At 39.9% G+C, this 72,089-nt stretch overlaps 2 protein-coding genes across 5 annotated transcripts in view; both read right to left on the reverse strand.

Moving 5' to 3' along the window:
• Nucleotides 1–7,719: 7,719 nt before the first annotated feature.
• On the reverse strand, nt 7,720–30,084 carry NOL11 (nucleolar protein 11). Of its 3 annotated transcripts, XR_003792080.1 has the most exons (19): nt 29,934–30,074; nt 27,566–27,679; nt 27,389–27,445; nt 25,698–25,846; nt 24,498–24,555; nt 24,036–24,180; nt 22,482–22,670; nt 18,968–19,044; nt 17,680–17,803; nt 17,098–17,186; nt 16,223–16,297; nt 15,587–15,771; nt 15,292–15,417; nt 14,907–15,137; nt 14,380–14,458; nt 13,768–13,860; nt 11,786–11,893; nt 11,443–11,626; nt 7,720–7,968 (listed from the first exon to the last, which is right to left on the reverse strand). XR_003792080.1 is itself a non-coding variant. In XM_029213211.1 (18 exons), the coding sequence occupies exons 1-18, from the start codon at nt 30,072–30,074 to the stop codon at nt 11,510–11,512; spliced, it is 2,157 nt and encodes a 718-aa protein (XP_029069044.1). In that variant the 5' UTR covers nt 30,075–30,084; the 3' UTR covers nt 11,169–11,509. The 3 variants fall into 3 exon arrangements, 2 of the variants coding, with proteins under 2 accessions (XP_029069045.1, XP_029069044.1); XM_029213211.1 differs by lacking the exon at nt 7,720–7,968 and having other exon boundaries at nt 11,169–11,626; nt 29,934–30,084; XM_029213212.1 differs by lacking the exons at nt 7,720–7,968; nt 27,389–27,445; nt 27,566–27,679; nt 29,934–30,074 and adding an exon at nt 26,948–26,989 and having other exon boundaries at nt 10,132–11,626.
• A 20,412-nt stretch (nt 30,085–50,496) lies between these two features.
• The window catches only part of PITPNC1 (phosphatidylinositol transfer protein cytoplasmic 1), a 252,078-nt gene continuing 230,485 nt past the window's right edge, over nt 50,497–72,089 (reverse strand). Inside the window, exons 7-10 of one of the 2 annotated variants that reach the window (XM_029212735.1) lie at nt 67,306–67,461; nt 64,434–64,497; nt 55,176–55,294; nt 50,500–51,150 (exon numbers count right to left, since the gene is read on the reverse strand). In XM_029212735.1, the coding sequence (XP_029068568.1) occupies nt 51,145–51,150; nt 55,176–55,294; nt 64,434–64,497; nt 67,306–67,461 (345 nt within the window). In that variant the 3' untranslated portion in view covers nt 50,500–51,144. Of the gene's footprint in view, nt 51,151–55,175; nt 55,295–64,433; nt 64,498–67,305; nt 67,462–72,089 lie in introns of both variants that reach the window. The other variant, XM_029212734.1, reaches the window with a different exon arrangement.

Here is a 72,089-nt window from a genome sequence, read left to right on the forward strand (position 1 = left end):
CTGCCCCGAGAGAGGATGGTTCTGGGAGAAGAGCCAAGCGGCTGGGTGGTTGGTCAGAGGTGACTGGGTGTGGACTCTGGTCTGGATGACACCAGGGATGCCTGGCCCTGGGAATGGAGCCAGGCTGAATTAGTTTTCTGGATATTGAGGGTCTCAGTATACATTCCTTTCTCCTGTCCAATCTGGAAATTCCATCGCACTGAGCATCTGTGTGTGTGAGCACGTGTGTGGTATGAAGAGCACGTAAGGAGAGGCTGGAAGGACCCATGTTTGTGGCTTTCTTGGCCCTTGGATCCCAGCGCTCAGCTCCAGTGGCCAGGTCTCTGGCCTTTCAGGAAACCTGGATGTAGAGCAGACAGAAGGGGACCTCAGTCCCCTCCAGGCCACCTTGCAAGGGCAGTGTCAACCTGACATTAAATGGAGAAAAATCGTAATAATAGCAAACCTGATTAAAGGCTTATGACCATAGCCAGGCATTTTCTATGCATTAATTATTTCATTTAATTTGCACTGCAATCCCCCAGGTAGATAGGATAAGATTGGAGCAAAGCAAGGAAAGGGAGCGTAGTAAGGCTGAGTAACTCGCTCAAAGTTAAACAGAGTGTGAAGACATTTGGCTCTAGTGCTTCAGCTAAGCCGCGACTCTAGGCCAAGTCATCTGGTCTCTCTGAGCCTTAGTTTCCTCATCTGCAAAGTGGAAACAATGGGAATACTCACCTGGAGAAGTTAATTGAAAGAAAAAATGAGCTAGTGCATGGAAGGTCATAGGATGAACTAAAGCACAATCCAAAAATAAGGTAAGAAGGTTAGAAAGCTGCTTGCTCAGCACAGACCCAATTGCTTTCCTGGTAACAGGGCACAATTTTCTTTGATGAGGTTCTTCTAGTCAATAAACTAGGTTATCTCATTGTAAGAATATCTGGTCTCTTTTCATAGCATTCAGTAAAGCTCATGTCATCTTGACTGAGAGGGGAAAAAAAAATGAAGCCTGTAAACACTTGTATTTTTCCTGAATTAGCATTTGTGCTAAAAGAGGGCTCGCTGCTGAAGAAGTTGTGCATTCCTTAGAGGCAGGCCAAGTTTTACATTCTGTCACCAGCAGCTTTTAGCCAAGTCCTGAGCACCAATTAGTCTCCTGAGAAACACCTGCTTGACATACAAGCACTTTCTCCAATTCCTGCCCATAAGACCTCATGTAGGTAGTATGTGTGTTTTTCCCTATTACAAAGTTCAAAGAAAGGGTCCTGTATTCTTAACATTCGAAGCTTCATTCATTCATTTACTCCACACTAAAAAGATTGGTTTTTTTCCCATTCATTCTGTAAATTTCTAGACTGCAAGTAACCAGGCGCTGTCTAGATTCTGGAAATACAGGACAGACTTGGTCCTGCCCTCATGAACTCATGTAGTTTAATGGGGGGCAACAGAAAACCCAAGCAAACAAGTAGGTAACATGATCAGTGCAAGGAAGGAAGCAAAGAGCTGATGCAGAGGTAGAATGGGCAGGAAAGGCTTCTCAAAGGTAGAGACCCAAAGGCTAAGAAGGAGCCTGCCCTGTGGTGGGGCTGGAGACACAACAGCAGGTGGGGGGCCAGCATGAACAGAGGGCTGGAGGCAGGCGGGGCAGGGCTGCTCAAAGCAGGCCTGTGGGCCAGGCTCACAGTGTAAGGAATGGGCCAGGGGCCGCCGTGCTGGGCTTTGCGCATTATGGTAAGGAGTCCGAGTTTAAAGGCTGCAATAAGAAGCCATTGGAGCTTTTTTTAAAAAAAAAAACAACTGGGTAAAATTCACATAACATAGAATTCACCGTTGTAATGTGAATTCCTATTCCTCCCTCCTCCCTCCACCCGCCCACCCGCCCACCCGCAGCCTCTGGCCGCCACTAATCTGCTTTCTGTCTCCATGGATTTGACTATTCTGGACATTTCATATAAATGGAATCATACATTAAATAACCTTTTGTGACTGGCTTCTTTCACTTAGCATAACGTTTTCTAGGTTCATCCACAGTGTAGCATTTATCAGTACATCAGTAAAAGCTTTTTAAAGGGCGGTGTGCAGCAATCTGACTTACGTTTTGGGATCACTTTCGCTGCCCTGGAGAGAACGGATAGGAGAAAAGGCAGAGGGCAAGTGAGCAGATGAGTCAGGGGCTGCTGCAGTGGGGAGGGTGAGAGATGACGGAGATGCGGAAAGACGGCTGCAGTGGACACGGAGGCAAGGCGCGCTGACATATTTTATAGGGAAGGTTGAGGGCACTTGCTGACGGATGGGAAGTGTGGTTCCAAGTCCCCAGAAGTCCAGGCAGGAGGAAAAAGATGTGGGGGGAAATGAAGAGTTCCATTTTGGCTATGTTAAACTTGAGATATCTCATCTGAGATGTTAATTAGGCGATGGAAATGCGAATCTGGGAATTAGTGGGAAAGTCAGAGCTGGAGATAAAAATTTGAGGGTCGTCAGCCAGAAGACTGAGGCTAAATCCAGGGGAATATGTGTTAAATTATGTGCATTATAACAGAGTGATTTCCGCCCCCAAGGGTGACCAAGAATAAGAGGTCTGTAAATCTAATACTTCTCAGCTCCTAGCTAAAAGTGGAATATTCTGCATTTGAATGAGTGCTCAGCATTTACAAAGACAGAAGCTGGCGTCCTCTGGTCTGTATTCAGAGTCACCAGCCTCACTGAGCGGACCTGTTTGCATTTCTATCACCACTGCACTCAGTCAGCACCAACAACTGGTAACTCCCACTAAGGGTGTTAAGTGAAAGGATGCTTGCCTTTCAATGAGAACCCCAACCAAGTGTGATCAGGGTCTTAGCTCAGGTTAAAAATGAATGCTTTGAGCATTGAGGTCACTTAAATTGAAGAAACCAAACTTATTCTTAACCTTCTCTGGATAACCTGTACTCCTAGGTGGGTGATTCTCCTAACCGCTAACAAAAACTCTGGGAGAAGTCCTGGAACCAAACCAAGGACTGGGCCACTTTTGCTCAAATAGCAGTGACTGGGCCCCATCCCTGCCTTTGGGTGGTCGGCAGTGGGGAGGGATGGAAGATGTAAACTTCCAACAATTGTCCTTCCTTTGTTGCCCACACCTGTTTATTTTCATGACTGTAAAACACAGATGCCCTATGACTGTTGGCACAGGTTTGAGGTGAACTGAGAAAAATTAGGACAACATACGAGTACTTCTTATAAGTTAATTAGCAGAAAAACTTGGCAACCTTATGTCAGATCCCAAAATCTTCTGGACATTTTACTGATTCATGAAGCCTAAAGCTTGGGAAGCACTGCTGTAGATTTCTTGAATAGAACTCCAGAAGCACTGCTCCTTGGTGACACTCACGTGGCGTGCAAAGGGGAACTTGTATTGCTATTTGCTTTTGCTCTGAGGTCTCCTCTGCCAGATAGTAAGCACATAAAAGGCAGAAATTTTTCTCCCACTTTTTGTACTCCCCTTAGCAGGTGCTCGATAAATATTTATGGAGACAATAAAAGCAACACCTCTCCCCACTTTTCTGACTAAAAAATCCCCCAAAAAACAAAAAAACCTTCTGCTTTTTATGTTTAATAATTCCATAAAAGAGTCTTATGAGTTGCGGGTTTGCAATACAGCCCATTTGCTGATGACGCCTGTGGGGAAAGGAGATGGGCTGAGCATCTCCTTTGGATGGAAGTTCGTTTTCCCACTGGTAGGGTGGTCAGGTGAGGAATTTCCTCTCTTAGGTGAAGTTCCTTATCTTTTCCCCCCTGACTTTATGCTTGTGTCTAACCAATACCTTGGTTCCTTACTTAGCTTCCGGTTTGTGGGAACTTTTCTTTCATCATGTAGTTATTTCCCACTCAAGCTGTCTTCTCCAATCACTCAGTAATTATTTAATGAACATGTCCTCTGTGTCATCTTCCTATTCATCTGCTAACAGCTCCTAACACAGGTTGATCCCTTGCCTCTTCCCGAACATAATCCAATTTGCCCTGGCACGGGGGCTCAGCAAGAAAGGCCTAAGCCTTTTAACCAAACACCTAAGGTCCTAATTGATGTTTCCCTCAGGGTCTCAGTATATTTGCACAAAACCTAAAATATTAATATTGATTCTTTAAAAGATCTAAAAGTTCCCCGTGGCCTTCTCTGTCATACTATATAAAGGAAAACTACAGAATTAGAAGGAAAAAAAGCAGACGTTTGAAGCAAAAGTGGCTATAAAATCTATAATAGAGACCAGGTAAGAAAACTGACCCTTCAGACATTTCCAGAGACATTCCACACTATAGCAAATGCAATCTGGCATTGCCAACAGAAGTATGTCAGAGAAATACACAGCATCACGACTACAACAGGGGGCTTCCCTGGTGGCACAGTGGTTAAGAATCTGCCAGCAAATGCAGGGGACACGGGTTTGAGCCCGGGTCCGGGAAGATCCCACATGCCGCGAAGCAACTAAGCCCGTGTGCCACAACTACTGAGCCTGCGCTCTGGAGCCCTCAAGCCACAACTACTGAAGCCCACGAGCCTAGAGCCGCGCACCGCAACAAAGAGTAGCCCCCGCTTGCTGCAACTAGAGAAAGCCCGCGCACAGCAATGAAGACCCAATGCAGCCAAAAATAAATTAAAAAAAAAAAAAAAAAAAAAGACTACAACAGGAAACAGTACGACTTATTAAAGGTGTAGGTATAGACAAAACTTCCTTTGAAATCCTAGGGAATAAACATATAGTTTTTGAAACATGATCAATTTAAACACACACTTACCCATCATATAAGTAAACATATTAATTTATACTTACTTACGGTATCGTGAAATGGTTCAGTAGCTTATTTAAAATTGTACTCTGCAGTCCAAAGGAACCAGCATCTCATAAAATTTCTACATCCAAATATCAATTTAGAGGAAATATGAACTCAGAAGAATGTGAAAAACGATACTATGAGGAAATAACCAGCATAACCCAGACAGGAAATTCTACAGGACAAATGACCTAATTTCACAAAAAAGAAAAAAACAAGAGATGGGAAGAAAACCTATAGACTGAAAGTCATGAGACTTATCAGTCACAAATATGTGAACTTCACTTTCTTGATTCAAATAACTTGTAAAAATATATGAATGACTGAAATATTCAGGGATGAAAATATCTGATGTCTGGGAAGTAAGTGGAGGTACAGATGAAACAGGATTGGGAAAATATTGATAAATGTTGAATCTGGGTGATCTATGCATGGGATTCATTATACTCTTCTGTCTACTGTATGTTTGAAATTCTCCACAATACAAAGAAAAAAAAGAAAAAAGAGGAGGAACCTATAAAATAAAAGTTTAAAATATATAATCAGGTAGAGTCTTTGTGAGCTTAAATTAAAAGTTTCTTGACTTTTGCAGTTGCCATATGTTGTAGTCACCTTTCCTGGGCCTAATTTTCCATTTCTACTACATCCTCTTAATGGTACATTTCTCTTTGAGAGGCAACGTATAAATAAATTAAAAGCTTTACACCAAAGGTTACAGAAGTCTTAAGCTTCCTAATTTTCTTAAGGGAATCATGCACCAATCAAACTGATGAAAATGGTACAAATTTCATTTTGTGGAGTGTATACTACTGCACATTACATGCTACTGTCCAACCTAGTAATGATACAGGATGGTGCATGTGTTCTGTGCAAATCCAAGAGCCTTTCTTCAAGTATGTACCTGAAGTACTCGGTATCCAAGTTCATTGTAAAGTAAAATAAAACATCTAACTACACCTTATCTGATGTACAATGTAAAATATAAGACATTTAACAATAAGGCAATAAAATATCCAAATAAACCAGAAGAAATAAATGTTGTAAGCCCTGTGGTCTGAATATATCATAATAATGAATAAGAAATTTGGCACTGACAACCCAAATCAAACAAATTCATCCAGAAATGAAAAGTAGCCAAGGATAATTAGGTTAACGTGAAATTACAGTTTTAGAGAAGAATTTCAATTTGTTAATTTATAAGGATTATAGGAAACTATAATTACCTCATCACCTCTCATACCAAGGTATTTATGTTTCTGGGAAAACAAATCAGTGTGAATTGCTCGGTGAGTACAGAATTAAAGAGGAAAAATAATTTAAAAATTTCTTTTTGGCAACAATGTGCACCTCTCACAGACTCCCATCTGTCCCTCCAGAGCAGCATAGTTTTTGGTTTCCCACTTAACAAGTTGTCCATGTTCTCTAACTTTTGCTGCATAAACACCACTACATTTTTTTCTCTCTCTGATTCAAAGCATTCTTTCATCCTTAGACTAATGGAAGGTTACCATTAGTCTAAACTGAGGTCTGTGTGTCAATTTCCTCAACAGTAAATCTTACTTTACAGGATTGATAAGCAGACTTAAGAGTATTAAATCAATTAATATTTCTAAAGCATTTAGAACAATGGTTGGCACAGAGTAAGTGCTATGTAATCAACTATATAGTAGCTTATATATTATAAACATATTATGAGCTTAAATGGTAAGTATATAAATGTACACGTTTTACTAGTTAAAATACAATTAAAAAACTATTTGATATTCTAAGTCTAAAAATGAGCTAGAATATCACAGCAACTGGGATCTGACATGTACTATACATTAAACATCTAACACACAAAAAGCACAATTCTACCTAATTACTGGCTATGTTAATCTAGGTAATAGTATGTGATCTAAAACTAAAAGCGGAACCTTGAGAGACGTCTATTTAAAACCCCTTTAATAACAGTACACTGCTTTCTTAGAGATGAAAAGGCTCTGGGGAGGTTATTTTAAATAATGCCAGTCTCCTCAAAACAGTTGTCCAGAATTTTGAGTAGTTTTTTTCCTTAAGAAATTTGTCTGAAGCAAACAAAAGCACTCCAAAAATTCCACTGATGTGGGTATGTTTTCAAAAGCATCCCCAAATTATAATGATGATGATTAAAGGAAGTGGAAGAGTATAATCTAAAATCACATTTCAGCTTTGCTAAAATAAAGCTGTGGGAACAGGATAAGACACTTGACATTTATGAATAAATTATTGGTAAGCCTTCTCAGCTCTTGTTTTCTGAGTCTGAAACTTTTAAGAATCAAAACATGTTAACTATGTAAAAACATGGCTTTATGAAAATATTAAGTGAAAAAAGTAGACCACACATTGTATGCTCAGTGTGATTATAACTGTTCAAATCTGTGTAATACCTCCATCCATTTATCTGCTCATCCATCTATAGATTAGAAAGCAGACTTAAGAGATGAGAATGGCGGCTACATGGCACACAGCATTCCATTTTAAAGTGAGATTTGGGGGCTTCCCTGGTGGCGCAGTGGTTAAGAATCTGCCTGCCAATGCAGTGGCCATGGGTTCGAGCCCTGGTCCGGGAAGATCCCACATGCCGCGGAGCAACTAAGCCCGTGCACCACAACTACTGAGCCTGCGCTCTAGAGCCTGTGAGCCACAAATGCTGAAGCCTGTGCACCTAGAGCCCGTGCTCTGCAACAAGAGAAGCCACCGCAATGAGAAGCTCACGCACCGCAACAAAGAGTAGCCCCTGCTCGCCGCAACTAGAGAAAGCTGGCGCACAGCAACGAAGACCCAACACAGCCAAAAATAAATAAATAAAATAAATAAATTTATAAAAAAGAGATTTATACCAAAACAATTTTTACATTTGCAACCGTAACTGTCACCAAAGTGATAACCGATTCATGCAAAAATTACCAATGGGTTCACTGTTAGGGAAGAATAATATTCCAGAATAGGATATTCACACAGTCTCAAAGATAAATAATAAATACATAGGTTACTTATGAAGTACAAAGGGAAAAAGGTACCTTTAGAGTGAGGCAATCTGGTAAATCCTACCTTAACTAAGTGATCCAATTTAGCATCACCAATGATAGGACAACTCACAGCAATGCCTCCTGATGCTGTGCCTTCTCTGTAGTATTCTCGTCAGAAACGTTTAATCTGAATCTAATCATGTGGAAACGAGACAAATGCAAACTGAGGGACATTCTGCAAAATAACTGGCCTAGATTCTTCAGAAATGCAATTTTCTAGGGAACTGTTCTACATTAAAGGAAATTAAAGAAACATGAAACCTAAATGCAATGCATGATGATTGAATGGATTTTAGGAAGGAGGAAGTCCAATTATAACAGACATTACTGGGACAACTGTGGAAATCTGAATAAGGACTGTAATCATTCTAAATAGCACTGTATTAACATTAATTTCCTGAATTTGATAATTGCATTGTGGTCATGTGAAATTAATGCCCTTGTTTTACAGGGTTAAACGTAAGTATTTATTGGATTAAACTGAATTATGAGATTAATCTGTTTGTAAATAACTCTCTAATGATTCAGGAAAAAAGAAAAAATATATAGTGTAAAACTAACATAGCAAGATGTTAGGAACAGATAAATTTAGGCTAAGAATACAGGGGTATTCATTGTTCTTTCTTGCAATTACTTTAGGATTAAAATATTTTTAAAAGAGCTGAGGCAAAAAATCCATCTTTGTTTTAAAATTCTACATGATCCAGAATGGACTCCACTATAGTTAGAGTCACCAAATATTTACAAATAAGGCTAAAGAGGCAAAAAGAAAACATCTACTTTTAAGTAGCAATGATAACCTGTTAGTCCACATTTCCCTCAAAAACCATTAAGGTCACAGCAAGAAACCATTTCCTAGATGGAGAACTTAAGAAGTTTAAAGAACAATTCTTGGGAATTCCCTGGTAGTCCAGTGGTTAGGACTCAGTGCTTTCACTGCCAGGGCAGGGGCTCAATTCCTTGTCAGAGAACTAAGATCCTACAAGCCATGAGGTGTGGCAAAGAAAAAAAAAAGAACTTTTATTATTATATAGATGTAGTATATATAATCAGAAACAAATCTGAGTTATAATTAAGTTATAAAAAATAAAAGTCCAGAGGCAGAAGATACACTGCCTATATGTGGTGAACAGAGGATTTACTTGCCAGAAAAAGTAACTGTTGCAAACCCTCAGAATTATTGCTCTATAACTGGGCAGGTGAGATCTACTATTCAGTAATTTTATTCAATAACCATTACTGAACACTGATTATGTGCCAGTGGTCCTGTACTTAGAGTGCATAAAGGGTAAGACAAAGTCCTTGCCTTGAAGAACTCAGCCTATAAAAGTCTCTTATCAATTATAACTTAATTAAAAAATAATCCTCTATATGTCCTTATAAAATCCTTATTTAATTTCTAAATTTAGTCCAACTTAGTCTGTAGGCAACCTAGAGATCATTTGCAACTAGTATTTAAAAGCAATTACACTTTTCTACTTATTTTAAAAATCAATAATTTGCTTCCATAATATTTACAGGCCAAATTATTCAACTTTATAATAAAGACTTTATTAGGACCCTATACAGAAGTTCCTTCCAAACAGACAAAAGTTTGAGGGAACAGGGAATCTTGCTCTGGCCTCTCCTCAGTCAAAGGCCTCTGCTAGTTTGAACCCTGACCGGGCAAGTTTCACTGCAGAAGCTGTCTTCAAGTACAATTAAATCAGGAGTCGTGAAGAGCTTCATTGTCAATCTATGAATTTCGTTTGCTTGTTTGCTCTGGCTGAAAGAATTCATCAATCAATCTGAGATTCGTCTCTTATTATGGGTTCTTATAAATTAAATCATAAATAACTCAGAATCTAAAAACTGTGACAATCCTGAATAATCTTAACCCCCGTAAAAGGATCTGTAAATCAAAGGATATGCTAAAGTTCAAAGTTTTTTTTTTTTGTTTGGTTTGTTGTTAATTAATTAATTATTTTTGGCTGCGTTGGGTCTTCGCTGCTGTGCACGGGCTTTCTCTAGTTGTGGTGAGTAGGGGCTACTCTTCGTTGTGGTGCGTGGGCTTCTCATTGCAGTGGCTTCTCTTGTTGCGGAGCATGGGCTCTAGGTGCACGGGCTTCAGTAGCTGTGGCACGCGGGCTCAGCAGTCGTGGCTCGCAGGCTCTAGAGCACAGGCTCAGTAGTCGTGGCACACGGGCTTAGTTGCTCCGTGGCATGTGGGATCTTCCTGGACCAGGGCTCGAACCTGTGTCCCCTGCTTTGGCAGGCGGATTCTCAACCACTGCACCACCAGGGAAGCCCCATAAAGTTCAAAGTTTTAAGAAAAGCTTAGGAACCCACAATTTTATGTCTGGGTGCCTGTAAGTAATTCTTAAACGGTTCACAAAAAAGATAAAAAGACGATAAACATCGTGGAGACTCCTATTTTTCATTTCTGCTGAGAAGTACTGTATCACTTAGCTTAAATTGTCTGAGCAAAAGGTCCCACTTAAAGTGAGCATAACTGTTAATATATGCTGCTATCTTTGGTATTTCTTTTCTCTCAGATTAAAGAGAGATTAAGAATGACTAAGGAATTAACACAACATTGTAAATCAACTATACTTCAATTAAAAAAAAAAAAAAAAAAGAATGACAAGGGAGAACCTGTTTGTTAACTGCAACAGTTGTAACTAAAGTTTACAGAGTGCCTGACCTAAATGAAGCCTTTCCCTAACGCAAATTAAGTTGAGCCATCAGGATTCTGTATAACATGGGCTCTAGAACCACACTTGAACTTATATTATGCGCTAGAATTTACTGCAATTTAAAATATATATATATATTGTGACCTTTCAGGTTAAAAGAGGTTTCAAAATGGTTTATTCAACAGAGACTTTCACAGCTCATAAATGTTTCAAGTTACTCTTGGGAAACTTAGTTCATCACCTGAAAAAGTGATTTCACTTTTAACAAAAATAAATTTGAGTTTATTTTTAAGAAACAAAAGCATCCATTTCTTCTACATAAAGCCTTTCGTTTGTTCTAAACCCGAGTTAAAACAGGAAATTCTATGGTCAAAAGAGACTTTTTTTTTTTACTATCTAGAAATATATTTCTGTAACTGAAATTAACATCCTAATCACAGAGGTAATCTGAGGGATAATGTTCAAGCCCTGGGAATGTAAGAAGGTAGTGCAAGGAGGTAAAGAACGGGAGACGATGGCAGGAGATAAGCACAGGTGTGTACAAGGCCCCTTCCCACCCTGCCTGTGGAAATGCCCTCTTCTGTCCCCCATGAACACAGATGAGCTGGGACAGCTTCCGACTGTGATAAAACCATGTTTTTCCTAGAATCACTGTTTCTTCAATGGTGGTTTTTTATTAAAAGAAGAACTATTCAAATGGATGGTAAGAAATTCAACTTGTATCAATACACAAATAAGTTTACTTAAAAACACCTCCGTTACATATTTTTAAAAGTTGCAGAATCTCTCCCCACCAGTGTCCATAAGCTAGAATAGCTTCACGTGAAACCTGCAGTCTGACCTAAGAGAATCAATAAGTGATGGTCTAGGTACTTGCTCAGACATTTCTCTTGTCACCGAAGAGACAGTCACAAACAAAACACATCTCTTGCCTGGTTGAGTAGGAAGAATCCACATAAAAGAGCTTCATAAAACGTCTATGAAGGAGAACTGGTAATATCAGAAGAGTTCCAGCACTTCAATTGAATATAATTCTCTATTAGTCTTTTCTTGATTTAATTTCTGTAGCTCACGAAAACTTACTTCAATCTTGTTGAGCTCAGAACAAATGCTTATCTAAAGAAAAAAGTTCCAAAATAACTTTTACCATATTTTGTACATATGGATAAATCCTCCACAATTACTTAGGGCTATTCCAAGAAAAATTTTAATAAATTATAATTTTGGTGCTTCTTGGTTACAAACAGAATTCAGTATAATCAAATAATTACATACCTGGGATTTCACAAACTTGTAAAGACTTAACAGTAGCCTTTTTGCTTCTGGTATCATTACCACAACAGTAAAATTAGCATCTAGAAGTAGACATATCCAATCCATAATCTGAAGATAAACAGGAAAAGGAGTTAAGATTTTAAATTTAATTTTAGGTTAATTCATTTTACAAAGTCCATAATAGTATCAAACAGTTATAAGAAAAAATAAGTCTTCTTTACAGAAGTCTGAACATTTTAGAGATGAAGGAATTTCTAAGCAATCTAAAAAGCCTCTTTTCTGCTTTTCTACTTGTCATTTAACAAGCATAATTGGATCTTTTCCATCAGATTAATCAGTAAAAAGAAAGCCACAGTGATATTTAATCCAAGGGAGAGCTAGCACTTTTTATTTTAAAAAATTCTTGATAACTACTCACAGCTACAAAACAAATAACCCACTCATCTCCTATTCTGAAATATACACTATGACCCAAGAATAAGGTGTCGTGTATTATAGATAAGGTACCAAGAACTAAAATAAAATTATTACTATACATTTATTAAAGTATCCTATGTAGTGTACACCTTCAAATGGTGTTGTTAACATGCAAATATCAGTGTCATGAAAAAGCATTAAGGAAACCAACTATCCATTTGCAGGGAGGGGGGAAAGCTGATACCTGTGTAACTCTCTACACCAAAATAAACTTTATATGTATCAAAGAATTAAACAAAGAAAAGGAAAAGAAATGTACTAGGGGAAGACAGGGTGGCTATTTTTACACTCTTAGAGTGGGAAGGGCCTTAAGCATGGCGTACCCAAAAAGAAGCAGTAAAGGAAAAGCCTAACAATTTTGACAGCATGAAAATTAAAAACCCATCTATGGCAAAAATTACACTAAAGCAAGTAAAAAAGAGTGATAGGAAAAAAAGTATTTGTAATACACTTCATAGAAACAGACTAATTTCTCTTAATATACGAAGAATAATTTATAAGGCAAAATGATAAAGACAGGAAGTGCCAATAGAAAAATTGGACAAAGAACCTGATTAGGCAGTACACAAAAAGGAATATAAATTGGCAAGAAATGATGGTCCACCTTTCTTATTATCAAAGAAATGCAAATTAAAACACTTACTTGTTACCTACTTGACTAGCAGAGAGTAAGGTCTCAGATCTTGGTGGCCATAGTATCTCTTGTCACAACCCTTTGGAAAGGTAGCCTGGCATTTTTGAAACTAAAAATGCATGCACCCTTTATCCAGTAATTTCACTAATGGGAATTTACCCAAGAGGTGTTCTCTCATAATATGCAAGAATATTTCTATAAAGATGCTCACTGAAAGTTTGTTTACAATAGCAAAAAACTGTAAGCAACTTAAATGCCAATCAATAGGGGACTTACAAATTAAGATTTTCTATAAAATCAAATAGTATGCAGTGGTTAAAAAGAATGTTGCAGATGTATATAGCCTGATTCAGAAAATGTGTAAAATGTAGCAATGAGTGAAAAAAAACAAGCTGCAGAATAGCATGCACGTGATCTAATTTGCATGAGAAAGACAAGAGAAAGATAAGTTAAGGTACAGAAAGCAAATTTCTGGACATAAATGCAACTCTTAGTATTGGTTATCTCTAAGAGGGACTTGGGATTATTAGGTTATTAGGAGGACACTTATTATCACTCTCTCCCAATGAAGCTGAGGAAATTCTTGAAAAGGGTCACAATAAAGAATCAGGAATTTAAGATGAATTTAAGTTTCTTAGTATAGAATTATGGCTCTAAAAAATCCATCTACCAAATTGAGTGATCCACCCCAGTGGTTTGTGTACCTGGTGAGGGAGGAGGGTCGTAGGAACCACGAGACAGGGAGAAATCAGTTCCTGGATTCCAGATTCTGATACTATATATATATATATATATATATATATATATAAAACCTTTTTTTTGTTTAACATATTTTTCCCAGCATCAGATCAAAATAAAAAGATTACCTCACCTGGTTCAGGGTTGGAGGGTGTATTCCAGGAAGAGTCATAGTAGCATTTTCACTACACTTCAGATAAAGGAAATACAAATACTGGAGAAATAGCTAGGTGTTGGGGGGGAAAAAGAACAATCATTTTGATAGGAATATTTTCTCTTTGTAAAGCTAACAAAGAGACTGGAAAGAATTTTAAGAGGCTACTGAATTTAACTGTACATCAGACAAATATGCTAGACATCAGGGGACACATGAATCAAATGCACTCCCTGCCATCAAAGAAGAGTTCATTTGGTTTGGGAGAAGCGGGTGAGGAGCTTATTTTGTTTGTAAATAGTAAGTAGAGAAGAGAGAATCCTTCTCTGGGCAATTCTTTTTAGTTCCTACTCGTTTCTAAGTTAGATGGATGAACCCGGCCTTCGGGTTTGACACCAGGAACACGTCAAGCTCTGCCTCCTCCAGGTCACTCTAGTCTCCCAGGCACGATTTTTCACCTTGAGGGCTGGGAAATCTCTTACTCAGATGAAAGAACTTTATAACCTTTCGAATGCCCTAGAAGCTGGGTAGAGTTAAGGAGCAACACTTAACGCAGAAATAAAATCCTGCAGGATTCGTAAGAACACTCACAGTGATGTGTTGTGCTGGGATGTCCTTCAAATGAGGCAGAAGAAACGTCTCGCTATATGCTGAATGAAGAATTGCATTTCTACTTGGGAATAAAGGAAAATCTCATTTCAACCAATAAAGACTTTTCTACTGAAATAATGAGTAATTCCCTTCCCCAGTAACATTTTTCTAAATTTATACAAAAGTTCTACTTTTCTAGAAGAGTGTTATCACTGAACATTCTCCTCGTCACTAGAGATCATCTGGAATATTTTGCTATTATAGATAATTGGTGTTTATTCAGTAGACTAATTTTTAGAAGTGATAGAGCTTCTATCTTAGTATAGCTTCTTAAATAAGAAGGTTTAAGTAAGTTGTTTGAACACAGCATTGAATGTAATCCATTTTCAAGCAGAAACTGAAAAAAATTGAAAAAAAGAAAAGGAAAAAACCACCTTAAATTATCTAATTACCCCTTAGTTTTTGCTCGGCATTTGACTACATCCCTGGGAAAAAGACAATACAAGGGAAATGGTTTCAAAGGATACAGTAGCGCTGCTCTTTTCCCTGTAACAGGGCATGAAGTGCTCTCCTCTGTTGCAGCCTGAGGCTTCTCAATCAACTCCTGAGCACAGTTCTCACAGTTATCTTCTTCAGGATTGAAACCATTTTGAAGAATTTCAGTTTGTTCTTCTATTTCCCCATCTTGTATAGTAGCAGTATAGTCAGAAACTGACTCCATATTGATATCTGTTTCTTGAAGACTGTCATCACCAATGCTATCATGTTAATTGAAAGCAGGAAATAATTCTTATCAGTAGCTGAACTTACTGGAAAATTTTTCATTTTCTAAGACTTTAAAGTTTTAGAAATAAAATAAAACAATAGATTAAAAATGCAGTGAAAGTAAAGGACCATCAGCTTCTAACTTACCTCAAGAAAATTTTTAAGCAAGCGCAGGTGACTGACTCAGGGATGTCAGGGAACTGCTGTAGGCAGAGCTGTAGGATCTGCACATCTGTCTTTTCTAAGGCAAACTCCATTAAGCCAGGGCACAAGCTAAGACCAAAAACATGAATCATTTATATATATTAAGAAACTCTCAATTGCAAATAATTCATAAGGCTTTTACAGAGTATAAAAATCAGAACTGCAAAAAACAAGGTCAAAAGAGTTATGTGTATAAAGTTTGGTGTACAGAAACATTTACCTGTAAAGAAACATTTACCTGTAAGAAAGCACACGTGTTTGGATAAGCTGCATCAGACAGTTCCGAGGATAAAATGATGGTTCTGCTTTATATCTTCCCAGAAGTCCTATTACTACATCCCCAATAATAGTATGAAAGTCAGGGGTCCGCTGAACAGCCAAAAATTTACGTAGTTCTACTTCAATATGTTTTTCTGAATCTTTCTGAAAGGGCAGAAGTAAAGAGTTCAGTGTGGTACATTAATAAATGTCGCTCTGCACTTAAAAGTTCCTAGCTTAACATTGTCTTAAATCACTAACAGCATTCATGCATTCCTGTGAAACTGGAGTTGATATACAATTTACTGGACAAAGACAAAATACAAAGAAGAAAAAAAAACTCAAGGATTTAGAAATCAAAATTTCTAAGAAGCTAAATTACAAACATTCAATGCAAAGGTGAATGAGATATGAGGCCACCACCATCACACTGATCTCACGAAATGCTTAGTGAGAGTCAAATAAGCCAAAGCATCACTCTGGCAACCTCAATATACTATACAAATGTTAGCCATAGCTCTAAAAATGATCACAAGAGGAAGACAGAATAAAAAGTACATAGGATTTCTTTTAACCATGAGTTGATTTTTCGTATTTCTAATATTTTAAAATTTACCTGTACGGCTGCTAAGAGTTGTGTGGATGGTGGAACCTCCGGCTGTACACTCACTTCAATTTTCCTTCTCCTTAACTGGAATTCAGTAAATTGATTAGGATCTCAAAACAACACAAAAGATGCAATAGACATTTAGAAGAATATAAAATGTCCCAAAGAGACTGGCACACTTTTGCTCTAATCACAAACTTTCTTTTTTTTTAATTTATTTATTTTTGGCTGCATTGGGTCTTCGTTGCTGCGTGTGGGCTTTCTCTAGTTGTAGCGAGTGGGGGCTACTCTTCATTGCAGTGCGCGGGCTTCTCACTGCAGTGGCTTCTCTTGTTGCGGAGCACGGGCTCTAGGAATGTGGGCTTCAGTAGCTGTGGCTTGCGGGCTCTAGAGCACAGGCTCAGTAGTTGTGGCGCAGGGGCTTAGCTGCTCCGGGGCATGTGGGAACCAGACCAGGACTCGAACCCGTGTCCCCTGCATTGGCAGGTGGGGATTCTTAACCACTGCGCCACCAGGGAAGTCCATTCACGAGCTTTTTTAGGGTTTGGTTTTCTTATAGTGCAAAGTGGGTCTATTTCAACTTTTAGCTTAAATATCTTTAAAGTTTTCATTTTTTCATAAATAAAATCTCTATACTCTATTATTACTAATTGCAAACTGGTCCATTTTTACACCTGGGTCTTACACACATGCCCATAAAAACTACTAGACGACATGTGTCACTTTCGGATAAGGGCTGTCAGGTTACTGGGTTCAAGCTTCAAATCACCCCATCATTAAGAGCAAGTTGTAAGAGTTGTACAAATATGAATTATTAAAATAATTCAGCCTTTTCTGTTTTTTAACATCTGTAGTAACATTTCTATTTCAACTACCAAACTTACGATTCTCTTTGACTGCTCTGAGTTCTGAGATCCAAGTTCATATCCCTGTGATGTTTCCCAGTTTACAAAATGAGTCATGGCATGAATGTCTAAGAAAACACAGAACACACAATTACTGGAATTTTTTGACCTATTGGTATTTACCCAGCCAATCAATCCAACAAAGAACAATAAAACAACAACCACTCACGCACAATTCAAAAGCGGCTTTAAAGTCCATTTCATTCTACCAATAACCTCAGATCAGTAAATCATAATATCCTAAAAGGCTATGTGCCCAACAGACGAGGCCACTGGTAAACCAAGGAGGGAAAAAGCATTTCTGATTTTGTCTGCAGGACTTTCCCATTGCCCCTAAAGTCAGAACACTGGCTTTCAAAATGCAGCGTAGCTCTTTAACCTGCAGCAGTATCTGCAATGTGGACTGTTCCCAAGGTAGCTTCCTGACCAATAAAATCTGAATGAACACTGGCAAATTTCAACATTAAGAACAGGTTATGCAAACCGATAGCTGTGAAAATCTACATATCAAACTAGAAGTTTATAAATTGGTTTTTAGTAATAAAACATTTAAGTTCCTACCTGGATCTTGACTATGCTTGAGTTTTCCAAGAGCACCTGCTAATGATGACACCTCACACTTGTATGGGATTACAGTTAGAAATTTTCCATGTAGCATAAACAAATTTTCCCCATGATACCAGAGCTACAAAAAAGTTATCAAAAATGTAAGCAATCCTTTTTCTCTTCTAAGATCTGATTCAACAAAGCCATATAACTTATAACAATAACTTGTGGTGGAAGTAATCTTAATATAACAGAAAAGGATAAGGTGAAGTTAAGCAACTTTCCAGAATAATCTCATATGTTCAACTTATTAATTGAGGTAGGTTTACAAAGCTCTTATTTTTGCCCATGTCTGAATAAAGCATAATTTAAAGATAATTTCTTTTGACTCATAAAAATTTGATCAACACATATATTTAAAATAAATGAATTGTTTAAAATAAATATTGCCAATATTACACATCTATTAACGTGATACTCACAAAGGCTATTGTAACACAGGCAAACTGTTTTGATGTACGAAATGAAAAAAGCAGAATTGAACAGTTTCTATCTCATGATCTCAATTATAAAATTGTAAAACTGAGACAGGTATATGAATAAAAAGCTCAAAGGAACACGGAAATCAAAAGTGAAGTTTGTTAGAGCAGTGGAATTGTGAACGGCTAATCTTGTGAAAATTACTTGTTTAAATATAAATTAGAATTCTATGCTAAGAAACATAGTCTCCTTATCCTCTAAGTACAATGATCAACAACATCCTATATCTTGATTTATTTATATCTTATATTCACTAAACAACCAGTACTTACTGAGTACCTTTGTTAAGCACTGAAGATATGATGGAGAACAAAAAAGACAAGGTCCCTTGCCTCAGGAAGTTTATAGTCTGGTCACCTTAAATTTTAATTCTTTAAGTATTCTTATGTAATTCCATGATAACATTTAACATATAACCTAAAAGACTAATTTATTAGGCAAAGTAACAGCCCTTGGGTATAGTTCAAAATACAAAAGTAAAAAGATAAAACCAAAGTGAGATTAAAAAGTTTTGTTAACTAGCTAACTGTTCTCTCCTGATCTATAATTAGCTTATAATTTAGTCTTTTGAAAGTGACAAACATAAGGAAACTATAAAAATAACCAAATTAAATATAATCTCGCAGGTAGAAAATACTTCTTAATTTATTTTAATCAAAACTGATAAAATATTTAGATCCGAAGAGGTCTCTTCCCTTACAGTCTATTTGTCAGACACAAAAATAAGTACATTTGAAAAAAACCCCGAAGTGCAAAAACTTACTTGACCGCTGGTCCCTTGTGGTAACTCTTTTGAAGTCTGTAGTGTTTGAAATTTTGTATTCCATATGGAGAGGCATTCTATAAAATAAGACATACAAATTCAGAAGTTGGGACTTCCCTGGAGGTCCAGTGGTTAAGACTCCGCGCTTCCACTGCAGGGGGTGCGGGTCTGATCCCTGGTCGGGAAACTAAAGATCCCGCATGCCTCGTGGTGCGGCCAAAAAATTAAAAAAAAAAAAAAGTCCCAAGTTCAGAAGTCAGCCAAATATAAATATATGGTGCTGGGGGTGAGGAGAAGGGAGGGAGGGAGGAGGGAAGTCATAGTTAAACACATAGGTCTTGCTTTATTAGGAACAAAAATGAGTAATGAAGACAGAAATTCACAGATATGAGCTATCATGACAAGTGGACACATATGCAGGCAGGGGGCATATGGGAATCTGTGTACCTTCCCCTCAATTTTGCTGTGAACCTTAAACTTCTCTAAAAAAATAAAGCATTTTTTAAAAAAATTAATGAATTTTCTATTGAAGTACAGTTGCTGCACAATATTACGTAAATTACAGTTGTACAACATAGTGATTCACAATTTATAGTTATTATAAAATACTGCCTTATTCCCCATGTTGTACACATATGCTTGTAGCTTACTTTATACGTAATAGTTTGTACCTCTTACTCCACTACCCCTATCTTGCCCCTCCTCCCTTCCCTCTCCCCACTGGTAACTAGTTTATCCTCTGTATCTTTGAGTCTGCTTCTTTTGTTCTATTCACTAGTTTGTTGTACTTTTTAGAGTCCACATATAAGTGATGTCACACAGTATTTGTCTTTCTCTGTCTGACTTATTTCACTTTGCATGTCCTCCAAGTTCATCCATGTTGCTGCAATGGCAAAATTTCACTCTTTTTAATGGCTGAGTAGTAGTCCATTTTATATATATATATATATATATATATATATATATATGTACACACACACACACACAAATATATATACACACATACATATCTACACACCCACACCACTTCTTTACCCACTCATCTGTTGATGGACACTTAGGATGCTTTCCTATCTTGGCAATTGTAAATAATGCTGCTATGAACATTGGGGTCCAGGTATCTTTCTGAATTAGTTTGTTTTTTCAGATATATACCCAGGAATGAAACTGCTGGGTCATATGGTAGTTCTACTTTTAGTTTTTTGAGTAACCTCCATACTGTTTTCCACAGTGGCTGCACCAATTTACATTCCCACCAACAGAGTACGAGGCTTCCCTTTTCTCCACATCCTCACCAACACCTATTATTTGTGTTCTTTTTGATGACAGCCACTCTGACAGGTGTGAGGTGATACCTCATTGTGGTTTTGGTTTGCATTCCCCTGATGATTAGCGATGATGAGCATCTCTTCATGTGTGTGTTGGCCATCTGCATTTCCTCTTTGAAAAAAATGTCTATCCAGTTCTTCTGCCCATTTTTCATTGACTTTGAGTTGTATGAGCTGTTTATATATGTTGGATATTAATCCCTTATCAGTCATATCATTTGCAAATATTTTCTCCCATTCAGTAGGTTGTCTGTTCGATTTGTCGATGTTTCTTTTGCTGTGCAAAAGCTTTTAAAATTTAATTAGGCCCCAACTGTTTATTTTTGTTTTCATTTCCTTTGTGTTAGCAGACAGATGCAAAAAACTATTGCTGTGATTTATGTCGGAATGTTCTGCCTATATTTTCCTCTTAAAAAAATAAAGTCGGGCTTCCCTGGTGGTGCAGTGGTTGAGAATCCGCCAGCCAATGCAGTGGACATGGGTTCAATCCCTGGTCTGGGAAGATCCCACATGCCGCAGAGCAACTAAGCTTGTGTGCCACAACTACTGAGCCCACGTGCTGCAACTACTGAAGCCCGCACGCCTGGAGTCCGTGCTCCACAATGAGAGAAGCCACTGCAGTGAAAAGCCCACGCACCACAACGAAGAGCAGCCCCCGCTCGCCGCAACTAGAAAAAGCCCGCGTGCAGCAACGAAGACCCAACACAGCCAAAAATAAATAAATAAATAAATAAAATTTTAAAAAGAAAAAAAATTCAATACAGATGCTGCTATGGAAGGCTCTCTATGATATCTCAGGTAAGTGGATAAATTAAGGTATACAACAGAGGATAAGGTATGCTACCATTTATGTAAAAAGAGGAAGAAAAATAAGTAGTAGTATTTGCATATATTTAAAAAACCTCTGGAAAGAGACATGGGAAACTTTACTGAGGTTACTGAGTTTTTGGGGGGTTAGACCAGGAACTAGAGAGGGAGGATGGGGGTTGAGAGAGGAGAAGCACAGCCTGGTAAAGTGGCTAAAAGCCAGGACTTAAGAACGGTAAGATATATGGCGTAAGAATCAACCTGCTTGGGTTGAACCTTAGTTCCACTACTTAGTTAACTAACATCTCAGTTTCTCATTTGTAAAATAAGGGTGATAATAACTGGACTTTCTCTCATAGGGTTGTTGGAGGATTAAATGACACAGATAATGAAATAATACAAGTAAAACACCTGGCACAGGACAGTATGCCATAAATGGTAGCTCCTATCTTAAAAAGAAGAAACAAAACAAAATACACAAGGATGGCCATATCAAGTTTGTAGTCAATAGGGAGCCTGGCCTGAATAAAGCAGAGAGTTCTTGCTTTGAAATTGGGAGAAGAGACTGGAAAACGTGGACAGGGTCTAGACTGTGGCGAGAGTTGAATGCTAAACCATGGATTTGGAGTTTTATAGTGTAGGCTGGGAGACCCCAATCTTGCACTGGCCAGGAACAACTGTGTCCTTCATGATAGACTACAATTGTCTGTGTGGAGGGGTGTTTGGGGGTGAGGAGGTGAGGTGATGATGAAAATCCTGCTCTGAAGTCACAGAGACAAAAGGCACACTAGGGCTTCCCTGGTGGCGCAGTGGTTGGGAGTCCGCCTGCCGATGCAGGGGACACGGGTTCGTGCCCCGGTCTGGGAAGATCCCACATGCCGCGGAGCGGCTAGGCCCGTGAGCCATGGCTGCTGAGCCTGCGCATCTGGAGCCTGTGCTCCACAACGGGAGAGGCCACAACAGTGAGAGGCCCGTGTACTGCAAAAAAAAAAAAAAAAAAGGCACACTAGTAGTCCCCAAATTTCAAGCTGTCCAAGACTAATGAATTTATATTCTGCTAAAGTGTCACCAAGGGATGAATTCAATCCTCTACTGCAAGTCTTACCAATGTTTCCAATGCCTACAGGCTGGCACAGATATTTGCAGTTTTTATTTAAGACACTGGTGACAAGCAAGGTAGTGAGTGATATAGGAAATGTTTTAGAGAAACTGATCAAGGCAAGATGAAATCAAAGACCTATTCAAGAATTAGGAAGCTACAGTGAAAAAGAGAATGAATTAGGGTGGTAATAAATAAATGAAAAAGAAAGAGGAGACTTAAAAGTACACTTTGATGGAAAAAATCCAAAGGACTGCTTAACTGATTGGATTTTAGTTACCCTTAGAAGCTGATAGTGGTGGTCCCAGGACTGCTACGTGATCTTGATCCAGGATGGTGAGTGCAACGCCACTTCGAGCATTGCCAGACACCACGGACTTGAGCAACAGTGATCGAACTACCCTCTGATTTTTTTCTGGGTCACTTGGATGTATTGGTATCAAGGTTTCATATACACATCCATCAGAGCCTGTTGGAAACAAGTATTTATTGTTCCTTATTGGATAAATGATAGTTCTATATCTGTTATAATTAAATGTACTAAGTTGTTAATAAGATTTTACCAATTTGATAGAGAATCCAACCAGAAAAATAAACAAATGTAATAATCACATCACTCTATGCTTTCCCATAAAGAATATACTACAAACCTAAAGTTGATGGAGGAGAAATATTAATAAAAATTTCAGTAAGAAATGTCATGATAACCATGAAATAAAAATTGTAAGTATCTGTAATAACTTAAAATATGAGGGGACTGCCAGGAATACAGACAATTCAATCAGTAAAAGCCTGTATCTCTTATTAGAAATTAATTAGCATTCTGGTCTAAATATTACATTTCTTGTTACTCCAGCACCCTAAAACCTTATTAAATTGCTGGGTTTTGTAGGTCAATTGTATTTTTGGCAATTTCATGTGGTTCTAGCTATGTTACATGAAGATTTTATGACCCTTTGGTTCAGATTCCCTTACTTCAATGTTCAAAAGCTAAAACATAACTCCCAAACTTCTGTGTAACAATTAATATGTCCTATAGGTTAAACTTTAAGAAAACCAGTCCCTCTTAAGCAAAGGTATTAAGCGGATTCCAATGACACTCTAGACATGATAAACAAGGGAGCCTTTTTCTTAACAGCCACTGCAAACGTTTGCACATTGAAAAACTTCACAAAGATTTTAAACTGTGATAACATGAAAATGTTTCCTAAATACTGCTCTGTTTCTTCCTTAACCTTCCCAAAACGACTTCAAAAGAAGCCATAAAGAGCTGGGGGGAGAGAAGACCACAAAGGCATTTTTTCCCCCTAGATGCATAAGACTGGGATTAAACCTCAGAGCATTAGGTAGAGGTAAACTCCAAGGCATTAAAAAATAATCTGTAAAATGGTGGCTAGAGTCCAAGACTGCTTTGTTAGTGTACTTTTACTCACCTGTCTCTGTCACTGCTCAAAGGAATGGCACACTATGGGTTGGAAAAGCGGAATGGGGAGGCCATGCAGTACCAACCTTAGGTATTTCATGGTTCACTAATTACAATATCAAAAAAACTGGACTTATCATAATAAAGAGTGATTTTTCCTTTTTTATTGGTATATTATTTATTGCTTATGATAAAATTTTAAGACATAAAATTTACCTGCAGAGAATTACTGACCTATTGCGTGACTAGACATGGCAAAATGCAAAAAGTGAAGGTATAAATGCTTGTAAGGAAGCATGGAAAGGGAAATACTACAACAGAAAACTGTAAAAACTGAAGACTCGAACTTAAAACACTATCCTGTAATACCCCTTTATTTATAAACTCTGAAAGTTTTAAAAAAGTACTTACTTAATGACATCAGAGAGATGAATTTCCGATGCACAGATGTACTAAAACTCTGTGTAACCGATTTTTCTTCTTGTCCAAGTAAAAGTGTGTATTTGCTTAGGATACGTGAGTTAAACTTTTGTACATAAGCAAAGTAATTTCCATGCTGGAAAAAAAAAAAGTTATTTTATTTTAAAAATATTCCCATTTCCACCAACTATATTTAAATGTTGAGACCAGCTGTTGCCCCACTGTAATTACTTTAATGAGTGCTTAAAAACCTCTTGTCCAATTAAATTTAAAAAGTTATAAAATATATTTAATTCAGGCATAGAAATAATTGTAACTAATAGATTTTTCAGTATTTTAAAAATGTATTAAAATTTTCTGAAAGAAATACCAAAGTCCAATTTTAGTTTTAAAAATCATACAGATGACTCTGAAATGTCACAAAATGGGCCAGGAATTAAAGATATCGCTTACTTTTTCAGTAATAAAAATCAGCACAGGATGCCTAAATACCATAAAAAACTTTGTCCACCTAAAAAAAGAAAAAGAAAAATTATAAAATGCAAAATCACCAGTTGAAACACACCATCAATCTAAATGTAAGAGATTATCTTTTATTAAATATTTTTTAGAGCCAGAGAGGTAGCAGAGAACACTTGATTCAGTGTTTCAAAATAGCTACCACAGGGACCTAGAAGGCATTCCTCTGTCAAATGCATCTCTGGATTAAATGCAAGTTGCTGAGCTTCCCAGAACTTTAAAGACAATAACGTGAACTATAAAGTACCAAGGGCATGTAAGACAAGATGCGGTGTTCCCCAAACTTAATTGACCCACCCCTCCTTTTTTCAGAGTCATTTTGGGGCCTAGTGTTCTCAGGAAAACATTAGCATCTCACCTGCCTTCTTCAAGTGACAGCGGGAACTGAGGCATAGGGAGGGTAAGGGGCCTGTAACCAAGGCTGCACAGCCATTTTCTGGCAAAGTGGGGATTAGAACCCAGATTCTCTACCTATATCTTTTTGCGTAAAGATTTCCTCCAAATACAGTTGCTCACACTTTAGAGGCATTCATTGGGTCTAAGATATAACGGGTCACTGTCCACATTGTTGAGTGACTACGTACAAGTCTTTGCTTGGACCTTTAAAGATTTAGTTTACATCAGGTGGGCCGGGAGGGGCAGCAAGTTAACCAAACAGGAAATGGGATGAAAGAATAGGGATTGGATAGATGTAAAACTGTGAGATTTCCTTCTATCATTTGTGCGAGTCATTTCCCAAGTTTTATTTCAGAATCTGGGAAAGAAGAGGTCTCAAAGCATTATCCTGATTCCACTAACAAGCTGCACATTTCTTCAGGCGAAAGCGTTCTGACCTTGGCAGTCAGGGCTATATGACAGAAGATTCCGGTCTTGTGGGATTACTCACTTAATTTTCAAATAACTGACTATCCAGTTCTGTTATTAGGACAGGACTCATTTGGCCCCAGCTTCCTCAATCACTTATCACGCCAGAGGCTTTTGAGGGATGTGATTTTGGCTACTGTCTTATAGACGGTTTTCAATCAGCTTACTTTTATCACGTTTATAATCAAAATACTTTTGAACAAGGCAAAGAATATAAAAAACACAGAGTGCATTTTCTTTCTGGTAAAAATTACAAGTATTAGAACTTACTTAATCACTTCTTCATCAGAGATAACAGTTTCAATTTTCTGCTGGGGCTCTGCAAGCAAGGCCTCTAAACCACGAATGGCACCTTCCTTGAACAGCACCAAGGGTTCTGTCCCCTGTATTGAATGTATCCTATATACCTCAGCGGACAACTAGAAGAACATAAAAACATTTAAATTTTTATTCTAAAGGAACTGCCACCTAATAGAATCAGGACATTTACAGAAGGCTTATCTTTTTTTTTTTTTATTTTAATAAACTTATTTGTTTATTTTTGGCTGTATTGGGTCTTCATTGCTGAGCGCGGGCTCTCTCTAGCTGCAGCCAGCAGGGGATACTCCTCGCTGCAGTGCGCGGGCCTCTCATTGCGGTGGCCTCTCCGGCTGCGGAGCACGGGCTCTAGAGCACAGGCTCAGTAGTTGTGGCTCATGGGCTTAGCTGCTCCACGGCATGTGGGATCTTCCCGGACCAGGGCTCAACCCGTGTCCCCTGCATTGGCAGGCGGATTCCCAACCACTGCACCACCAGGGAAGTCCCGGAGAAGGCTTATCTTTAAGGGACTGATGCGCTTTCATTTTTACTCAATTTTGTTTCATAATTATGTATGGTTCCAAAGTTAAATCTAACATAAAATACATTCAGAAGTCTAACTTTTGATCCTATTCTCTATCCTCTCCCCTGCTCACCCCCATATGTAATCACTTTTATTCATTTTTGGTTTATCTTTCCACTGTAAATACTGGAGGTTAGGCTATAACCTGGGTCTCTCAAAACTGGAGGTGAGGAGAGGTACAAACAAAGGCACTAATGCAGAGTTATAAGCGGTTCTGGTATTAGAAAAAGAAAGATGCCATATATAAATACATGAGCCACACACATATATATTTATGTTTGTGTGTGTGTGTATGTGTGTATGTATGTATGTATGTATACATAGCCTGCAAGCTCAGGAAAAGAAGTTAACACCATATGTAGGATTAAAAAAAAAACAAAAAAAACCCATTGTGTAAAATTCAGGATCGTGTTACTTCAGGGTAAACAAAATGACTGGAGCCAGGTGGCAGCACAGGTGGCTGGCTAGAGGTTTCAAGGGTCCGGGTGACAACTGCGGTTGCATGTGAATCAGCTCTGTTGTGAACCAATTCTAAAATATGCCAATTGTATTTAGAGTTAGACATTTAGAGCCATAAAGAACTTTCAAGATTAACCTAGTTAGAGATCTTCATTTTATAAGACAAAGTTAATTAACATACTTTAGGTCATTAGGAGAAAAGGCACAGTTAGTCATGGTTCTTTTTCACTGCAGTATGTGCCACTTTTAAAATGTATAACGCATAAAACTTGCAGGGTCTGTTCTACCTATTTTAAGAAAGAGAACAATGAAGTTCATTTGCTCTTGCAAGGGACACACCACAAACATTTAAACTCATGGAAATAACTATAATGTATCATTCATGAATTATTTAAATCCTCAACCTCATATGAATATAACATATCATCTAACATTTTATAACATATTAACTCATAAGTTGAGACATTTTACCAAGACATACTGTAGGATAGCTAGAATGAAAAACTGGTTATAACCTTTATGTCATGTTCACAGACACTTTAAGATAAATAACTGCTACATTACAAATTATTCCATCTCACCAATAAACTAAATAAATGTGTTGGAAAATCCAAAGACTTACTGTCGCTTTAAATACTTTATCCAGGTTTACGTCTTCATTATTCCATATTCTCAAGACCTGAAATAAAAACATACAAGTTAAAAAGCATTCCAATTTCCATTTACATACAACAAGAATAGTTAATAAATCAAAATTTGATTTGTTTTGTATATATTATATAAAAGTTTTAGAACTCACCTTATTATCATGTACAACAATATACTCTCCAGTTTGAAAGTTGCACACAGCTGGACATGTTATAATTTGACCTTGTTTCACTGACCAGCTCCCCAAGGGTTTCTGATCAGAAACCTAATGAAATGAACATACAATATTCAAAAAGTCAGTTTCAGACATTAAAGCAATTAAATTTACATTCGGAAGAAATCATTAAAACGATAGCATTTAACAAATCTCCTAAATTAAAACAATAGCTAGTCACAAAAAGACAAATACTATGTGGATTCCACTTAAGACAGAAAGTAGAATGGTGGTTGCCTGGGGTTGGGGAAATTGGGAGTTATTATTTAATGAGTACAGAGTTTCAGTTTTACCAGATGAAAAGAGTTCTGGAGATGGATGGTGGTGATGACTGCACAACAATGTGAATATATGTACTCAATACCCTGAACTGTACACTTATAGTCATTAAGATAGTAAATTTTGTTATGTGTACTTTACTACAATTTAAAAAAAAACTTTAAAAGAGTAGTTAAAATGAAAATATAAGTTCCTAAAGTGAAAAAAAGTAAATTAATATCGGCACTTTGGTAATGAACAATATTAGTATATTTAAAAAACTGATGCAGTTGTGCCCTTGAACAGGGGCATGAGAAACAGAATAAGGATAGCTGGCATCATGCCAATTCTAATCAGCCACTCTATTCCTATGCAGGAACTGCAAAAAGTCCACTTGACAGCCAGGTAAAAACCAACGGTGTCTTCAGAAGCATCAAAACAAGCAAACAGTATAGTGTACTGTTGGCAACCTGTTCCCCAAACTTCAATGCAGACAGCTAGCTTTTTTTTAAATTGAAGTATAGTTGTTGCACAATATTATATAAGTTACAGGTGTACCATCTAGTGACTCAGTTTTAAAGGCTATACTCCACTTATAGTTATTATAAAATATTGGCTATATTCCCCCTGTTGTACAATATATCCTTGTAGCTTATTTTATACATAACTGTTTACACCTCTTACTCCCGTATCCCTATTTTGCCCCTCCCCCCTTCCCTGTCACCACTGGTAACCACTATTCTCTATATCTGTGAGTCTGCTTCCTTTTTGTTATAATCACTAGTTTGTTATAGTTTTTAGATTCCATACATAAGTGCTATCACAGTATTCGTCTTTCTCTGCCTCTCTTCACTTAGCATAATGCCCTCCATGTTGCTGCAAACGGCAAAATGTCATTATTTTTTTAATGGCTGAGTAGTATTCCATTGTATAGATATACACCACCTCTTTATCCATTCATCTATTGATGCACACTTAGGTTGCTTCCATATCTTGGAATGGAAGGTAATAAATAATAATAAATAATGCTGCTATGAACACTGGGTGCATGTATCTTTTCGAATTAGTGTTTTTGTTTTTTGGGGGTTTTTTTGGATATATACCCAGGAGTGAAACTGCTGGGTCACATGGTTGCTTTATTTTTAGTTTTTTGAGAAATCACCATACTGTCTTCCATAGTGACTGCACCACTTTACATTCCCACCAACAGGGTACAAGGCTTCTCTTTTCTCCATGTCCTCACCAACATTTTTTTGTGTTCTTTTTGATGACAGCCATTCTGACAGGTGTGAGGTGATATCTCATTGTGGTTTTGGTTTTCATTTCCCTGATGATTACCGATGTTGAGATACCCAACTTCTAAAAGACACAGAAAACTGTTCAGCAGCTCACATAGAAAGAATCACTTTCTATGGAACCACTAAAAGCAAAGTTTAGAAAATGTGCTAAAGCAGTCCTTAGGCTAAATGGGGGGCGGGGTGTGTAGACTTCAAGGGACGCAAATCCAGGATTCACAGGGTGAACCATAGCTGGAAACAGGTCACTCGGAATCAAGATGCCTACTAAGCTGCCAAGAAAGCAAAAAGCCAAAACAAAACACCGACAAAACTTTCCCTCCTAATGAGTAAGAAGCGTACGGACACAAGGCTAAAGCACTGTTCTGGCAGTGACACCTTCTCCCACCCAACCAATCTCCGTTTAACCCTTCTGCGGGCAGCTGGGGTGACAGAGACCCCAGAAGGGGATCTTAGCAAGGATATCTCCGGGAGATATGAAGCGAAAGCACAGGTTTCCTTTCCTTTCCTTTCCGAATCTAGCCCACGTGCACTTAGACGCTCTGCCGCCTGCAACTCGGAAATATGCCTCTCCGGGAAAACAACCGAGTCAGATTCTAGACCTCATTCAGCGTCCCAAAAAGGCCACAACGGCTCTCCGCTAAGCCCGCTGCAAGACCTCTTTCCAAAGCTGTGAGAAACCTGAGGTTCCGGCTCCGAACTCAGAAAGGGGCGAGACAGCAGCGGCGGCGCTCCGATCCTATTGCTCTCACCTTATAGAGGATGACGGTCCTGCCGCTGTCCGTCACTAGAAACTGGTCTGTTTTGTCGCTCTGCTCCACCCCAAGTGGTCCGTCAGGCCCGGAACCCAGCGGTACCGCAGTCAACGTGAAGCCTTCCTCCAAGGCTGCCATTTTGGTCCAACTTACGGAAGGCCGCGCGTCCGTCCCGGCAGGCTTCGCGCTTTCTCTCGTGAGAACTGGATTAGTTCTCGCCGACTGGATTAGTCATTCGCTAACTGAGATACCTGCTCGTTGAGCCTGCGACCTCTGGCGGGTAGAGATCGCTAGCGGCGCTGCGGACGCCGTCGGGTAGGCGGGGCCTGGAGTTTGCGTCTGGACTCCGCTTCCCAGGCCACACCACCGAGTCCCGGTGTACTGCTCTAGACGGGAAAGAATGGGCGGGCGGGGGAGATCTTACCTGTTAGGTACTGCATTCGCTGCCCCTTATTCAGCTACGGACTTGAGAGGCTGAAGGATGAGCGTGGCAAGTGGCCGAATATAAATAAACTAGATTTTTTTATTTGAAGCGAACTCTAGGAATTGCTAACACGGCTTAATAGAAGAGTGTCCCAAAGGAAAAATATTTCTCTCTTCAGATTAACTCTTCATAACGTGCTGTACCTAACTGAAATGCCTAATACCCCCTGCTTCTCAGAACCCGCCACAAAGGTCTAGTCTGCGGCCTTTTGGGCCTCCCGCGTTGTCTGTCCCCCCTGGCTCTCCGAGCACCCGCGGGGAAATCTCTCCAGGTTACAGGAAATTCAGACTTGTCTGATGAAGCAGGTGACGTTCAAGATCCCTCTGGGCAATTTTTGGCAAGACCATTTCTGGGAGAGATTTTTAAGATAAACATGACTGATTCAATCAATATAAAAACTCAAAAAAGATAAATTATGCATGTTCTTAGGGCGAAACCATGTAAATAGGCAATTATTAACAGATATGTACTATGTGCTACATCACAAAGCAAAATGCCTCCACATCAGTTTAGATTAAGCATCCACACGGATCACCTTGTGCGTGTTTGCTCGTGGCCACAGCCTTATAACACAGGAGATAGGAGATTATGCAGCTATTATGAAAGAATCAAATGCCTACAGTAAATTCTTTTTTTTTTTGGCCTCACCATGCAGCATGTGGGATCTTAATTCCCCAAACAGGGATGGAAACTGTACCCCCTGCAGTGGAGGCATGGAGTGCTAAACACTGGACCGCCAGGGAACTCCCTACTGTAAATTCTTAATAAGGCTAATAGGTCTTTTTTTTTTTTTTTTTTAATTTTTTTTTTGGCTGCGTTGGGTCTTTGTTGCTGTGCGCGGGCTTTTCTCTAGTTGCGGCGAGCGGGGGCTACTCTTCGTCACGGTTTGCGGTCTTCTCATTGCGGTGGCCTCTCTTGTTGCAGAGAGTGGGCTCTAGGCACACGGGCTTCAGTAGTTGTGGCTCACAGGCTCTAGAGCGCAGGCTCAGTAGTTGTGGTGCACGGGCTTAGTTGCTCCGTGGCATGTGGGATCTTCCTGGACCAGGGCTCCAACCCGTGTGCCCTGCAATGGCAGGCAGATTCTTAACCACTACGCCACCAAGGAAGCCCTAATAGGTCTTTTTTTTCAAAGTGCCTAAGGAGGTTGACTTTGAATTTGTGGCCCCTTTGTTATTTGGAAAAGAAATACAGTGATTCAGCCTAGACATCCTGGCCTCTGTGAAACCTTTCTTTTTCTCTCAGCACAGTCTCTACTGAACCGTGTTTTGCACCTACTGCCCATGTTTGAGATGCCGGGCTAGACACCTCCTCCTCCAGGAAGTCTTCCCTGACTGAGACTGGATTAAATGTCTGATTCAGGGCACCTGTGTTATTGGTACATCCAGTACTGGAAAAGCCCAGTTACTCATGTATTTCCCCCATTACGTTTATTCCTTTGAAGGGACTCTGGATTTATCACTAGTATCTGGCATAGTGCCTGTCCCATTAATATTTGGGGGACTAATGAATAAAGAGTGAAAGTTCACTCATAATTCTGTACGTGTGCTTTCCCTCTTCTTCAGGTTGAAGACTGTAAAACAGGGGTTCTCAAACTTTGTGATTTCAGGGTTCCTTTACACTCTTAAAAATTGTCGATGACTGCAAAAAGCTTCTGTTTTTATGAGGTATATCAATTGATATTAACTGTATTAGAAATTAAAAGTGGGGAGTTGAGAAATATGTATTTATTCATTTGAAAATAATAAATGTAAACACGTTAACATAAATAATAGGACTTCCCTGGTAGCGCAGTGGTTAAGAATCCGCCTGCCAATATAGGGGACACAGGTTCAAGCCGTGGTCCAGGAAGATCCCACATGCCGCGAAGCAACTAAGCCCATGTGCCATAATTACTGAGCCTGAGCTCTAGAGCCCCTGCTCCGCAACAAGAGAAGCCACTGCAATGACAAGCCCACACACCGCAACAAAGACCGAACACAGTCAAAAAAATAAATAAATAACTTTATATAAACATAAATAACATTTTTATAAAAAATAATTTGAGAAACAATTTAGTGAGAAGAGTGGCATTGTTTTACATTTTTGCAAATCTCTTTAATGTCTGGCTTAATAAAAGGTAACTAGATTCTCATATCTGCTTCTGCACTCAGTCCATTGTGGTATCACATGTCATACCATACCAAAAGAGCTCCGTAGTATTCCCCCAAAGGAAAATAACATCTGAAGAGTTTGTCTTCATGGACTCTCTGAAAGGGCCTCAGGACTCCCAAGGGTTGTACTCAGACTTGCACTTGAAGAGCAAGTATAGGGATCAAGTTTACCTGCCTGGGAAAGGTGAGATCAAAGTTCCTGGTTCCAGAAAAGAGAGATGGAGCAACCTTTCCTGAGTTCTGGAGTCTGGACTAGGTGTAAAGACCCTGAGGGAGTCAAAATAGGAAGAAAACGTGGGAGGGCTTTCACCTTGGAAGTGAAAACTAAGCCCCACCTTCCTGGTACCCAAGAGACCTTAGGGCAAGGAAAAGAACAGCTGCTCTAGGAAGGCTACTGAACTTCTTACAGACGCTAATTGGAACAACTCTGACTCTTATTTTTAGCCCTACAAAAGATTATGCGACTGGAGATAGATCTTTAAATTTTCTTTGTCTCTTTCTCTTTTTGGATTAGTGTTATGAACTAAATTGTGTCCATCCTCCCACCCCACCCCCCAACTCAATTTATCTGTTTCCTTTTCATCACAGTTTTAAACTATTTTATCTATTTATTTGCTCATTACCTAGGCTCGCCCACTGTATCAGAAGCTTCTTGAGGGTAGCCGGTCCCTATCTGTCCTACTTGCCTATGCATCCTCATTTCCAAGCACTTCGTAGGCACTCGGTAAAAAATGTGCCATTTGATTGAACGAACCACTTTACATCTTTGTTTTCATGGCACCAGCAGTTGTATCTGATCCATATAAAGAGTTTAATACATGCTTGTTGAATAAATCACCCTTATATGGCAAGCCGTTGTAATAAATGGGAAGCGCACTTGACCCATTAGGATAAAGTAAGACTTAACAGATTGAGAAACCCAGAACTGCACTGGCATGTTTGTCCATAAATTTGAGTCTAAGTAGATCGCAGTCCTTTTTGGAAGGACACCAGCTATAATGAGGGCACTAGGAGTCTTCTGCAACCTAGCCTAAGATAAGAACGGGTCAAAGTGTTCCACTTCCAAGATGAATCGATGCAAGAGCAAGGCCTGGCTATCCATCACTGGTTAGAGACGTTTAAGGGCTGGTCTTCAAAGGCAGCTGTGACCCTGTACATTTTAATGTGAGCTGTGGATGTTCATTCTATCTGGATTGTTTGTCATGTTTATGCCACTTGGCTGCCTAGCTATGAAGGCTGGGGGAAGATACTGCCTCTCACATTCAAGTCCTAGAATAGAATCAGGTGATAAATATACAATGAATAAGCCTAATTATATAGTAGGGATGCCTGCCCATATTCAAAAGGGAGAATGTTACCCATTATAGATTCTTCATGGAAGGTTGCCAGTTGATGACTTGTGCATTGCTTGAATGGGATATAGTAAATTCTTTGCCAAAGGAACATTTCTAGAAGCACCATTCTGAGAACAGGATGGATGGTAGATATAAATATTCTACCAAATCTGCACATTATATGGAAGTTTTCTTTCTTTTTTTTTTTTTTGCGGTACGCGGGCCTCTCACTGCTGTGGCCTCTCCCGTTGCGGAGCACAGGCTCCGAACACGCAGGCTCAGCGGCCACGGCTCACGGGCCCAGCCGCTCCACGGCATGTGGGAATCTTCCCGGACCGGGGCACAAACCCGCGTCCCCTGCATCGGCAGGTGGACTCTCAACCACTGCGCCACCAGGGAAGCCCTGTATGGAAGTTTTAATGGTGCTTAGATAAAGGTTTAAGTTACTCTGAGTTATGTTTTCCAGTTTTAGAATCTCAAAATGCGTTTGAGGCCACAGAAATGAGCTGGACAATATTACTGGCACTCAGGCAGACACCTCTGAAGATGTTTCCCACAGCAAATATCAGAGATAAAGGAAAAATCTAAGCTCTTTTTTCATAATCTGTATACATTTCAGTCTAATGCTAGTGCCCTCCCAGTGAATGCCAAAACCCAATGGCTGTGTTTGGAATTTGAGGTCAAGCAAGCATTTGTAGTTTAATTGTAATAGGATGATAGGGAAATGGGAGAAAAGACCTGGGTTGAGGGGTTTTAGATGGGTGGGCAGAGTCAAATGCTCACAGAATCCAACAATCTTCAGGAAGAGTTTGGGCTGGGCAACTTGTCATCACCAGGGGTCCAAGTTGAAGTCAGAGGAGCCCTGAACAGTGACCAGAGCTCTGGAAAAGGGAGTGCTGGCAGGTGAATGAATAAACACCCTGAGAAAGGTCTGGCCACCGGAAGTAGTTTCCAGTCACTGGACTGAGGATCAGGGTGAAGCAAGAGCAGGACAGAGCTTCAGATCTGGTTGGAAAACCCTGAATCTTCTCCCTTGTCTCCCAGATCCAAACTGTACCAATGCATTTGTTCATTTCCCAAATACTGATGAGGGCCTAGGAGCTGTGAATTCCGCAGCGAAGGAGACAGGGGAAGTTCCTCTTCTCAGAGAGCTCGCACTCCAGCGGTGGGAGACAATGTGCTCAAGAAAAGTCTCCCTAAAGATGAGACCTTTCCACTGAGATTTGATGGACAAGAAGGGGTCAGGTGAGGGGGAGACTAGATGATAATGAGATTGAGGCAGGCAGGGACCTTAATTTTGTAGGTCTCTCTGTAAGCTGGATGAGGAGCTGGCATATTCTAAATGCAATAAGAAGTCATTGAAGGGTTTTAAGCTAAGGTCTGACTTCTGTTTCGAAAAGATCATCCTTGCTCTCAAGTGGAGAATGGTTCAGAGGTGAATAAAAGTAGAAATAGATATACCAGTCTCGAGGCTCTGGCATTCTTCTAGATGCAACAGATGGTGGTTTGTGGTAGGTGCTAATAGTGGAGATAGAAAAAAAATGCACCAATTCAGGATGGGATTTAGTGGGTAGGGTCAACAGGATGGCGGATGGATTGAGTGTGGCAGTGAAAGGAAGAGAGGAATTAAGGGCATGTTTGCCTTGAGGGACCAGGTGGGTTGGGATGTTCTTTACTGACACGGGGAAGGAGATGATTTCTCAGGAAGTGGTTTGAGGAGGTAGACCCAGAGTTCTATCTTGACTGTGTTCAGTTTGAGATGCCAAATAAGTGGGTAGCTCATCGGATCCTGGCATTCCTGGCAGAGGCTCAGGTTGGAGATGTAGATTTGGGCCTCATCGGCACATGGAAGGTATCTAAAGCAATGGGACCCGAGTAGATCCCAAGTGCTGTTGATTTTATCTTTTAAAATTCGCTCCAGTGGCTCACCTCTCTCCTTCTCCACTGCCACCCCTCAAGTCCAAGCCCCTCTTACTTGGCCACTGTAGTTGCTTCCTTGTCTCCCTGCTTCTCCACTTGCCCCCTTCCAATCTGTAGCTATTTAGAATTCTAATCAGATTATGCCACCTCTGCTTAAAATACTTTAATACCCTGGTCTCAGGATGAACAAGATCAAATCCTTACCTGACCCACAAGTAGGGCTGCCAAACGAAACACAGGATGCCCAGTTGAATCTGAATTTCAGATAACACATAATTGTTTAGTATAAATATATCCTATGCAATTATTCATTGCATATCCGAAATTAAATTCAACCTGGCATCCTGTTTTTTTGGCCATACCATGCGGTACTCAGGATCTTAGTTCCCCGAACAGGGATCGAACACGCGCCCCCTGCAGTGGAAATGCAGTCTTAACCACTGGACCACCAAGGAAGTTCCCATCCTGTATTTTTATTTGGTAAATCTGGCAACCTTTTCCACAAGGGCTTTGCAAGATCTGACCCCTATTACTCTTTCCTGCCTCATCTCTCATCAAATATCCCTTGTTTCCTGACTCAAGCTATATTGTTTTGGAATAGGCTATGCCCTCTCCCACCTCAGGGCCTTTGTACATGCTATTTCCTTTGCTGGGAATGCTTTTAGCTTCTCCTAAATCAACTAACTGCCACATACTTTTCACATCTCAGTCTCCACTGAAGAGCCCTCTTTTCCTTGTGCTCTATGCTCTCCTAGTATGATGTAACTTTCCTTCACTGACCCTGTATCAAGTAGCAGTTACACATTTACTTGTGTGATTATGTAAGTATTATATATCTTTTCCATTAAACAATAAGGTGAGAGACCAGATTTATTTTTGCTCACTTCTCTGTCCCCTGTGCTCTCCTAGTGTCTGCTACATAACAGGCACCATGAAAGGAAAAAAGGAAGGAAGGAAGGAAAGGAAAAAGAAAAAAAGGATGAAAGACTGTACTAGATTATAGAATAAACTATATCAGGACCAGAATGAGGAATGAGGACCAAAGCAGAGATTGGCCCTGTGACCCAGTTCACAAGGAGGGCCAGGAGGGGATGCAGGCTGAAGATACAAAGCACCCAGGTCAGCCTAGGAGGAGGGTAACTTAATAGTTTGTCTCAATGTTTTGGGGATGGGGCTAAAGAAGACGTTTGAGGCTGCTTAAACTCTTTCTACCCCTAAACTCTATTTGGTCTGGCAAATGGGGCAGCCTGAGGGTGGGTACTGATGGGCTTATTTGTGGAATTGCTGCTAAGGGAAAGGTCAAGTGGGTCTGGGCTAGGCCCCTGTTCAGCTCTCTGGGAACTGTTTCCCACCACTCCCATGTCCCATGAGTCAGTATGAGGGTGTGTATGGATTAAAGACAAGCAATGCAACTAAGCCCCTCCTTCTCAACCAGCCCTCCAAAATAATTTCATTCTATTCTTAGCCTAAACTTTTAGTTGACTACCTTTTTTTGTATAAATACAGATTTATAAATTGCTTACGTTTTGTCTTAGTAATGAAGTCAGTAGGAAAGGAGCAAGAGGGTTGGTGCTTTTGACACAAACATTTCCACTTTTCTGCTAAACATTTTTTTGGGGGGCTGTCTTCATGGCAAATGTTAGCTATACCTAGTTTTTTTTCTCATCTAAAGTTTAATGTTTGGAAATAGAGTGGCCACTTATGCTTAGAATTTTGCAGTTTATGTAGCTTTCATATCAATAAATTATTTTTTATGGAACTAAATTAGATTTAATTCCAGTAAAATTAAATTCATTATCTCAAAAAACAGATGACTTCTTCCCTGAATTACATTTAATTAGTATCTATAAGTGTTATTAAAAATATGCACACACACGAGGAATCCCCAAACTCTAGAAGAGCTATGTTCCCAAAGCTAGTTTGAGAGTCAGTTGTTTTGAACTCAGTCCAAATTTCCTCACGCTCTTTAGGGAAACCAGGCAAACCTCAGTGCAGCTGAAGAACCGTGAGTATCACCTTTATGTTAGCGTTCAAAACCCCAGAGAGCATGGTTCAATAGCAAAATGTTTTCTAGAGTTTGGGATGTCAGAAAGACATCTTTTTTTTTTTTTGGCATGTGAGCTCAGTAGTTGTGGCTCTCAGGCTCTAGAGCACAGGCTCAGTAGTTGTGGCACATGGGCTTAGTTGCTCCACAGCATGTGGGATCCTCCTGGACCAGGGCTCAAACCCATGTCCCCTGCATTGGCAGGCAGACTCCCAACCACTGGGCCACCAGGGAAGTCCCAGAAAGAAATCTTTATCTGCTAGAATCTAGACAAGGGTGGTGGCTTCCATTGTCTCAGTGGGGGTAGGCGATGAGGAGGTGGATTTGAGGGAAGGTCTTGGAGGCCCAGTGGCAGGCATTACAGAGGCTGGGACTAGGGTTAGAGAACCATTATGTGTACAGCCATTATGAATAACCCAGATGTTTGAGCTGGAGACCACCTTTTAGAGGAAAGTAAAATAGCAAATGCCTCCAAATAGGAGGGAAGAGAATAACACGTGACACCTTAGGGGTCCCCTTTATAGGTTCCAATGGTCCCTCTGGGAAAAAGACTCTCAGATTGTCCCCTCGGAAGATTTTGAGGTATTCTACTTTTTAATCCACCTTTCCTTGGTTTTCACTTGAAGAATCAAGGAAGATGCAGTGAGGAGAGGAAGGAAAGGAACTCACCCAAAACAATGAAAATAATTGATTCATATTTGGATCCAGATGTGAAGTGGCTAATGTTTAAGCTATGGATGCTTCTTTGGGTACATTTGGTTTAATTTTATTTAAAAGGAATCAATGAAGAGTTTCAGCTGAGGTGCTGGTATTACTTAGCAAAACAAATTAACAAAGTTTTGGCCTTTCTCTTAAACTTTTCTGTGTATTAATCATATCTGACTCAAAAGCTATTCGTCAGGTTGGGGAGGGTATCTTATTATGCTAAAAAGCTTTTACAACTAGATGTAAATTAGACCTAGCACATCAGAAAAAAGGGAACTTTTTGACATTTTTATATTCTGACAATAACATCATATTGCTCAAAAGAATCTGAATATAACACACTATTGACCCACCAGATAAACTGAATTAGTCAGTTTGTTGTTGTTGTTTTAAAAATCGAAGCACCCTCATTTAATTCTCTTTACTGGTGTAAAACATAATTATTTTACAACTTGCATGCATGGAAATGAAGCAGGTTTTGCATGTCTGGATTCACCTGTACCATTCTTTTCGAGCAGAAACGTCTTTCACCTTATTCTTGAAACACCATTCTTTTTACTTGAGGTGTTGTTAATGTTTAAGTCCTAGAAAAGGAATACAAATTTGCACTTCTTACATATGTTTCCTTTGGAAAACTTGTTTCTAGAAATGACATTTCAACCTACTTCCCAACTGCTTTTAGCTACCTCGTGTGGTTGAAAGGAAGAGACTCACTCAAAATAGACTCAAAATGAAAGGAGCGTCACATAATGATGGAGCTCTAGGGAACAGCCATTCTCTCTTCCTCATGAGCTACCTGCTCTTTCATTTTTTTAAGTTCTTAAATTTTATTTATTTATGGCTGCGTTGGGTCTTCCTTCCAGTGCGTGGGCTTCTCATTGCGATGGCTTTTGTTGTGGAGCACGGGCTCTATGTGCACGGGCTTCAGTAGCTGCAGCACATGGGCTCAGTGGTTGTGGTGCACGGGCTCAGTAGTTGCAGTGCACAGGCTCTAGGCACGCGGGCTTCAGTAGTTGTTGCGCGTGGGCTTAGTTGCTCCACGGCATGTGGGATCTTCCTGGACTAGGGTTTGAACCCGTGTCTCCTGCATTGGCAGGCGGATTCTTAACCACTGCGCCACCAGGGAAGTCCCTACCTGCTCTTTATCATGGAGCTTTTGTCTGAATTTGCCTGTACCCTCTCTTTTTCTCATGATTCTTCAGCAGCAGCTTCTGCTACCAAGTGGCAATCTTATTTTTACATACCTGCCATTAAGATATAAAATATGCCACTTACTGTTCCACTTGAAGAAATGAACGCTCAGAAAGATGAAGTGATTTGCCAACGTCACACAGCTTTAGAAAACTTCTGTTAAAAAATGCAATACACAGGAAAGTATGTTTACTGGCTTATCAGATATTTTTCCCCCACAAAACAATCCTTTAAAATGTCTGATACAGGCTATAAAATGAACGAAACTTGAAAACATTATGCAAAGTGACATAAGCTAGATACACAAGGACAAATATTGTATGACTCCATTTATAGAAAATATCCAGAATAGGCAAATTTATAGAGACAGAAAGTAGAACAGAGGCTATTGGGGGCTAGAGGGAGGGAAGGATAGGGGGTTATTGTTTATTGGGTACAGAGTTTCTGTTTGGGATGATGCAAAATTTATGGAAATGAGTGGTGATGATTGCACAGCATTGTGAATATACTTAATGCCACTGAATTGTACACTTACAAATAGTTAAAATGGTAAATTTTATGCTTTGTATATTTTACCGCAATTTAAAAATAGCCAAAAAAAAATGTTTGAGAGCTGTAGTATGTTTTAGTAGAAAGAAAAACTGATACGGCCTCAATGATATATTTTCTTTGTTTTTATTTTTATTTATTTAATAAATTTATTTATTTAATTTATTTTTGGCTGTGTTGGATCTTCGTCACTGCACGCGGGCTTTCTTTAGTTGAGGCGAGCGGGGGCTACTCTTCGCTGTGGTGCTCAGGCTTCTCATTGCAGTGGCTTCTCTTGTTGTGGAGCACAGGCTCTAGGCGCGCGGGCTTCAGTAGTTGTGGCACACGGCCTCAGTAGTTGTGGCAAATGGGCTTAGTTGCTCTGCAGCATGTGGGATCTTCCCAGACCAGGGCTCGAACCCGTGTCCCCTGCATTGGCAGGCGGGTTCTTAGCCACCGTGCCAACAGGGAAGCCCTTTGTTTGTTTTTAAAAGTAAAGGTTTTGTGGGGCAAGGTGAGGGGGGTGGGGTGAGGGGGCTTGGCTATAAAGGGACAGTATTCGAGAGTTCTGCAGTGATAGAATAGTTCCGTGTATTGAATGTGGCAGTAGTTACATGAAGCTAAACAGGTGATAAAATTGCGTAGAACCAAACACATACACACTTGCACACACACAAATGGGTGCATGTAAAACTGGTGAAATCTGAATAAGCTTTATGGATTGTACCCATGTCAGTTTCTTGGTTGTGATATTGTATGGTAGTTATACAAGCTGTTATCATTGGGGGAGGCTGGGTTAAGGGTGTATAGGACATCCATGTACATTTCTTTGTAACTTCCTTTGCATCTATAATTATTTCAAAATAGAAAGTTGACATCAGCACACAAACTGGGACTTCCCTGGTGGTCCAGTGGTAAAGAATCTGCCTTCCAATGCAGGGGACGCAGGTTTGATCCCTGGTCGGGGAAATAAGATCCCACACACTGCGGGGCAACTAAGCCCGCTCTCCACAACTACTGAGCCCACGTGCCTCAACTACAGAGCCCACGAGCTCTGGACCCTGCGTGCCACAATTAGAGAGAGAAAATCCACACGCCACAACTAGAGAGAAGCCCGCGCCACAGTGAAAGATCTCACATGCCTCAACGAAGATCCTGCATGCTGCAACTAAGACCCGACACAGCCAAAAAAATAAATAAAATAAATAAATATTAAACACACACACACACAACACTGACAACAAAAAAGTAAAGACTGCAGTCAGATTCCGAACTAACTTGCAGGTAATCTGATAGCTTGTCCTTATTATGAGTGAGAAATGGCCATTCTCCCTGAGAAAAATTCTCTATTCCCCAGGAATGACTCTCACATGGCTCAGGAGGGGATGACACGCAGACTGTTACCTTCCTTTTTCGGAGCATGTGTGCAATCCATCATCGCATTCTTTCCAAGAAGTTAAATGAAGAGACTTTGAAAGGACTCTGCTCTGTCCTTACCAAGGTTCTATTAGAACCAGGAAATCACTGATTCTAAACTAAAATTCTCGAGTTTTTACTTTGATTCTCTCTTGGTTAAAAAAAACAAGCAAAAAAACCAACCAAACAAAACTTGTTGGCACATATATGGTAGTTTTCAGGAAATACTCAAGTAAAAATGCATTAAATGTTTGTTATCAATGAAAGCTTGAAAACAAAATCACTTAAAATTGATATTTGTTCAGAAACAGACTCTGGAAACAAACTTATGGTTACCAAAGGGGAAAGGCTGCGGGGAGGGATAAATTAGGAGGTTGGGATTAACATATACACACTAGAATATGTAAAATAGATAATCAACAAGGACCTACTGTATAGCATAGGGAACTCTACTTAATGTTCTGTAATAACCTGTACGGGAAAAGAACCTGAAAAAGAATGGATATATGCATATGTATAACTGAACCACTTTGCTGTACACCTGAAACTAACACAACATTGTAAATCAACTATACCCCTACATAAAATAAAAATTAAATTAAAAAAATTGATGTTTGTTCATTCAATTAAATGCAATTCCTTATGCTTTTCTTTCTGTAGTAGCCAGTCAACATTTCTAAGCTAGGGAAGGCACGGAACATTTAAATAAATCAGAGAACTTCTTTGTCTAGACTTGCCCCTCATCATATGAACACCCCAAAAGAGAATATTAAGACATTAAACAAACAAAGGACTTAACGTGGGAAGTGGATACTAGCCATTGCTTAATAACTTGAGAATAGTGAACTTTTAAAACTACAAATACTTGTTAAAAAATAATGTTCTAGGGGCTTCCCTGGTGGCGCAGTGGTTGAGAGTCCGCCTGCTGATGCAGGGGACACAGGTTCGTGCCCCGGTCCGGGAAGATCCCACATGCCGCGGAGCAGCTGGGCCCGTGAGCCATGGCCGCTGAGCCTGCGCGTTCGGAGCCTGTGCTCTGCAACGGGAGAGGCCACAACAGTGAGAGGCCCGCGTACCGCAAAAAAAAAAAAAAAAGACAAATGTTCTTATTCATACACTCTCAGTGGAATTGTAAATTGGTACAATTTTCTATGGAAGAGATATTGTCAGTAAACACTCAAAGTCATAAAAATATTTATATCCTTTCCACCTTAATGAGAGGCCTGTGCACCGCAACGAAGAGTAGCCCCTGCTCACTGCAACTAAAAAGAAAGCCTGAGCACAGCAACTAAGACCTAATGAAGCCAAAAATAAATAAATTTATTAAAAAATATATATATATTTTATATCCTTTGACCTAGTAATTCAATTTCTGGGAATTTATCCAAAACAAATAATTAGAAAGAAGACATAGGGACTTCCCTGGTGGTCCAGTGGTTAAGACATTGCCTTCCAATGCAGGGGGTGCGAGTTCGATCCCTGGTCGGGGAGCTAAGATCCCACATGCCATGTGGCCAGAAAACCAAAACATAAAACAGAAGGAACATTGTAACAAATTCAATAAAGACTTTAAAAAATGGTCCACATCAAAAAAATCTTAAAAAAAAAGACATAAACTATATTACAAAGATGTTCCTAACAACCCTATATATGATAACAAAATCCAGAAAATAACCTATATGCCAAATACTAAAGCAATGTTTAAGTAAATGATAGATTTCCAACCCAATGGAATATTACACAGCTATGAAAATGATGTCCATGTTATGTACCAAATGTAAAGGTGTTTATAAAATAATTCAAGATCCTTGAAGTGTTTTGTAGAAAGGTATGCATCTATGAGTTACCTTCCGCAGAAGAAAGAGCAAATTCCAAAGTACTTAATGAAGGTGAAAAGAAAATTCACGATCTTGGGTCCGTATAATAGATTTTAACAAGATGCAAAGAAATGCAATAAGAGTGGGAAAATTTTAACAAGATGCAAAGAAATGCAATAAGATAAGAGTGGGAAAATTCAAACTCGTAGACATGTTTCTAAATTTCCAAGTTGTGTTCTGGGAAGAGGTACAGCACACGTTAATACTGATGACTGGCTTTAACAGCAGACTGCACACGGAGAGCAGCAAGCTATCTTTGGACTGCTCTGAATATAATCACTTGTGTGCTGAAGATCACAGAGTGAGTCCCAAGGGTTGCTAAAGAGCAGTAAACTGTCAGCATCTTGCATGCAGAATCCCTTGGGAGCAGGAAAGTTGTTTTGGAATACGAGTTTTTAAAAAAAATCACAAAGGTCCAGATTTGTCTGCCCTCAAACACCTTTGAGTAACAGACGGCCAAATCTCCTTTCTATAAGTTAAAGGAGGGGGAAATGATGATTCCCGGTCCTTAGTGCCTGCCTTTAGTGAAGACAGCTGGTACTTCTAGTTAAACATAATTATCCCCTAAATTCCAGGTGTTTAATTCAGCTGTTTAATGTTGCTGTACCGAATGGCTGGATTCAGAAGGACCTGAGGCCATGTCCAGTTTCTTTGGCTACTTATTAGCTCAAGTCCTCCATGCTGGGACCGGGCAAGAATATTAAGGCAAAGTTAGTTCCAGGCCGTTTCCAATTTTCCCAAGTGAAGGAGAAGTAGTTAAATGTTTGGACTTGAATGAGATATCCTACTAGATTAGATGCTGTAGAAAAGGGAGAATTTATGGAGGTGTGGAATACTAGAGGGCTAAAAATTAAGCAGAGAAAGTCAATATAATAAACTTGTAAACAGGGCTTGTCTGGATCAGCCACACAAGTTACAGGCTCACACACACACACCACACACACACACACACGCACACATGCACGCACATGCACACGAATGTACACGTACACATAGGTTGATTGTTGTTCCAAAGCCATCAAAGCTTCAGGCTTGAGACTAACATTTTCATTTAGGGATATTTCAGAGCAGGGCTAGGAGAAACGATACATGATTGATCTTAAACCTGAGAGGCCAAGGTACAGTTGGAAGCTGGAGGCAAAAAATCCCAAGTGAATATAGTGAAGGAAACAGGAAGTTTTAGAAAAGAACGTGGGTGTGCAGAAATCTAAGAGTAACACTCAAATGAGATAACATCATGATTAAAAGCTGTACAGGGAAACTGGTGATGTGATAAATATCTATACATTTAACATCAGGCAACCTATATAGTTTGGCCCCAGGAAGAAACAGCCAGTCTGGCTGTACCGAGTTCACTTTCAGCCAGCAACTATGTGTGGGAAGTTCGTGTGTTTTGAAGAACAAATGAAAAGGCAGGGCAGCACGTGCCACAACTGCTGAAGCCTGTGCCACAGCAACGAAGACCCAATGCAGCCATAAATAAATAAATAAATATTTTAAAAAATGGCAGGGCAGGAGTGGTAATGGTGAATTTGCAGCTCGAAACTCAAGCATGTTTTGATTAACCGAATTACTGTACATAATCTGGCGACCATCTTCAGTGTAGTTATGGTGCACTGTTAGAGGAAGCTGTGGCCTGGCACAATCAGAGATTAAGGCACACAATGTGGATGCTCCTTGGCATATACCCAGACAAAACTCTAATTCGAAAAGATACACACACCCCTATGTCCACAGCAGCACTACTCACAATAGCCAAGACATGGAAGCAACCTAAATGTCCATCGACAGAGGAATGGATAAAGAAGATGTGGTACGTATATACAACAGAATATTACTCGGCCATCAAAAAGAATGAAATAATGCCATTTGCAGAATAATGCCATTTGCAGCAACATGGATGGGCCTAGAGTTGATCATACTAAGTGAAGTAAGTCAGACAGAGAAAGACAAATACCGTATGATATCACTTATATGTGGAATCTAAAAAATAATACAAATGAACGTATCTACAAATCAGAAACAGACTCACAGACATAGAGAATAGACTTGTGGTTGCCAAGGGGGATGGGGGGTGGGGGAGGGAGGATTGGGAGTTGGGGATTAGCAGATGCAAACTATTATATACAGAATGGATAAACAACAAAGTCCTATTGCAAAGCACAGGGAACTATATTCAGTATCCTGTGATAAACCACAAGGGAAAAGAATAGGTAAAAGAATGTACATATGTATAACTGAATCACTTTGCTGTACAGCAGAAAGTAACACAACATTGTAAATCAACTGTACTTCAATAAAAAGAATAATAATATGGATATTGACACGCGTTACAGGATTGAATAGGAGGGAGAGGTGTGTCTCTGCTTAAGCTCCGAGAAGACTATTGAAAGATGGGTGCTGAAGCATTTCTGTGCTCCTCCTCCCATCCCCAGAGGACGCTTTTGTGAACAACAGGAGCTACTTGAGATGGAGAAACCACCGTCAGGTCAGAGTCAGCGCAGCTTACCTGGCTTGCCCTGCGGTGGAGAGGATCTGGTGTCCCCCCTAAGGTGGTGTTCCTAGATTCCCTGGGGGATGCTTTACCTTGGTTACCACTCAAGACTCTTGCCTCACATTTGATGAGGGGTAACCAAGCACCTGATGGGTGGATGGATGAGTCTGCATGTGTATCCCACTGGGTTATATTCACTTTGGGTATTTTTTGGCTGGAGAGTTAGAGCTGGCACCCAGGCATTTCTTACCAAGGGCCCAGCCCTGAAGACACCATACGCCTATTAGCAGGCCAGGCTTCTTTGCACACAAGTCCCCTAGAACTGGGTCTAAGTTCCGGCCTTTGGCTTGTTCTTTCTCCCTTGATAGCTTCTTTCCCATCAACCCCCAAGTTCCCAATAGTTTACATTCCCTTGGGAAGATCTGAGAAAGAGAGAGAGGAAGCTACACTTGGAAAGAAGATTGCTTTGTACTTTATTTACAACAGAATGTAAGAAAAAGTAAGTTATTATCAATAATAATAAATAACTGGGAAAAAAAACACAAAACAGCCATAAAATGACACAGGAGGATGGCGTGTGTGAGGATCAATTTTGTTTGCTTTGCTTGCTGTCTATAACACTGTGCATCCCAAAACTTGGTCCCTCAGCTGTGGCAGTGGTATATTGACTCATTTAATCAAGATCTCAGCTCGAAATGTAAACGCTAAAAATTACACTTGAAGCTACACACGAGTGGCACAGGTGTAACATCAACTCAAAGAACCTCTCCTTGGTGACACACACAAACTGAAGGGAGACTTGCAATTCAACAGACAGGCTTTCGATTTTAAGCAAAAACATTGAGAGGCTTATCCTAAAGCATCTGTTAACTTAACGACAAAATAACAATAACAGCATCTGGAAAGGTCTCAACATATTCACATTCTCTTATTGCACTAACTCCTAAAAAGCTTAAACACTTACATTTCAAATGAAACAGATTGTTTTGAAGGTAGAACACAGAAGAATCTGGTATGTGTTGCCTCTGTATGCCATTGCCATGCTCTTGTGTAACACTCGGTTTCAGCAGGAAAGAAGTTTTAAATGATTTATGATCAAGTGCAGTCACTGGTTTTTTTTTTAATTTCAAGAATTATGGCTTAGATGGCATATCGTCACCCAGCCTACTGAATCAGATGATCAGAAAGGGACTAAAACTATTTAAACAATCTTTCCCTATTGGATTATCTGAGTACGTATCACACGTGGAGTAAACTATTCTCTGGCCCTTCTGAAAAGTAAAATTGTTGTTGACCTATGCCAGCCAGTGACGTGTCGTCTCTGAGTCATTGAAAAGATGCTAAGGCGAGTAGAATTTTAAAATACGCATAAATCCATTAGCCTTGAAATTTTCATGGAAAAATGATTTCTTGAGAAGTGTCAGAATCTATTCTCTTAGGTCACTGTTTATTACAGTGTCTTGGAAGAAAACCACATAACTTTTGGGGGTCTTTTTGTGTCTTTTGAGTGTCTACATTAGACATACACAATTATGCTATTTAGAGATTTATTTTCACAACCAAAAACATGGCTAATAAATACCTCCAAATAGATTAAAGCCATTTTCCCTGACACAAATGCAAGACCCAAACAGAAGGGTTTATAAATTTGTTCACCAGTGAACTCATACTGTTTTGGTTATCATGCAGTAACAAAAATGTCACGGACTCCTTTGTTGTTATGCTTCCTCTTTGCTTTGTCTTATTCCAGCCCAAAAGTAGGAAAATGAAATGGTCTTCAGAGCTGACTTCTGACAAAGTTTATGCAGTAAAAACACCAAGGGCTTCTTATCCTGGGAAAGCACAGCTAAAGCAACAGTGCTGTACTATAGCCAACGAAAAGCACAAGGGCATTTTGTAATTTGAAGTCCATTCAAAGTAATGAAATCTATGGTCATTTTGATGGTCTCCACTAACATGAGAGACAAAGATCGGGTGAACATACGTGTTATTCTGTGGATTATTTATTTTAATTTGGCTACCAGAGACTTAAAACTGGTGGTGTCGGATTCACTATATTTATATATATACAGGTATAGTACAATTTTGGTGAACAAGGTTGAAGGTTTCCACATTGCAGACAGAGGCACTGAGTTAAGATCCTATTCTTCCCCTAAACATGCTTAATGAATTCAAGTTTCTGCTTTTTTTTTCTTCTAAATTTCCATCATGCAGCCACTTAATTTCCAGCCTTATAGGAATTAATAATGTTCTATATACACATTCATTGCAGGCTTGTACCCCACAATAAACAAATTCATGTATGGAGACTGTGAAATGACACTTGACAATCAAGACAAATAAAATACTGAAGTCATTTATGCCCTGTGATGACTGGATTAAATATTCAAAGCAGCTAAAGGAATATCTGCACCCGTCCCCCCGCCCCTGTCAAAATGCACACAAACCACATGTAGACAGAAAAGCTGAACATACTTTAAGAGCACACATAGTTGTTGGCTAAGAATTACACTATCAGTGGTAGTTTCGCAAGTAGTGTCTGTGGTATTGTACTGGTTATAAGAGAAAGAAAACTCACAGTAGGAAACCAGAAATTAGCTTTCTAAAGCATATAGAATTGCTGACCTTGATAGCAAAAGCTACTTTACAAAAATGGAAAATTAGCAATGGCATCAACAGAAAAACTAGGTCTAGATGTGTGAACAGCACGCACAAAATAAATTCATTCCATGCAAAAATCACGATCCCACCCCATCCTGATTTCAGCTTGCAAATGGTAAGCAAATATACACACTATGTCACTGTCTTCTGAAAGGAGAATTTTACTTCCAAAGGGAAACATTCTTGTTAAGTGCTACTGTGTCGAAAGAGAGCCATTGAGAAGTCCAAGAGGTCTTGATAAAAGATTGAGTTTTCCCACAAGCAAAAATCATGCTACCATACCATGCAAAGGTGGTGTCTTACTATGGTGCTATCATTCTTAGGGAAGAGATGCACTGTTGATCTAAGCTATTTGCAATGGGTTCCCTTTGAGTTCTGGGTTTATTTATTAAGCTAAATGTCAACCTATAGATAAAGAAATGATCTTGACAATCTGACATATGACTTAGAACACTTGGTGCTGGGCTCATGGGGCCAGCACCTGCACCTTGGGAGAGTCTGTTAACTGGAAGGACACTAGGCAGAGTGCTGTGCTCTGAGAGAGAGAAGCAGGCAGGGTCCACTGGCTGAGAGGCTGTGTAAGAGGAGGAGGATACCCTCCTTGGTCTATGTAGTGTCCTTTGGAATCTGTGTTTGGGGAAGGTCCCTTTCCTGAGGTTGGAGGTTATGGTCAGGAAGGCTAGCTGGGGCCTTGGAGTTGCCCAATTACCTTGTTCTCTTCCTCTCTTGGAGGACAAAAGGAAATGCCAGATTCTGTTTGCTCTTCTTTCTGTGTTTAAAGGCAGTGAGGTGCGAAGGTGGCAGTCTTCTCTTTAGATCAAAGGAGAGCTCTCTTTCTGCCACTTTGGTGAGTGATCTTGTCTCCCGTCAACCTTGAGTCTGATCTTGCATTACCAATACTCTCAGAAAAGAAAGCTAGACAGAGGGGCATCTTTTATCACTTTTCCTTTTTACTCTACAGATAGGAGTCAGCCATTCTGCTCATTTTCTCCTCCCACTCGACTGTATTCACTCGACTTTTGTGACATTCCCAATATTTGGATTTCAAGTAAGGAGCAAGAGAATGACAATCTTTTCTAAGGTCTAGTGATGGGCAATCCGTTCAGGGAGGTCTGGATGTTATTAAGAGTAAAATGAGGAAGGGGATGGGAGACAACTCTGACAGTGTTAAAGTCCAGGTAGCTTACTCTATCCTTGAACTTCTTTGATTGGGCAAAGAGTCAATGAATTCTACTCAATTAACTGCAAATTCTGAGAATCTTAAAGGATGACGGAAGGTGATAGGTCAAGGTTCGTTGGTACCTGTAGAAAAAAAAAGACGTTTGCCTCACCTGGGCCTCTTGGTTCCTAAACCAAACCATCCCCAAATCAGACAGTTATGGTCACATTCATCCATGTAATTCTTAAAGATTTCTGAGGCCACAAGGGCACGAAGGGGAAAGTTATTAAAAGACAGAAACAAGTGGAATCTTTATTAAATTCTGTGAAAGGTATAAATAAGTTACTGTTAATTGCACTTGGAGCCTCTACATGTTGATAATTAAAATTTCCAAAAAATTTAAAGAGTTAATTAGGCTCCAAATCCTGAGTCAGACTAACGCAAATAGGAATCTCAGTAACTACTGGTATTCAAGTATTGGTAAGGAGCAGTTCAAAATTTAACAATTAGGTATATTATGCCTGAGAATATTTTTGAGAATTTCAGGTTTGATGGGAGGAAACTGACTTCACTATTTCACTACACCTTGTAACACAGTGGTGCAAAGTTTTCATTTATTTACCCTTGAAGTCCATGCCAACCTCATCAAATGCCCAATAAACAAGGCTTCCTCCCTGGCATCCAGCTGTGGCTACAGAAGATCCCTTCTGTCCTTTGCAAGTCTTACATCTTACATCTAATGTGACGCTGTGTGGCATACTTAAGGAATCATATGTGAAATTATTTAACTACATGCACACTCAAAAGATCAAAGGGACATGTTTGAGTGACAAAGCAGTCTTTTTCTATATCAGATTATTAAAAAAACAACAACAACAAAAAAAACAAGACCCCAAACCGAAAATATAAAACCCCATGAAATATTCTTATGAAGTTACTCTGATTTGGGCCGACATGGCTTATCTGAAGAATGTATGCCAGGTAAATTCAGGGTGGCTTTTTTCTCAGGGTCTGGAAGCGTGAGAGTTTCTGGGGCAGACTTTTTCCGGGGCCGATCTTTGGGAACCGACAGAAATTCTGGCGCATCTGTGGAGAGAGGAGTGGATGGAGCGCTGGAAGGGGCACTGCGGACTGAGGAGGGCAGCAGGGGAATGCTGGAGATAGAAACGGCAGGGGGGAAAACGCCAATTTTCTTGTTGGTGGCTTCCTGAGTGGCTCGTTCAAATTCTCGGACTTCATCCATTGTCATGTCTTAAAGGAAAAAAACAGAAAGAAGAAAAAAATGAGCAGGTATTTAGAAGAGATGCAAATGGATTCATCTCTCTTCCTGTTTTTAAAGGACCCATCAGAACTCTATGATAAGGGGATCTCTCCAGATTATAAACCCAAATTATCATCGAAATGCTAAGCCCTGAATTTTTTTCTTTTTACTGAGGCAGACCTCTGAAAAAAAAAATTCCTTTATGAGTAACCATCCAAGATTGTCCAAAGCACTTTTCAGTGAGTACTTTAAGTATTCTGAAAACAGAACTTATCAGGAGAGTACAGAAGCACACCGGAGCTGTGTGTGTCTGTGTGTTGTGCATATGGTATGGTATGCAGAGCTATTATTAGACCTGGCCATCTTTTCTATAAAGGGAAGATTATTAAAGCAATCAATGGCCCCAAAATTATACATACTGTTATCCACTTTAGATCGTGAAAATGTAAGTTCACCTTTATAGGGTAAATAGGCAGATCATCAGAATTTTTCAATCCTCTTATTCAATGAATATACTTATGCATTGAATATACTTATTCAATGAATATACATAGATTATTCAATGAATATTCTAGGGGTTACTTGTTTCCTGACTGTGTATCCACCCTGAGATTTTTCAGGCGCTGTGTTTTAATTATTTCTTCTTAAAAAACAAGTAAGATATGACAACAACAAACTCTGCTAACTATCCCCAAACCAAAAAAACAAAACCATTTCTCAAGGAAACATAAAAAGGAAAAGAGCAGAGAACAAAAGGATAGTATCACATAATAGGTGAGAATTTTACTTAAAAGAAAAAGAGCATTATTTGGCATTCAAGTAATAAATTCAGTGACGCCTCATTTAACAGGCATTGTCAGATGGTGTAGACTTTCCAAATACCTGAAATGTTATTATGTGAGAAAGTAAAAAAAAAAAAAAAAAAAAAAAATTCCTTTAAATGTAAATCCTTCCCTAATGTAACTACAGTGAATAACATATTACATACACTTACTACATTTTAGACGTAATACACTGAAAGAATATCACTGTTACAATACAGTGGTGCCTTCTTTCTTAGAGCCGGTTTGCTTTATATAGTTTAGTATCTCTTCTCTCATTCTTAGAAACTCTATTATTATTACTACTACTATTATGGTTATTATTAATTACTCTAAGTCAGGCTATCCCTGGTATCCTTTGCCAATTTTATTACCGGTAACAGGGAAAACAGATAACTGGGCATATTAGAAAAAGCTCAGTGAAGGCCTAAAAGCTTGTAAAATGTGAAATCTGCTGCCCATGGATTTCTACATCTGTTTTAGCTTCCAGAGAACCATTTTTCATTTGCGGCCTCTCCCATGAACTTAGTAGGTGATACCACATTAGATGATACCACATAAACTAGTAGGAAACATAGAGCCCCTTTGGAAATACTAACTATGGAGTTAATATAGTATTAATCATTAAGACATATATATATATATATATATATAGAGAGAGAGAGAGAGAGAGAGAGACAGAGACAGAGAAAGAGAGACAGAGAGTCATATCATAACATATGAGCAAACCAGGAATATTGTGCAAAAAACAAAATCCTTAAGAGGATTTCCTAGGAACAATTATTAAAATTTTCTGAAAGGAAAATGTTCTTACAAAGGAAATAAAAAATTATGCCTGTGTTGATAGAATATGAAATTCAGAACATAGCAAGAACTGTACCTGTAAACTTACCACTTTAAAAAAATACTAAGACTATTAAACAAGCTCAGAAATAAGATTAAATTCTTTAAAAGGAGGTATTTCAAAACAAAATTGAGAAGCAGCCGCATAGCACAGGGAGATCAGCTCGTGCTTTGTGACCACCTAGAGGGGTGGGATAGGGAGGGTGGGAGGGAGGGAGACGCAAGAGGGAAGAGATATGGGAACATATGTATATGTATAACTGATTCACTTTGTTATAAAGCAGAAACTAACACATCATTGTAAAGCAATTATACTCCAATAAATATGTTAAAAGAAGTATAGGAAAAATAAAAACAAATTGAGACTCAGAAAAATTTCAGTGAATTTCAGCAAAATCTCAGCAGTATGTTTCTGCTATAATAAATGATATCATCTTTGAAAAATCAGGTTTTCTATACAAGTGGCTGAATATAGTGCTCTACTCCACACATCCAGCAGGGGGCAGAAATCATCCAAAGTACAGAAGTTTGATTTTGCACTCCCGTTCAGAGTCTCTTAGAAGTTCTCTTCCTTGAAAGTATTGAACCTACTCAATTGAACAGGAGACTGTTATTTCCTTATTGCCCGTGGCCATGGATGTTCATTTTGCCTAATTTCAATCTAGTTTGTCTCTACTCAGGTCAATGATTTAAATTTACTGAGCACCCATGCAGTTTTTATTCGTGATGGACAGCAGCCCCTTGATTTCAACTTTTTCATTATGATAGAGAAGAAAAATATAGAAAAATAAATGACCCCCAATTTGATGGAATTCAAAGAATAAGGGAAATGGTAGTAAGCATTTAAAGATAACCACGTTGGGACTTCCCTGGTGGTCCAGTGGTTAAGACTTCGCCTTCCAATGCAGGGGGTGAGGGTTCCATCCCTGGCCGGGGAACTAAGATCCCACATGCCTCCAGGCCAAAAAACCAAAACATAAAACAGAAGCAATATTGTAACAAATTCAATAAGGTATAAGAACTTAGAATGAGGAAAGCACTGTTTAGTATCCTTTGGGTACCTGGCATCTTCCCCTTTCCTCTGGCTTCCTTTGTCTTGTGGTGCTTATATATAGTGAGTGGCTTTCAGAGAGCAGCTGAGAAGGAACAGGTGTCTAACGTTCCTAAAGAAAAGGTAATTGAAAGTGATAGAAATTCAAGGACAGTTTCCTTAATGAGCACTTCTAACTTTAGAACAGGGAGAGAGGAAGGGGGAAGTCCTATAGGAACTGGTCGGTGCCTACAGAGGAACACCTCCTGATCCAAAGAGCTTTCTGCAAATCCAATCACTGCATCCAAAATGGGGAGGAAGGCCATTTCAACCTCAAGGGCAGTCACATGCATCCAATAGCAGCGCATAGGTCTTACAGGGCACATTCCAAAGACATGCTCTCAAAAGTTCACTAGAAATTTCCAGAGTGCAACCAAAGGTCTTTGCATATCTAAAGCATTTACAACAATGGCCATCTGTCAATTTTCTGTAACTACACTGTCAATTTCTTAAATATCTAACGTGTATTATTGTGGGGCTAACAGACATGTGGGCTCAAGCTGGCACCCAAAGAGATCACAGCTCTGGCCAAAGATACATTTAAATGACTTGGCGATTACATTTTTCTTTGTTATCTGTCACTCCTCTTCATTAGCACGAATGATTGAGATAGAACTATATTTAAGATGCTGGCATACACCGTACGGTCAGCTCTCAATCACCAATGTGCCATTAAATAACCTCAGGTTCTCTGATGCTTAAGTCCCGGGCTAGATCTAGCTCACCACACCTTCACTGCTCAGCCAGTATGTATGCATAGATGGCAGCCCCATCTGGACATGAACCTAAGTAAAAAGGAAGTGATTGGGTCAGATAGCCATAAAGAGCCCTAGAAAGCATTTCAAAGCAAATGTAAAGAAACCTAAAATACTAGATGAGCCCGAATGAATGACTTAAATGAATGAGTGTTAACTATGTCTTTAAAAGTTTCTGGCATTGATGGTCTAGCTTTCTTAGGACGTCCGTTTTTACCCCTCTGTTCTTTTGTGGTGCAGGCCACACAATGTTTCCACTCTACATGCTCTTGGTTTTATGACCGAAATAACCCCCGAGTCAAGCGGCATTAAAGAATGGAAATGTCTGGAAGCAAGAGGTAACACTGTCCAGTTAAGACCCAGCTCAGGTTCTTCACCAACAGCCTCTGGGCAACGACGCTTTTTTGTGGAAGTTTGAGAATTGATGCATTTGAAGTCTTTTCAAAGATCAGTTTATGTGTATGTTTGGTAAAGGGTGGGCAACATGTTTTAAAAATTCTACATACACTTGTTTGGGCCTGGCTCTCTATGTCATCCACAGTGGAGGAATGCTGATTGCAAACTTTTATGTTGGTTTGTTCATGCATGTTTTTCTCGTATTCCCGAACATCATCCATTGTCATATCTGAAAGAAGGTCAAGATGTTGGCAACTTCCGTTATTAAATCCAAACTTTCAATGGGGGAGACTTCAGGGGAAGATGGCAGCTTAGCAGAAGCCAAAGAGAGGAGTAAAAAGCAGGGAACTCACTAACTTTATGAAGAGTCAATCATAAAGTTAGGCAAACCAGCCAAAGGGGGAGTGAATACAAGGAAGTTAAGTCAAAATAGTCTTAGAACTGAAAAGAGTGGAAATTATTTAGGGGTGATTCTTGTAAAATGAGCTAGGTGGGTAGAAAGTATTAGCTCGTGGATAGGGCTGTAGCCTGAGATCTCCTAAAAGCATGGTTAGAAGATCCCTTTAAGGGACAGGGTCAGGTCTGTGTGGTCTAATACTTACCTTCCATATACCTTTCAAAATAGATTTGGAGATTCTTTACAACAATGCATTCAACAGAAAGAACACTTTCATTGCTATTGTAAGAGACATGACATAGAGGGTAGAGAAATGATGCTCACTGCTACCAGTGAGATTTGGTGCAATGCTCACACAGAGAGGTATTTTTGCACAGAATACATGGTGTCAGAGAGTACAGGTCTGCACTGAACTTCAAGTCTAGCATAATACCACAAAGATGGGTGGCACTACTTCCACCCACACTGATCTCTAAATAAAATGGCACATGACATTATGATGTTTGGCCTGAGTCTTCACTTTTTCAGTATTTCAGAATGATAATTTCTTAATCCAGTGGTTCTCAACAGGGGACAGTTTTGTGACATTTTTGGTTGTCACAACTGGGGTGGAGGTGCTACTGGCATGTAGTGGGTAGAGGCCAGGGATGCTGTGGCACATCCTACAGTGCACAGTCCTCCCCGCCTCCCCAGCAAAGAATGATTTGGTCCAAAATGTCAGTGGTGCCAAGGTTGAGAAGCCTTGTCTAAATCCAACTGATAAAAAACTTCAACAAAGAACCTGTTATCTTCAATAGGTGAAACATAAAAATAACAATGAGTCTCACATTAAATACTTCTGTTGCTTTATCCTCCACTCCCCACTCCACTCCTTGGTTATTTTACAACATTTTATTTGCAATTTCCCCAGATGGGCATTCTTCTGAGACTCTCACGGCAGAATTTAACTTCATGACTCTTTACGATGAATGGTACATGCACAACAATTGGTTAATCAAGCTACTGCCTTGGTCACTAGTTAGCTTGGTGGGGATGTAGAGCGGGTTATGTGCAGCTGGAATTTTTCCTTAAGTCGTTTCTGCATGATGTGGTCCGGTGTCTTTTTATATCAATCCATGTGTGTCATGTGAGAGTCTCTTCAATTCTAAAGGGTAGGCTTGCCAGAAGTTTATGAATTAATTCAGTGTAGTCTTGCAGCCAAGATGGAGGGCAGCTCTAAATCCACACCTGGGCTATTTTATTTAGCTGATGGTCCCCCTCCACACCCCGAAACCGTTAATCAAAAATGCTGTCCATAAGCAATGTAAGTATCAAGAAAGCTAAGCAACAGTCTGGCCAAGCAAAGAGCATGCTTTTCTTTTAGAAAATCAAGGTAAATGGAAAGCAGTAAAGAGATGCTGCTTTGTGATTACAACAAATGCGTCTTAGTTAACAATAATAACATCCTTTCAATACAATCACTTTAATTTCAATGGCTGGTTATCAAAATTCTTAAACACAAATACACCTGGAATGAATACTTAGGTCATTTTAAGTTAAAAGTTTTAAAGAAATTTCTTCATACATATGTTCATTAGACACTTTATTTCCCCCCTCGCTGGCATGCCAGTAATTTTGAAAACAAAAACAACGGCGGCTTCATTTCTTTGTTCTAGTGAATCTCAAAGGAAATCATTCTTTATTTTTAATTAGCTCAATGTTAAGAGAGGGGCTTAAACTGTGTGACTAAGGGCTTTCAAAGATATCTCAATTTTTATGGATGTGAAGAAAGATTTAATAACAAAGATACTCATTATTATCTTGTTCATAATAGTGAAAAATTGAAAACAACTCAGGGGCCTGATGGTATTATGCAGCGGTTAAAAATGATGCAGAAGGATATTTAACACTATAGAGAAATGTCCTTGGTATATTGTTAAATAAAAAATTGGAGGTAAAAGAAATCATTTTTTTTTACCAGAAAAGCATTATATACACTTAAAAAAGACTTTTGAAAGGGTACACTTCAAAATGTTAAAAGAGTGATTGTTTTGAGGAGTTGGAATTATAGGTAATTTTCATTTTCTCCTTTTTGTTTATCTATATTTTCTAAGTTTTCTATATCAAATATGCATTACTTCTGTAAGAAAGAAAAAGAGAACATTATTTTAAAATCGATTATTTGAGGTCATTAGAAGATGGATACCATCAATTTGCAAATAGGTAAGATATACTTTTCTAGAATTTTTGCCTATTCTAGAAACATGATTCCTTTTTTCTTAAAATGAAGAGTTAAGAAACCAAGTTGCAGAAAATTTCATCTAAAAGAAAAAAAAAATCTCTCAATTAGACCACATAAGAATGAACATTTCTAGGGAGTTCCCTTGTGGCCTAGTGGTTAGGATTCAGTGCTTTCACTGCCGTGGCCTGGGTTCAATCCCTGGTCAGGAAACAGATCCTGCAAGCCGAGCAGCATGGCCAAAAAACAAAAACAAAAAAACCCGAAGAACATTTCTAGTAGTTCTCTAAAAGCTGATGATAATTTGGTCCCAGCCAATGCTGAAGGAAAATATTGGGCTGGCCTAAAAGTTCATTTGGGTTTTTCCATAAGATGTTATGGAAAAACCCAAATGAACTTTTAGGCCAACCCAGTACTTTTGTCTAAATCCTGAACTATCCCCTCATACCATACACGCTTATGGAAATGATGTCAACATTTTCAATATTCCTCAATAATTTATGGAAAGCCTAATTAAGTGAAAATGTTCCTACTCAGGTTATCATCTGGTAGAATGCATTCCTATTCAGGTTATCTGGTAGAATGCATTCCTATTCAGGTTACCTGGTAGAACGCATTCCTATTCAGGTTATCTGGTAGAACGCATTATGTCTTGCTTCAGCAAAGTATATTACCTCAAAATCTACACATGAATCAATTTTTTAGTAAATTCAATTACACACACACAATGACAGATTACACTTTTGGAGATGATTCATCTTCATTACTGATTGATTTTCAATGATCAGAGTGACTTCTCACAGTTTAGGTTCAGATCTCTTGGCTCCCAGCAAACAAATGCTTATGTGTATCAGAGAAACTCAAAGGAATCGTATGTCAATTATTTTACAAATAAACTGATCAATAATCACCCCTTACTTTATAGATCTGAAAGGTCATAATTTACTTTTCTTAAGTAAAGTTTCTTAAATGAAGTGTTCTTAAATAACACTGGCCTAACTCCCTGATTTAAAAGACTATTGGAACTAGTACCAAATTTCTTCTGATAAGGAAGGCATGTCCTAGTATCTTTGACACTTGGCTATCTGAGTGTGACTGATAATCTGGGGGTATAAATGCCCTCTTCATCGCAAGATTTTCTGTCTTTGCCCTCTTGCAAGACCACTTCTGTCCTTCTCTTTCTCGCCCTCCTTCAGGTGAGGAGAGTAAGCAGACCCCAGACTTCTGTCCCAGCATGTAGAGGCCACACTGAATTGGCCTGGGTAGAACCCTTTTCTCTACCACCAGCTCAGCTTCGTCAAAGAAGCTCTGGATTCAGGGGATTCGTTAATTGAGAAGCTTCTTCAATTTCTTAAACCATGTACTAAGCAAAATATACCTCTGTATGAGTCTTGGTCTGCTTCAACTATTTTCTGCTTTGTTATAAAATGCGGATTTCACTTATTATTTACTCATTGAATCACTCAAGTAATGCATGAATTATTTTCCATAGAAATAATTCAAGTAGCACTGGATTACATAGAGAAAACAGAGTAATTCCTTTTAACTTCCCTTATCAATCCTGTTCCTTCTGGAGATAACTGCCAGATTTTTTCCTATGAATTCACGTGTATGTTACTATCACACACAGTCTCGCTTAATTTCACATTTATGGAATCATACTATAGTATACTATACGATACATATTATTCTGGCTGAATTTTCCACTAATGGGAAAAACATATTTCCATACCAGTATGTAGAGAACTACCTTATTCTTTTTAACTGTTACACACAATATTCATAGTATGAGTCTACCATAGTTTACTTGACCATATTTCTGCTAATGGACATTTACATGGAGACTAGATTTTAGCTCTTATAAACAACACTACACTGAACAGCTTCGTATTTATATTCACGAACATGTGTATTCCTCAAGAATAAATATCTAGAAGTGGAATTACTGGGTCACAGGTTATTTGTACTTATCACTATCACTTTTTTTACAGAAACTGTTAGTGTGTTCTCCCACCTATCCAAAACTGGATTATTATCGCTCTTTAAAACTTTGGCTATCAGATGGGCAAATGTCATATCTTCTTGTTGTTCTCATTACGTTTCTTCTAATTAGTAGTGAGGTTATTGGTCATTTGCATTTCTTCTTCCATGGTTTACCTATTTATGTTCTTAACCTTTTTTTTTATTGAGTTGTTGGATTTTTGATTTATATACTGTAGATATTAGTCCTCTGTTGGCTACATATGTTGCAGATAGCTTCTGTTAGTCTTTCAACTTTGTTTCTGGTGGCAATTTTCTTTCAATCATTTTATTAAAGAAGGCAGGTTTATTTCACTGGAAGTGGAGGCAAGACTGTATATTTGAAAAGCCTTCAGGATAGAAGTCATTTGAACATACAGAGAAACTGCAAATGACATGGAGCAAAATGTCTGCAAGCAGGGATTCTCCTTCATTGTATTGCACAGCTGCAGCAGCGACAATTTTAATAAAGCATCATATACCCTAATTCAGTGACCTGTCCAATGGCACATTATATTTTATTTCCTTCTACAAATGTTTTCTATTTCCAGGCTCCTCAGCCTACTGAAGTAATTTTTTTTTTTTTTTCTCTAAGTCAAAATGGAAGTCTTAAACAAGTGGTTGGTCAGAGGAAGCTCCAGCAATCATGAATTAGGTTTGATACACCTTTGACTCCAGCAGAATGGTGGCCATGCTTTGGGAAGTGCTTTTTTTCTTTTTTTAAAACTCTTTAAAATGGTTATAAATTCAATAGATGCTTGTTATAAATAGTTTACTTTTTTGTAGTGAAAGTAGCCAATCCTCAAGGCTTGGTGCATACACTTTCCATGTAATTCAGACCACTAAGATCTAGAATTGTAATCTATAGTTGTGATTTTTCCCCCACAGTTCTTAATTTGGGGAGGTGGAGGAGGGCGCATCACAGATCCCTTTGAAAATGTGATGGAGAGCAATGGGTTCTCTCCCCGGAAAAATGAAGGTAAGCACACTCACATAAAATGTTGCATAAGGGCCACAGCACTCAAGTTCATGTTTCAGGAAACCTGAGGCCATTGGAAAATGCTGGCTTGGTGAACTCAGTCAGCTAATGCCAGTCCCTAAGCTGGCTTCTTTCTCCACCTTGAGCTTGCTTCTCTCGTTGTTAGGCTGCTCTAAGGACTCCAGAATGATTTCTATGTCACTTTCATGAGGGAGTTTCATCTATACTAGCCAGAGCTACCACCTCTACTTTTTTAGAAGGGTCAGGATTCACGAGGTTCCACTCAATCACAACCTCCCTTGGGAAACCCTCTGTGCTCCTCTCTCAAAATACTGTCAGATTTGTGAAGCAACGCCATGCTTTGGTGAAGCAGGGCTGCCTATTTTTATCCCTCCGCTTTCACCCCACCTTCGGAAACGTGCAGTTGTTTCTTCTGATCACGCAGGAGACACCCAAGGCTCATGGATAAAGACCAAGCAAGGCTTTGAAAGACAAACTCAATTCCTCCAGCAGTGGAAATGGTTATATTTTACAATGTACAAGAGCAGAATCAAATCTGTTTTGGGAAATAGTTATGTGACAGTCAAATGCTGAAATTCAGAAAAGATACAAAATTAATCCTTGGGCAAGAAATGATCACCATCATCTACAGTGTCTTTTTTTTTTACTCTTAATTAAGCATTGGAGGTGGTGAGTCTAATCAGGGAGAAAGAGATCATCCAGGGCTGCCAGTGCATAAGGGTGTCCAGTTTGGGCACTGTAGGAACACACAGCCCAGGAGGTCAATGGAGCTAAAATTCAGCCCTAAACTGACAGCACCTGCTGAAACTGCCCAGAAGGGGCGCCTTTTTCCTAATGCTTACAAGGCATCAGAGTTTAGCAGTTGGCCCTGAAGGCATCTACCACTCTCTAGTATAATTAAACTTGGATTGAATTAATTAAACTGTCCCTTCAATCTAATCTGATTTAAAGTCATTCTTAAAATTTTAGTGAGCATCGGATTCATCTGGAGGGCTTGTTAAAACACAGATTGCTGGGCTGTACCCCTTGAGTATCTGATTCAGCAGGTTGGGGTGGGGTCTGAGAATCTGAACTTGTAACAAGTACCCCAAGGACGCTGATGTGGCAGGCCCACTTGCAGAATAAGTGCCATAAGCTATAGGAAAGGATTTCTTTACTTTGAACCTTTTCCATGTTTACTATGAGAGCCTCACTGAGCCTGTAGAGACCAAAGAAAAATAAGCAACTTCAGGTACCCAAAACTGAAGGTCTGTTCTGGTGGGCAGTGACACAGCCATTTACCTGAAAGGCCCGCAGTCTGCAGCATTACCTTGAATAAGGGGCTGTGAGCAGGGCTATTTTCATTTATTTGACTGAGTGTCTGCATCTGTGTAATGAAGGAGCTACTGTTTTCCTGGCAAGCAGCTCAGCTGGGGGCAATGATGCCAGTAATTTAAATGAAATTGATGCGGTGGGTCTCAGACCCCTTGCTGAGTGAAAAGGCTGCTTGTTTTGGTTGGGGCTAGGATTGTATATATAATGGGTGGATGCCTTCTCTGGGGAGTACAAGGTGCCCTGACCATCTATATCTGCTAAACCACACGCTTTTTTCCTGCACTCAGATACAGAAAGGGCTTTTTGTCAGTAGACTCTCTGAGTTAATTCCTGTCTCCACCTCACCCATCTTAAGTAGATGTTCTCATCTTAAAGGTCTTCCTTTGATGCATTATTCTAACTTTGGGCCCCTGTAATAGTCTGAGTTTTGTTTTGTTTTGTTTTGGACTAAAAGTCTTTTAAGTCTCTTCGTTGCTTCAGGCTCAGGTGAGATGGAAAAGAATCGGCCCCCATCCTCTGCACTCCAGCCATTCCCTTACTAGACTCCCGCCCACATTTTCTTTTTCTATATCTTGCCTCTACTCAAATTCTCTTTTCTGATCAACAGGCTTGCAGTGTTTTGTCCTCTTCATCAGGGCACGGCTACCCTTTTTTTTTTTTTTTTTTTTTTTTTTTGCGGTATGTGGGCCTCTCCCGTTGCGCAGCACAGGCTCCGGACGCGCAGGTCCAGCAGCCATGGCTCACAGGCCCAGCCGCTCCACGGCATCCTCCCGGACCGGGGCACGAACCCGTGTCCCCTGCATCAGCAGGCGGACTCTCAACCCCTGCGCCACCAGGGAAGCCCACGGCTACCCTTTTTGATGCTGCCTTTTCCGAAAAGTCCTCTAAGGCATCCTGGCACTCAAGAGAAATCTACTGAAGTGCCCTGTCTCTTGGTCTTCAGTGTGGCAGAGTTTTGGCCCTTCAGGCCTCCGTTCACTTGCCAAACTTCTCACCAGTTTTGAGCCTCTTATTTGAACAACCTTTTGAAATTCCCTTAGTGTCGGTGGCAAGGATGCCAGGAGCGTGGAGGTGTGCAAGTTGGGGGAGACCAGCAGTTCTTAACGTTTGGGGTGTCTGTACTCCCCTTAAGAATCTGAGAAAAGTTCTCCAGAAAAAAAACAACCAGAAAGATTTGTTTAATGATCTGGGGAAGTAATCACAGGAGACTCTCCCTCCCTCTGTCTCTCAATAGACAACCACAGATATGTGTTCAGGAGGCGTGACAGTATGGCTGCCTGTGAGCAGCGTCCTTGGGGTACGGGATAAGAGAAGGCAAATGATGATCTTTCCAAAGAGTCTCTTCCAGAGGTCTGCATTTGAGCAAACCCAGGAAGACGCAAAGATGCATTTGCTTTTCAGAAGACGTGGATCTGGGAAAACTGTGCAAAAAAAGAAAAAAAAAAAAGCACTCCCATAGCCTACAGAACCCCGTCTTTTGAAATGTGGTCAGAAACAGCTAACAACATTAATAACAATCACTGTCTTTGCCCATTCAGTCCAATGTAACTTTTCACTTCAAATTTGATACCTTCTGCTAAGAGGAGGGAAGGGATTGGTGGAACAATGACAGAAAGGCACCAAAATGCAATCTACGTTACACTGAGAACAAATTCAATGTGACTTAGGAAAAGGCCAAGGAGAAGGGCATTTCATTAGGCAATCAGATATGACCCAAGTCACATTTGTTTCTTTTTATAGTTTGTTTCTTTTTATACTCAAGGACACTAGCCTCCGATGACCGATTCTGGGAATGTCAAGGATTCATGTGGACAAAATGATAGCACTGGGGATATGGGAAGGGTCCTCCATCCATCATGGGATGAAACAAACCTTGTTTCTTTCCATTTACTGGAAATATACAGAACTTGTTTAATTCTTCCCAAAGCATTTTTTAAAAAGCCAGAACAATAGTCTCAGTTAGAAATAAGGGGGTACCAATGCCTTTGTCCTTGAATTCTTACAGAGTCCTTATGTTTTTGGTGAGGGAGTGTTTCCAATAGTCTCTAAATCCAAGGACTGCTTTCACTTGATATGATGCTTCACATGGCACTGATCTTGAAGTTTGGGATAAATTAGGATGGGTTTGAAGCCCATCCAACAGAGAATTATGGAGCCCTGCATTATCAAGTATGTAAGCATCAAACATACTGAGGTCCTACTTAGTCAATAACTAAGTGTTGTGGTTATTTTAGACCAAGCTTCTATCACTACATTCTTCTTCATTATGTCCCATGGACAGTGCTGTTTCCAATACAGGAAGCAATAGCCCTGCCTTTGTTGTTGTCTTTCTAGGTAGCAGTTTAAGCCAGGTGGACTGGAAGCCCAAGCCAACATGTTATGAAGTTGTTCTACGAGTCATTTTGGGGAAGTTGACTTACCATACCACTCATCAACCCATGCAAAAGCCTGTCTATGTCCAATCAGAAGAATATCTCGGACCACCTAAAAAAGCAAAAGAAGGATGTTTGACAGAATACGAGGTTTGATTAAAACTATCTGGAAAAGGGATGGTTCCCAATTCTTGGAATCCTGGCAATTACAAATTTCTCCATCCCTCTGGCCATATGTGATGACAATTAGGGGCTGACATACTTACTCTCAGCCCTTTCCATGGTGTCCATACACTTGCTGTAAATTAATCTCTTTATCTTATTTGAAAGTTGGGCTGGAGGTTGTTCACACTAATGACAATGACTTGGCAGTCACACAGCAGTGACTGGAATGAATCTCTAGGACTGATCACCTTAAGATTTTTCTCTTCATTTATCTTTACCTAAAACAGGTTCTACTTTTCTTTTGCGGAAGGGTGCGTCTCACTGGTGCCAGGAGGTCATAAATGTTGGAAATCAAGAACATTTGTCTGGGTAGCAAGTCACTTCTAAGCCAAAAGCACTTAAAACTCTCTCTTTTCTAATGAAGTATCCTAAATATTGCTTAATTTAAAAAAAAAAATAATTGAAGGTGTGGGATTCAAGAGAAGTAAATATCTTTCTAGGCTTGATTTTCATGTAATAAAAGCGGGGGGGGGGAGCAGTTTAGTCAACTATTCTTGAAAGAGATGAAATAAGAGACCTGAACCAGAGTAGAATGTAATGGGAATAATGAACTTAACTGGAGACAAAAGGAATGAAATTGTTTCTTATGGTGACATATAACGGCCATAGAAGACTAAGAAAAATCATTCTAGAGGGTTTGTGTGTTATATACCATTTATGTGCTTTTATTTCATGGTATTCTTTTTCTTTCTTCTGTAAATATGCCTTTTTACATTTCTTAGATACTCAAAGCTCTCCCTCCAACATTCCTTTCTTCCTGCCAAACAAATCTAGCAATTGTCAAAAACCTCTTGCAGAAGGTTCAAGCATGTTTCAATAAATGAAGGATTTTAATTCAGTGAATTTGCAGGAACAAGGGAAGCTTTCATAATGAAGTGTTTATTACTCCAGGCCTCTGGATATCTAGTGAGGCTTTTGTAATTCGGAAGGAGGAAACATGTAATGAAAATAAGAAACAACATGAAGCCATACACACTTGAGTGCTGAGTGTGTCAAATTCATGGAAATCAAAAGAACTGCATTGAGGCATCAGTAAATACACCCTATTGCATTAAGCACAACACAGCTGTCTACTGGAAACAAGAATTCAATAATGTGCTAATGGCTCGCTTTCGAACATTTTTTCCCCTTAACTGTGAATAGATTCTTCAAACACAAAGGTGTTCAGAGAAAGGCATCCCTGGCACTTAAAACCCATGCAAATGCTAGCCTCAGATACTCATTAGTGGCTCATGTGCCACAGCAGGTGTGTTTTGGGGGTGTTGATAACACTTCATTATATTTGGAAATGGGCAATGGGAATGCCTATTACTAGAGCGTAATTCTTGCAAGTATTTTAAAGAAATGGATTCTCAAAACTAGAAAAGAAACGCAGTGAGCCCTGTGGCAATCTAAATATGCTTTGTGAGAAGAGGAGATAATAAAACATACTATGGCAGTGGCCCTGATAAGAGGAGATCATTTGGGGTTTAAAAAAAAAGGTGGGATGTTGTAGGAAGTCAAGAATATATAGCTGGAGCTCGACCCAGAGCTGAGGCTGGAAAATATTTACTCTGAGAGCCCGGACTGTCTTCCTGCTTAATACCTGGGACACAGCAGGGAAACAAGAGGTTCCAGAACTTGATTTCTCTGTGTGCCACTTGGCCCCCACCCCGGGCTGGGCAGAATGGATTCTGGAGCTCAGCAGATCAGTACACTTCTCTGCTTCAAATTTGCTCCAGGGTCTGATATTATCAGGAGCCCAAGTTCAATCTCTTTCTTGGACCCAAATTCAAGATTTACACATTTTATTGTCAACTGCCCCCCCACAAGATCAGTAGATAAATCCATCTAAGTAAAAAAAAGCTCAGTGCATTAAGGTTAAATTCCAGTGCCCCCAAAAGAATTTCAGAAAGCTATTCTTTATCAGTTTTTAAGTGGAAAAATAAACAGATATCCAGCCTATCTGGAATGTAGAGACAACTTGGATAGTATTTATTTTCATGAAAATAGGAGTTACAAAGGGCAATGCTCAACATTGTATTTCCCATTAATTTCCATAAGGATAAGAGTTATGTTAGAAGCCCCTAACAAACTTAAATCATCACCCCAAATGGGTTCCTGCTACAACATTAACATGTTTAGTCAAAGTAGGCATACAATTGAAATCTGTGTTTTGAGGTTGTTAATAATTCTTTGGTAGCAGAATTATTAAAAGGGCAGAAATGCTGAGGTACACCATCTAATGGGACCACTGGGATTTCCTGTTCTGTCTCTTGGGGCAACTTCTACCTCAGGTGTCTACATTTGTAGGATCTTTTGAGTGAGATCTATCCTTGGGGGGACTCTGCACATACAGATAAACCCTGTGCTTCTGTCTGAACCTGAGTACCCAAGGACCAAGTACAAGTACCTCTCTCTGGAACTAGATTAGCCTGATGCCAAAGAGAGAAGTATATTTTGAAAGCCCAACTTCCTGAACATACTCACCCAAGAGACATGGAGGTCACAGAATGAGAGATAAAGTGTAAGATATCTATTAGTGGAAGAAAATTAAACAGTAGACAAAATGCATTTTCATGAAAACAGGGTTTTCTAGATGCAGGTACCTCGTGTTGGCTCAGCGCTTATACATCTGTTGGGCATTGGGCACTCCAGCTCACAACAAAGACAATTTCTTTGTCCATAGCCCAGGAACTGCTGTCCATTTACTTACCTTGTGTACAAATTGTTCCACTCTGGTCTGAAGCCCCCAGACCTCGAACTTCACGGTCACCAGCTTGTAGGAACACATGATGGGCTGATGACTATCTCTCCAGCCTTCCCTTAACTGGCCCCGTCCTGTCTTCTCTGACTTGAAGTGTTTAGGATCCTGGAGAAAAAGAAAAAATCAAAGAAATGATAACTTAAAAGTTCAACCATCTTTTTACACGAAATAAGTGAATAAGGGAAGCCAAGCGAAAGAAACCAGTCACCCAAAGACACAGTGTCTAATTCCATGTATGTAAAATATCCAGAATAGGCAAATGTATGGAAAACGTAGATTAGTGGCCTAAGGCCAGGGGAGGGAGATAGTATGGGGATCACTGCTATGGGAACGAAGTTATTTCTGAGGTGATGAAAATTCTCTAAAATTAGATTTAAGGTGATGGCTCACAATTCTGTAAATATGCTAAAAACCATTGAGCTGAACACTTTAAATGGATGAACTTTATGGTATGTAAATTAGATGCCAATAAAGCTATGAAAATACATAAATGAAATATAAAAAATGCTATCTACTACCTCAGTAGGGTTTTTCAGGGTGTGCACCGGCTCTGGGTTTGCTGATATTCTTTTTTTTTTTGGCCATATCATGCTGCTTGCGGGATCCTACTTTCCTGACCAGGGATTGAACCCGTGCCCTCGGCAGTGAAATTGTGGAGTCCTAACCACTGGACTACCAGGGAGTTCCCTGCTGATATTCTTGCATAAAGTAATACTATAATAATCATTATCCTGGGGCTTCCCTGGTGGCGCAGTGGTTGAGAATCCGCCTGCCGATGCAGGGGACACGGGTTCGAGCCCTGGTCCGGGAAGATCCCACGTGCCGCGGAGCAACTAAGCCCGTGCGCCACAACTACTGAGCCTGCGCTCTAGATCCCACGAGCCACAACTACTGAGCCCGCATGCCACAACTACTGAAGCCCACGTGCCTAGAGCCCGTGCTCCGCAACAAGAGAAGCCACTACAATGAGAAGCCCGCTCACTGCAATGAAGAGTAGCCCCACTCGCCGCAACTAGAGAAAGCCCACGCGCAGCAACAAAGATCCAATGCAGCCAAAAAAAAAAAAAAAATCATTATCTTAACTGTGTTTACTGAATGCACCCTGTGGGCAGGCACAGAACCAGGTATTACATTATGCTTCCCCTCAACCAGATTTCTTTGCCCTGGGGGTTGTGGGAGGGCACCAGGTGCATGTGTGGTCTGAAAGGTATGGCCTGTGTGTGATTGCAGGGCACTTCCCTCCACTCAGAGAATGGACTCAACTCTACTTGGATGATCTCTGTTCCCTGACTTTCCTCCAGGGTCCTTCCTTACTTGTATCAGTGGCAGGAAGATGGTGGGTCTGGGGGTAGACAGGGACCAGAGTGGGACACATATATAATTAATGGAATACAGAATTGACAAAAGGGATTCTGGAAGGGAGTAAGGAAAGAAGGATGCATAATAACTACCCCAAGGAAATAAGTAATTCTGGGGAGGGAGGGACTTGAGTGTGGGCAGCATTTTTGAATCTTTAGTACCAACTTTGCCAAGCTATATTTTTATCACCTGGACCAACCCAGAAACTGCTACTGAAATTATGTGCATAGGCCTAGAAAGATTATGATAATAACATGATATATGAAAAAGGCATAAGCACAGAGTTTGGCCCATAGCAAGTGCCCAACTGATGTTGGCCATTCTTGTACTTCCCAAGGCAGTCAATGAAGCCTCTGATGCTCAGCCCTACAGTCCAGGGCAGAGATAGCAATGCCTTTCCAAAGCACCCTGGAATTGCTGGTAAAAGATGTGATGTTTAAGACCATGGGACTAATTCCTGCCTGACCTGTATTCCTACACCACAAAATGTGCAGTGGTTAAGAATCCACCTGCCAATGCAGGGGACACAGGTTTGAGCCCTGGTCCAGGAAGACCCCACATGCTGCGGAGCAACTAGGCCTGTGCGCCACAACTACTGAGGCTGCGCTCTTGAGTCTACAAGCCACAACTACCGAAGCCCGCGTGGCACAACTACTGAAGCCTGCACACCTAGAGCCTGTGCTCCACAATGAGAGAAGCCACCGCAATGAGAAGCCCGCGCACTGCAGCAAAGAGTAGCCCCCGCTCGCCACAACTAGAGAAAGCCCACGCGCAGCAACGAAGACCAAACAGAGCCAAAAAAATAAAAAAAAAGAACAAAGAGAGAAGGCCAGTAAATGAAGAGATATATCACCAGGGAGACTATGGGAGATAATCTCCAAAGATGGCCCCCATCAATTCCCTCCCTCACTATGCCTGTAAGAGGTGGAGGCTACTTCCCCTCCCCATGAATCTATACTGCTCTGTGACTTGCTTTGACCAAAAGAATGTGGCAGAAGAGACACTGTGTCAGTTCTGGTCTTTAAGAGAAGCTGGAAACGGGAAGTCTGCCACAATGTAAAAAATCTCAATGTAAAAAATCTAGCTTGATCACCCTGAGACCACCATGCTGTGAGGAAGCCCAAGCCTGCCATGTGGAGGGCCATGTGGAGAGATGCTCGCTCATTCCAGCTGAGAAGCCAGTACATGAGCGAAAGAGCCGTCTTTGATATTTCAGTCCAAGCATATACCACGAGGAACAGAAGATCCTGCCCAGCTAAGCCCAATCGAGATGGCAGAATTGTGAGAACTAATACATTGTTGTTTTAAGCCACTAAATTCTTGGATGAATTGTTACTCAGCAAGAGATAACAAAACAGGAGCATCAAATGGATTCCAAAACAGATGCAATAACTGGATCTCCAAAGATGAAGAGAAGGAATGCTGCTTTCTTTTTTCCCAGAGCTCACCGAAAGTTCATACAATTAGCTACACCCTTGAAAACTATACACAAGGAAATGTACGGCTGCCAAGCAGTTCCTGAAACTTAAAATACAAGAGCTGGAGTTAAACAGGGGAAGCTGGTTTCTTTTCCCACCTGCCCTTTGACTTTCCCGCAAGAGGCAAGTGACGAGTATGATTATCAGCACATAGACAACTATCTTGAGGCTCAAAAGACACGACCCCCACGCTGTGGCCGACCAGAATACACACAGGCAAACCCTCGTGAACCTGAGTGGAGGTTATCCTACTCTGGTTAGCAACTGGGTAAATAAAGGACAGTTGCAGTGCCAGCGAGCAGTTGAAAGCAAGAGGGCAAAGTTCCTGGCAACCCAGACATTTAAGAGACAAAGGACCCAGTCAACAAAGGAAGTGTGGCCGTGGCCTGAGCTGCTTTCACTTGTCTCAGGTCCTGTGCACTGGGCCTGAGAGAAGCCTGAAGATGGAGGCCCCTGGGTCAGCTGGCTGCACCCCACGCTCCCCTCCCCAACGTGAGTCCCCGATTCATGGACTAGCCTCGGCTTGTTCCTTCAGCCAGCCACTGTGGATCTTGACATGATACCTATCCTAGAATCTTCGTGTAGATTCCACACATCTCAAGAATAACGTTAAGACTCTGTAATATTAAACGTGGAACACCGGCAGATTGCATTTCCAAAGCAATTAAGAGTTGTGGGGCCTCACAGCAAACTTCACTTCTGAATAAGACCTGAAAAGTACTGCCTGCAAAGTGAAAACTATGCAGACACTTAAATTCACATGTGGCTCCCGATCGAACCACAAAATTATAAAATGATATCAGGCATTCGTGAAACAGAGCTTTGGGAAAAGGCTAGATGGGTATGAGAAGTGTGCTGTATTTTCAAGATGCGGAATGGGATTTTTAAACTGGAAGTGGTAATTTGACTTCATACCCTCGGTTTTATGGATAAGGATACTGAGGCCTGAGAAAATGAAATGTTTTGTCCCCAAACCACGGGCACTTGGTAACAGAGCTGGGACAAGAATCCCCGCCTCCCCTAATTCTAGCCCAATGTTCTTTCCAGTACATTTACTTTGAATATTAAACAGCAAAAGGGTGTTTTTGTTATAGCCAGATGCCAAAGAAGCAATTAACAATTGGGCTTTTTATGGCAACAGTGTGTTGATTTTTTGCGAGTCTGGTGTCATATCCACAGCAGCTGATTTCATCTAGTAAATCTCATACATGGCCTATAATTAGGGATTCACTTTCAGAGAGCTGGAGGGAAGTACGGGAGAGGGATTTACCAAAGGACTCCTTTAATCAAAACTCAAGATCAGAAACGAACATCCAGCTGAATACCTTTGAATGACAATGAGCAAAATAAATAGATAAACTAATACAATTTAAGAAATCAAACCACTGGGTCTTATCTGAAGTATTCTGGTCACTGCAAACTTTCTGCCTTTTCCCCTCCCCCTCTATTTCTCCTCCCCACCTTCCCCCCAAATACTCATTCTTCTGGAAATTATTATCTTCAACTCTCATTCTCTCACTTGAGTTTGTGAACATAAATATCTAAATTGCCCCATTCATACAGCAGTCGATCTTTCTTACAACTTTTATTTTTTATTTTTCTAGTTTGTATTTCTTTCTATAGCTGCTATAGTATTTTTTTATTTTTAATAAATTTATTTATTTATTTTTGGCTACATTGGGTCTTTGTTGCTGCGTGCGGGCTTTCTCTAGTTGCGGTGAGCGGGGGCTACTCTTTGTTGCGGTGCGCAGTCTTCTCATTGCAGTGGTTTCTCTTGCTGCAGAGCACGGGCTCTAGGCGCGCGGGCTTCAGTAGTTGTGGCACACAGGCTCAGTAGCCGCGGCTCGAGGGCTCTAGAGCGCAGGCTTCAGTAGTTGTGGCACACGGGCTTAGTTG

This window comes from Monodon monoceros, unplaced genomic scaffold (genome assembly GCF_005190385.1).
Source record: "Monodon monoceros isolate NGI ecotype Baffin Bay Population unplaced genomic scaffold, NGI_Narwhal_1 Super_Scaffold_9, whole genome shotgun sequence".
NCBI lineage: Eukaryota > Metazoa > Chordata > Mammalia > Artiodactyla > Monodontidae > Monodon > Monodon monoceros.

What these genes read in the sequence shown, in the direction of transcription:
- NOL11 (XM_029213211.1), bottom strand. Translation starts at nt 30,074, where the DNA reads ATGGCAGCCTTGGAGGAAGGCTTCACGTTGACTGCGGTACCGCTGGGT. An exon ending in TGATTTTTATTACTGAAAAA is followed by an intron (nt 24,181 to 24,497) that starts GTAAGCGATATC and finishes TTTTTTTTCCAG; the next exon opens with CATGGAAATTACTTTGCTTA. An exon ending in CAAGCATAGTCAAGATCCAG is followed by an intron (nt 17,187 to 17,679) that starts GTAGGAACTTAA and finishes GTGTTTTCTTAG; the next exon opens with ACATTCATGCCATGACTCAT.